A 67167-nucleotide genomic window follows, 5' to 3' on the forward strand; every position below is an offset into this window, starting at 1 on the left:
TTGATCTAAAAGCCCTAAAATTGTTGAATACTAATTTGGTTAAATTTTTAACCCTCATGATCATAACATTCCACCAGAATCCAATGTCCACAGCGGCCCACTCTATCGACATTGACCTGATGGTAGCCATTTTTCCTTTTAGCGGCCTCACTCACCTATCAGTATTCAATGACTTAACACTACGTTCATACATAGTACAAAGCATTTTAATCCACCATATATGTCGCCTCCTCCGTGACTTGAATCCGTGACGTAGTCCCTGCTCTGATATCAATTGTTAAAAACTCAACCATAGATCCAAAAGCTATAAGACTGTTGGATACTAATTTCGTTAAGAGAAAATCTATTTACAGTCCTCAAGTAAGGACTGCATGTGTAAACCCATTGATATATTTCATTAAATAGAAATTATTGTAATTTGAAAAGGATATTATTGTAATTTTAAAGAACTTTTAAAGATAAAATTATCCAAGCTGTACATAGCATTATTCTTTGGTTAAACCTTTAACCCTCGTGATTATAACAGTTCAACACGCACCCGAAGGTACAAACACGCCCGCGCGCATGATCGCAATTTCGGGTGATTGGCTGTTGCACGGCTGCATCTGTCATAAATCGATTGTGAGCATGCGTGTGTTGAAGAGACAAAGGTTTGGTTGCACGTCTATACAGACATCGATTAATGGAAGCCGCATTTACACATAATGCAGGTTAGAAATTGCCTCCAGTTCTATCGCCCTGGTAGCCAAATCTGTTTCTGTTTGGTGGAATCAAATCTAAACTAGCAAACTAGTCTTACTTTTACTTGCATCCAAACATTGGCTAAATCTTAAATACGCGATCCCAACGCTAGAATGAAACATAGTATCCCAAATATGGAATCGAATCTAAAAACTACAGCCTAAAACTCAGATCCCGAGCACTTTGACCATTAAGCTCCGAGGGGAGATCCAAGATAACTGAAGGTTCTGTTACAAATAACAGAAGCAATCCAACTGGAGAGAGATGCATCAATCGTAAATGTATAGCGACTTCTAACGAGAATGCTTCTTAACATCATGAAGAACCACATATGCGGCATTACGGCCGGCTGCACCCATCACCCCTCCTCCAGGATGTGATCCACTTCCACACATATACAGCCCTCTAATTGGCGTCCTATGATCTGACCTGTGTCCAAAAAATAACAGATATTGCATTCATACAGACTAGCTTGCATTAAAATATCCTTCATCATCCCCTATAGTAACTTCCAAAGGCTGTTAGGATTACCATTGTTTCACGGGTCGCATCAAGAAAAGTGAATCCAAAACCATAGCACCATGAAATATATTCCCACCTGTTAACATTTATTTTCATTTAGTAATAAAATTGGAAATGCAAAAATGTTCAATATGTCTCACACGTCCTCATAGTCTAGCAAGGAAACATAAAAGCATGCTTTATCCATTCAACCATTACTTTTTCCACAGGCAAAACAAAGATGCAAGTTTCACAAAAAAAAAAATACAATTCATAACATCGATACTCAGTTGTAAAGAACATAGAGGTACATATCTGGAATAATTTACCTGTCAGACCGAATTCCCTTTCAAGATCTGGTGGTGTTAGCATGTCATAACCAATGACTGATGAGCTGAAGCCAGGGGCATATTCATCAATCAAATTGAAGCATCTTTGTGCATATAGTTCCTACGTACAGAGAATCAAATCAATGAATTGAGCAGGTCTGCTTTTTGTTATGAGTTAAAAATGGTTTATACATTGCATTTAGAAAAGGAAAATAAATAAACCAGTATAACTGTTAGTAATTTGAAGTGCACAAGAAACATCTGGTCACCTAAAGTACATGCAAATGGAAATTAGAGTGCCAATGCCAATGCCTTTGCACAAACACACTCTCAGAAGGTAGAATAGCAACTTACTCTATATGTAGGATCTTCCCAGCTACCATCCGTAGGTTTATATGGTGTGTATTGTGTAAATAAGCTGACCACATGCTTACCTACAAAAAGATACAGAGTTGACATTTTACAAGTAAAGCTCCATAACTTAATCCAGGATAACAACAAAGCTTATATAAAAATGAAGAATTAACAGAGACCATGCGCCAAACTGCAATGGCTAAAGCATAAGATCAGCAAAAACCATTATCGTCCATTTTAGGTATTGTCGTTATTACATCCAACTCAACTGCATGCACTCAATTCTCACCATAAAAAAGTGAAAGGTCTCCTAGAATTTATTAAGGATTTTTTTAAGTAGAATTTATTACGAAAAATGTATTGAAGCGGTAGAAAATTTAATCAGCATCACTAAAAAATGAAGAATACATGGATCCATTGACAAGAACAACTGGTCCTCTAATCATTCTTCAGTCAATTTGTATAAAATTTGTTTCAGGAGAGTAGTTGCATGTTTCTGAATGTTCTGTCTATGCTTGTTACCAAAACCTGGATGGTACGGAGATCAAACCAACATCATTGAATTAAATAATACAATTTCTTTCTAAGGAGTTTTTTGTGGTTTTCCCTATACCTCAATAATAAATGGAAAGGATAACCAGGAATAGATCACCCTCTATCAAGCTTTGTTTTTTCTTTTAGTGCTCTTCTAGGTGCATACAGTTAGTGATCAAAACACAACTAAAAAAATGACTCAAATTGCTATGACTGAATGCATAGCAAAAGGATGATAAACTTGGTCGTACCAGGTGGAGATATAGTCTTGTCCAATGAAGAAGGAATTGTCATCTCCATAACAGGCCTCCGTGATGGTAAGCCATTCCAAGCATCTTGACAAGCCAAACCAATCTCCTCCATACTAGCAAATATAGACCCAAAAGGACAGGAAAAAGTACGAAGATAATATACATCACTCTCTACCGGGAAAATATTTTGTGGATGTTTGGATGTAAGATTTTCTTGACAATTTTTGTGAAAATAGTGGGCCATACTAAAAATACCTTTGAATTGAGAATTTTTTTAGAGATGATTTTTATCAGGGATTTAGAAAGTGGTGAGGCCCACTGAAAATATGTATGGCAAGAATATTTTTGTGAGAGTTCTTGTTGAGTTTTGTGAAAGTTGTTTGATTTCGTTTGTTACGAAAATTGTAGTGTGTTTTGATAATTGAGATTGTTTTTATGCAAAGCCATTTGGATTGAAAATGAGAAAATTTTGAGAAACTTTTAGATCCCCAACATCCCCTTAACTTTTAAATTTCCACCATTAATTGACAACATAAATAGCGAATTGGTACTAATTACATAAGCAGGCCAGATGGTTGAATTAGGGGTGCTACCCGTACCATACGGTGCGGGGTAGCCCCCTCCCCACCCCCCGCCCCACGCCCACTTCAATAATGGACTACAGTCAACTAGATCCAAAAATTATTATTGGATCTAAAAGTGATCAAAAACACATTTTTGGACCTAAATTGTAAATTTAAATTTGTAATTATGGCTATAATTTAAAAACTATGTAGTTTTTAAATTTGCTAGTGCATATTTAGGCAATACAAGAGTCCCACATTGCTCAAGTGTGAGACTTGTATTGTGAAGGCAATCTATAAAAGGGTTATCCTACTACACTACAACTTACACAAAGTATTAAGTAAAAGTTCTACTTAATACATATAACTATATTTATATATAGTAAAAATAAAAAATATTATAAATATGTAATTATGTATAGTATAAATATATATTTATATTAAAAAAAATTGGGTGCGGGGCGGGGGACAGGGCGGGGCCACGCTGGGGCCATACCGCCCCCCACCCCCCGCATGGGCAGGGTGGGGTTGCCCTCCCCACAATGCTGGGGTGGGGCAGCGGGGTGCGGGGCCCCGCTGCCCACCCCTAGGTTGAATATCATCAACACCACGTTAGCAGAAGCTTTACTAGGACATCAATCTAATGAGACTTACACTATCAACATCAAGAGCAATGCTTTTGGAGTCAGAAATAGACCACTTTTGAGTTCGCAATCAAAGTTACAACATAATTGTCCTGTTTTTTCGGTTTTCCAGTGATGAGTCACATACGCACACACACAAAATAAATCGCAATGTTGTACATGCTAGAATACCTTTCCGAACCAATGTGAATGGTGGCTGTATGGTGAGGGCCCACCTCTGGATGATTCAAGTTGCAAGACTGGAACTGCGGCAATTTATCAACAGCTACATTAATCTTTGTCGTTCCCTGTAGCAGTCAGTGACACAAGATGTCGTAACCTCCATAACTGGAAATCATTTGAAACATAGACAAAAGAAAATTGTCTCATAACAAAACAAAAAATGGTCACATCACCTTGAAGAACTAACAGTTAATGGAAATTACACCCAACTCTTGATGGAAACTCATCAGGAAGTACAAGTTTTTTATCCTTTATAGTTACACTATTGTTCTTCATCTACCCTTTTTACTATTCTTTAGGCCACAAATTTGTGGCAAAGAAAAGACCATTTTTTCCACTTTGATTTCTTCTTTATCTAGAAGTAATCCAGAAACTGTGGTGCTCTAAGGATCTCACGGCGCCTAAGAAAACACATAACCAACAGCTCAAATATAGTTATCCAAAAAATACGAGAAAATATATGTTCAATAATTTCCCGTGTGAAGGAATCTTACAGAACTATAATCGGAGTACTTGATAGCACGAACAAAGTCGTCTGGAAGAAAAATTTGAGGCACCAACTCCTGTATCATGAAGGCATAACCTTTAACCAAATTAAAACAAACAAACATTAATTATAGAAAATTTGCGAAGCTGACTTGAATCTTTTTTTTTATAAGTAAACGGTAGTATAAATAAGAATAGGCAAAACCTAGGTATACAAGGTGGTATACAAGAGATAGGACCTATCTAGTTGCTAAAAAAGGAAAGAAGAAAATCAATTACATTTAGGCCATTAAAATCTACAGCACTAGCCCACAGAAGTAAGGTGCGGAAAAATAAAATTCTAAGATCCTATATTGTCTGCTCCTTATCATCAAATGTCCGCTCATTACACTCCTGCCATATGCACCACATAATACAAATAGGAACCATCTTCCACACAGCTTTGATTTGTGGAGCACCACCTGGCATTACCCAGCAAGCCAATAACTCTACCACTATAGCAGGCATGACCCAATTCAACCCTATTTGAATGAACACATCGCTCCACAGTGCTCTAACTGTCTCACAATGTAGTAAAAGATAATCCACTGTCTTGCCAGCTTTCTTGCACATACAACACCATTCTAGAATAATAACCCGACACTTCCGCAGATTATCAGTGGTCAGAATCTTACCCAGAGCCATTGTCCAAGTGAAAAATAGTGCTTTTGGAGGTGTCTTCACAATCCTCTCCAAGGAAAATGCGTGTTTGGAAGCTTAGTAAGGGACTTATAGAAGGAGCGAACCGAAAAAACACCCTTACCTGCCGGATTCCACCACAGTTTATCTTCTCTCAAACTAGACATCCTCGTAGAGTACACTTGACTGAAAAACGCCTCAACACTGTTAAGTTCCCAGTCTTGAACTGCTCTACTAAAGGTGACATTCCAATGGAGTTGATCCCCTGAACGAACCATGAGATCTGCCACTGAAGCCTCTTGATCAAATGGCACACTAAAAATGGAAGGGAATGCGTCCACTAGAGCCTCCTCCCCACACCAAATGTCTCTCTAAAATTTTATACGAGTGCCCTCCCCCACACCCCCCAACCACGTCATATGTGCTTCCAAATCCCCACCCATTCCCCTCTCTAGTACCCCCCCCCCCAAAAAATCTTACCATGTTTGCAATCAACCACTAATTTCCATAGAGCTTCTGGTTCTACATTTTATCTCCAACGCCATTTCCCAAGCAATGCCCGATTAAAAGTTCTCAAATTCTTTATCCCCAATCCACCTAAAGGTATTGGTCTGCATACCCTATCCCAACTGACTAGATGAAACTTGAATTCATCTCCCATCCCGATGAAGTTTTTCGATTCGCGCCGCCACTCTAGCTGGAATTGGAAATAAAGATTGAAAGTAAGTTGGTAAGTTAGAGAGAGTACTCTTGATAAGAGTCACCCGGCCTCCTTTAGACAAATACAGTCTCTTCCACCCAGCCAATCTTCGTTCTATTTTCTCAATAATTGTATTCCAAATAGACAAAGCCCATTAAGCAGCCCCCAATGGTAACCCGAAATATGTCATAGGAAGAGAAGCGACCTTACACCCAAGAGTGTTAGCCAACTGTCGAGAAATGCTGACGTTCCCAACAAGCACTAACTCTGATTTATCGAAGTTAACTCTCAAACCTGACGCTGCTTCGAAACAAAAAAGAAGCGCCTTCAGTGCCCTAAGTTGATCTTGCTCTGCATCACAGAAAATTAAAGTGTCATCTGCGAATAATAAGTGAGAGACTGAGATAAGGCCCCTCTATGGATCACTCATTGAAAATCCAGCCATAAAACCATGACTAACCACAGCTGATAACATCCTACTCAAAGCCTCCATGACGATAACGAAAAGCAGAGGGGAAAAGGGATCACCCTGTCTTAAGCCTCGAGAGCTATTGAAAAAACCCTCTGGGTTACCCCATTGATCAAGACTGAAAATCTTGCCGTTGAAATGCACCATCTGCTCCACATACACCACCTCTCTCCAAAGCCACATCTTTTTAGTAAGTACAAGAGGAATTCTCAGTTTACATGATTATATGTTTTTTCCATATCTAGTTTACAAATAATACCTGGAGTGCCAGACTTTAATCTACTATCCAGATATTCATTTGCAATTAAGACCGAGTCCAGAATCTTACGACCCCTTACAAAAGCATTTTGTGGCTTTGAGATTACTCTATCAATTGCCACCGCTAACCTGTTAGCTAGCACCTTTGAAATGATTTTGTATATCCCATTAATGAGACTAATGGGCCTAAAGTCCTTCAACTCCATAGCTCCAGATTTCTTCGGAATCAAAGCAATAAAAGTAGCATTCAGACTTTTCTTGAATTTCCCAGCCGAGAAAAGCTCCTGAAACACAATCATAATGTCATCTTTCACGACCTCCCAACATGTTTGAAAAAACCCCATCGTAAAGCCATCGGGACCTGGTGTTTTATCCTTTACCATCTTTCGAACCACATCCAATACCTCCTCCTCCTCAAAAGATATTTCCAACCAGGATATTGTCTGTGGTTCTATGGACTCAAAGCCAAGTCCATCTAGTTTGGGCCTCCAGCCCCATTCACCACATGTTCCCGGATCACAGGGGCCTCTGTGCAATCACTACCGTTGATTTCAGCATCTCAATAGAGTTAGTTCTCCGATGAGAGTTAGTTCAACCAAAGAGCTCTTGACTTCTGTCGCCAAGAGATCTCTTCTAAAGTTAAAACCCTTTCCAACTCTGATGCCAACGCTGTCTTACGTGAAGCTTCCTCTGGGGTAAGAGCCCTATCCTCAATAATCCTTTCAAAATTTTGTAACTCCTCCATTAGAGTTTTCTTTTGCTCCCCTATATTTCCAAACGATTGGAAATTCCAAAGTTTTAAATCTTCCTTTAACGCTTTCAGTTTGCCTGCAAGAATATAAGAATGGGTACCATAAAGCTGATAAGAAGATCACCAATGCCTTACCATCTCCACAAAGCCATCGTTTTTAAGCCACATGTTTTCGAACTTCAAAAAACAACGACCTCCTTGAATACCACCTCCATCTAATAATATAGGAAAATGATCCGAGCATAGGCGCGGCAGTCGCTTCTGACATACCTCCGGATAATGGCTTTCCCAGTTCAGCGATATTAAGAATCTATCCAGCCAGGACCAAGTTTTGACTGTTAGACCATGTGAAGAGACTATCAACTAGAGGGAGTTCAACCAGATTCAGGTCAAAAATGCACTCTGAAAATTCAGCCATGGCTGGATGTAATCAGCTGCTTCCAGATCTTTCACTATGGAACCTTACTACATTAAAATCTCCTCCTATGCAACAAGGAAGTTCCCACCCACTATAGATAACAGCCATTTCATCCCACAAACGACTTCTAATATTGTCAGCGTTCGGTCCATAAACACCTGCAAAAGCCCACAAGAAATTATCCTCTACCATCTTAAAAGAGCAAGCCACTATAAATTCCCCTACAAACTCCTCCATCTTCTCCACAACCATTTTATCCCACATCACCAAAATACCGCCCGATGCCCTCAGAAGCAAGATAGATCCAATCTGCATACGGGCAACCCCACACATTTCTCACGAGTTTTCTGTTTACCAATTTCAATTTGGTTTCTTGTAAACATACGATATCCGCCTTCCAATCCCAAAGTAGATTTTTTTTGCGTAGCCATTTATTAGCATCGTTCAACCCGCGAACGTTCCAAGACACAATTTTTGGCTTCATAAAGACACAGTCGACCCCTTCCCTTTGGACCTAACACGGCTTGAGCTACCCTCATTCAACGACCAATTAAGCCTATTAAGCTCCCTTTTCTTCTTAGAATCAGCTTTCTTAGACTGAGTATGACTCGCCTCAATGGACGTGAGGAGGGCCATAAACTGTTCTTCATATCCCACACATTTCATACCCACAACCTGTTGGATGTCCTTTACTGTTTGGAATACCCACTCAAAGAACTCAAAATCATTCGATAACGAACAGTACAATGGAAAGGCTCCCTTACTACTACGTCTCCCTCCCCCCCAAACAGATTGTTTCCTTTCCATTCTACTATAGTGCCCACTTTGTCCACTGCAAGAGAATCCGAGAAGTCCACATTAACCTCCAAGAGTCCTTGCGATAACCCCCCAGCTTTATCTTCCAAGAAAACCCCCCTCCTTATTTCCCCTTCTTCCGATAATACCTCCAGATGGTCATCATAGGTAGAACAAAGACCCATCTAAAGAAATGAGGGTTCTAAGGTATGGATCGGCGATTTCTGGGAGTCAACTTCTTGAAAGCTACAGAACGTAGACGGAATCTGCGATTTCTCCTCCTCACGCGACGGTAGAATTTGATCTACCACCCTCGCCGGCGTAACCTGAGTCGAGGCCGAGTCGGCGACCACCGTCGGACAAGTCTATGGAGGTCCCACGACCACAGGAGGAAGAGTTCTCTCGATTTGGCTTCGAACCAGATCCTCACGCTCTGGAAAAGGACCCGTCGGTGTAGATGCCGTCGCCAATGGAGCAACAGCCTACGGCGAGACCACCTGAGCCTCCTCGACAATGTTGATTTGGGCCCACGGACCAATGGGTCAGCAACAGCCTTTGGAATCCCGACGAAGTTTGCTGGGTCGAGAATGACCTTGGGCTGAGGTCCATCTACTGGGCCCAAAGCCTATCCCTTTCCTAAGCCCCCATGAGGTTCCATATCCTGCCCCAAAACGCTGCGCTTCAGCCAACCAACTATATCATTTAGTTCTCCCAAGCGTGTTTCTATAACAGCTAAGGCCTCTACCAAAGTTTCTTATTCGGACCAACACCATCCTTGCCATTAGCGTCGCTGCACTGACCCCTCTCCAAAGATGGAACACCACCAAACTTGGGCAATCCTGACATCTCTGACCCCTTCACAACCCAAGGCCCCTCATGTTGACCTACTAGCACCTCCCTGAATGACAACGGAAGAACTCCATAGAAAGGTTTCACAGGTGCCGTCAAAACAGCAACATCTCCTTTAACAGCGTCCTGCAACACCACCATTAGGTTCCTCCAGCCCATACCACCTCTGCCTTCAGGGATAAAGATGAAACTCCTTCTCCCACCACCTCCATGCTCTGCCAAAAATCATGTAAGTCCCTCGAGCATTGGAACAGCTTTGAGCAATATAGCCTTTGTCCCAATCCCTATGAACAAAGTAGAAGCCCCTATTTGTAGCCTTCAAACCACCCTCCAGAGCTCTACAAAACCACCTAGCAGTCCCCACTCCCACTCTCATATTTTTCACCCCTTTCCACCCTTTCTCACTCAAAAATACATAAAGCCCATCCCTACTCACCTCAAAAAGCTTACCTCAATCACAACACGTTTCATGGATGGCATTATTCAGTGTAACAGTACACTATCAAACACCCACAGCCACCAACGTCAATGAAAAGAAAAACTGCAATATTCCTACGCCATTACAGAAAGCTAACGACGAAGAAACACCAGCTGCGTGAATATTTCGCACGTGTACGGAGAGAAAAGTGTACGCATATGAAAGTGCATGGGCCTAAAAGATGTCGCAAAAAAATCAAAAAGTGCATGAATCTATTATCTATCACCTTCAATGGATAATTTGTTTACATTGTTCCTTAATAGTACGTGATTGTCAATGCTACTCCCAATAAGGAAATGCAAAAACAGCAATTTTAAGCTTCTTACCATGAAAGTCTTGTAAGGTGTCGCATTTGACAAAACAATTGAAGAATGCAATCGTTCCCCATCAACCATCAATACCTAGATTGTCAACGCGATGTAGATCTCAGAACATTTTATGAATGCTTTGAGATTATTCAGTTGAGGCAATACAGGAACCAAACTAACCCCAATTACTCTGCCAGACTCTTCAATGACCAATTTTGAAACCTGAACAGAAAATGAACTTTCAAGGTTGAGAGACAACAAACCTGTAACAGAGGGAAGTGAATTGTTGCATAGAGTGATGAAAACTAAACCATCTTATTGAAGAGGAATTCTATGAATCAACCACTATTCACTTTCACACCCCACACCTATAGGTTTTTTTTTTCATAGGGTGTAGGGGTGTTTTTCATAGAGTGTGGGGGTATTTTTCATTGGGTGTGGGGTGTGGGGTAGTGAATAGTGGTTGATGAGAAGAATTTTTCCTTATTGAATATGAGCTAACTATGAAAAAGGCTAAACTAGTTTTTTTCTTTTCAACTAGTAATTTACACATGCACCAAGAGGATAATAAACCAATAACCTCACCTTCCACTCAATTATTATGGAGGAAGAATAATGCCAATTCAGTTAAAGCTAATTGGCTTAAAGAAGCATGTTTCATTTAAAATAAGAAGTGACATTATTTTTCCATATAAATCAAAATAAACATTTCTGAGTATAAACTCCCCTAAATGATACTCAGAAATGTTAAGGAAGAAAGAAAAATAAACACATTGAGGAAGAAACCCTTGAATAAAGGGTCATGCATCATAATACTGTTTATAAACATCTTCTAAAAATAATAATAAGCATACCTCTGCATTTGTAAAAATATGAACACCAGCTTCTTTAGCAGCATTACTAATAGCCAGAGATACAGTACCCATCCCACCTTCAACATGCCTATCGCATTAAATCAACAATAAGGATGATAAAAGCATGGGTGAGGAAAATAGCTCGAATATCAACACAGACAAAGGTATCACATATGAGATATGTAGAACCAGATACCACACAGAAATATACATATATCTGGGCTGAGCTTGCTATTCTACAATGTATAATCACAAAATTGATCGTCCAATAAAAAAACCTTAAAAAATTAGATATATATGAGATACTTACGACCAAATATTATGTTCACCATCAGTTTCACCCATCACATGATGTAGCAGGACATATCCACTCCCAGGTGTATGGATACTTGCCTATGAAACAAAACTGAGAATGCAACTTTACTAACACTGAAAAAATGGAAGACCCCCTTTTTCTTTAATTAAATAAAAAAGATGGGAACACTGCTCATGTTATTGTGATTCAAACAAATATAAACTGCACAAAACAATGGAAATGAAAATATGAATCATTTTGACGCATAAATACACCTACTGACAAGAGTGTGGATGATAATAAGTCAATGTCAATGGTATGAGTTAAGAAATTCATGCAATTAGTTAAAGTAGATGTAATTAAAATTTTTTTTTTTTTTTATAAGTAAAATTTTCTTTATGGGAAGCAAATAGATAATACTTAAACAAAGCGCCCAAGTCAATTTTAGGTGTTAGATGCTTGTACTTAACAGTTTACAAAATTCCTTTTGATAAGTTATGAACAGCTCGCTCCTGTAAAAACTCCTTTTCATAAAAAATGAAATCTCCCATTTAAAAACAAAAAAGGAATTGAAAAAAAAAAAGTGAAAAGTACCCTGTGGTGGATTTTGTTTTCTAGCATGTAGCAAATTTTGCAACTTCAAAATGCAGTGTTTAGTGCAACCAGATGCTATATGGAAACAGCAATGTCAAACACAAATGCAAAAGAAGAATGCTTTGCTCAAAACAAGAGTTGCAGCCTGAAAGCTAATAGCAAGTCCTCGACGTATTAATAAAACATTATCACTAATATACATCATGATAAATAAAATTGAAGAGCATTAAAGGACAAAACGTAACATTTATTCTAGGTACTATAGTCATGAATGACGTAAATGAAGGAAAAGACAAGCCGAAGAAAATCATGGCCTTTTGTTGTGACCTTTAAGTGAAATATCAATTTGTATTCCCTCATGGTCAAACGCAAATGACAATTAAACAGCTACACAATGCATCCAGCATAGAAGTCTTGTCTTACCATACTTCCAATCATAGCATCAGCTGCAAGTGTTGCCTTCACTACATCCGACTGCACCCAAATTAATAGCATATATCATTAGAAAAGAAGGTCAACGTCTTTTCTTAAGTGAGTAATAATAAGGCTTGCATAAAATTATTAAAAATCTTGTGGAATCATACAAAACAATAAATTGGCAGCTCTAATAACCTTTAGATGATAATCTTCACTTTCACAGAAATTTAACTCTCATTCCTCCAACTGAAGCTTCAACTATCCACTGATTTAGTACATACTTTTTTTATACCTAGCACCTAAGTCCTCTACAAAAATAGTTATCTTTTTTCTAAACATAATCTCAGATACAGGTGCAGATTATATTGATGTGAATTACCTGCTGTGTAAGAGCTCATTGGACATATTATTAAGTAGTTATGTTTTGGTTTATCCACATTTACAGCAACTATGTGACAATATCTAAAAAAGTGGAAAGTGGCTTTGAGTGATCATTGCTCTCACCATCAAATTATGGCCAGGAAATTCCCTCAGGACTCAAAACTAAACATAAATTCCTCAAAATTTCATTTTACATGATCATCATGGAGCAAAGTTGAAGGCCTACAAGGTCGCACAGCTGAAAATGTCATCTTTATTAATATTTGCCAGTACCTTGGAATCATCAAAGTTGATTAATTAAAACACCAAGGCATCATCCTCTCGGATATACTAAACAAATGACAAATGACACTTCAAAGTGATCAAGTGACAACCTCAAACCACTTATTCAGAACCTTTGATGTTGGGGAGAGCAAAAGGTCCAAAAAATCCCTGTCAAAATCATAGAAATTCCTTAAATACCATACAAAATTCAAAATTCAAGCCATACTAGTCAAAGATGACCTATAATCATTACATCAAGTTGGTTTGGCGCATGGGAATCCCACAAACAGAAACGATTAAAAATATTCCAACATGCGGTTCATTTGGAAAGGTAGCACTTACACCATATCTTTTTGCCCCAAGGAGAGAACATGCTTCAGGCAACGAGTCCAGAAAACTGATTTGTGCAACTTATCCCTCAGCCAATCATTTAAAGATGAATCCCATTGGAGAGTTTCAGGGGTTTGTGAATCCAAAAGAAAATCCATGAATTTACTGAACTTTTGTAGTTGAGTTTCATATCTAGAAATCAGTAAAAAGAGATAAACGATTTCATGACAGAAACCAAATTAACAGTATTGTGCACTGCTAGGCACATGAGCTGGTATGAAGAAATTAGGCCCCAAGCATATTACATCTATTCAAGAGAAGTTAAGACAAACTCAGTTGTCATATTATTGAATTTGACAAAGTAAATATATTGTAGTCCATTAGATGAAAGTTCCATTTGTATTCTGTAGAGCATCTTTAAAGAATTAAGGATCCAAAATGAATATGATGACGGCCACAACATTTCCAATGGCCCCAATTCATGATGCTCCATTTACTCATTAGATTCTGTACAAAATGCATATAGAGCCATTCACACTCCAAGGGATGGGAGAGCCAGAGAAGCCACTCAATTGCACCACTACCAACCTAGTGACTATCAACTCGCAACTTTCGGAGCATACTTGATATATCCAGTTGTTACATATATTATAGCGGATTGAGCGATATTCTGCTATACATTCTACGAACTGATGACAGCTGACAGCAGCTAAAATGAGACATGCTCTGGATCCATCTACGGAAGTTGGAACATACAGACATAGTTCAAAAAGTTCTCTATCTAGACAACGTAATATCACCTTGGATAAGCATCAGCATCTCGTTTCGAGAACTTTGACATCTCCAAATAATTTTGTTCGTCATCCGGCCCCAAAAGAAGATAACGCCCATCAAGACAAGGCGTAAACGATTGAGATATCGGCTTCAACAACTTCAGCCCATGTCTCACCAACTCTAATTCCCTTCGGTTCCAATAAGCCATAATAACAAAAGCAGGCACAATTTAGAGACAGCAACAAGTAACCGCGAAATCGCATATAAACGTCGAGTTACTGATTTCAAGTACGAAACAAATCATTGAATCAAGCACGCTGTAATTTCTAGGCTTAATGGGGAACCCACTTGATAATGGAGGGACGGAGGAGGCTGAGGAGGTAGCTGCAGCGAGAGAACTTGAATCCCGGGATGAGTTCCTCGGTCACGGCTGCGCCACCAATAACGTGGCGGCGCTCGAGCACAGCCACAGAGAGGCCTCCACGAGCGAGGTAAGTGGCTGCTATCAAACCGTTGTGGCCGGCGCCGATGACCAGCGCGTCCCATTTCTTCTCCTTGAGAAGGCGCGTTGCAGTCGCATTGCTGTTGACGCCTCTTGACCACATGTCGCTGTCTCGGTTCGGACTTTGGGACCGTTGGCCGATCGTATATTTTGGAAGGAAACGGAAAGAAACCTACAAACTTTGTCAGATGATCAAATAATAATGATGTGACCAAATTGCACGTCGTTGGTCCCATGGTCTAGTGGTCAGGACATTGGACTCTGAATCCAGTAACCCGAGTTCAAATCTCGGTGGGACCTTTTTGGCTTTGACTCTTTTCTATTCAGTAGTCATATATGCAATTTTATTTGCTTGTTACTTTTCTTTTTTTATTTTTTATTAACAAGATAAACAATATATTAAAAAAAAAAAGAAGTTCCGATAGTGGGAAGGGCTAAGGAGAACCATAACAAATACTATGGATTTGAATAGTGAAATGAGATGAGATGAGATGATTTTAAATTAGTAAAATAAAATATTGTTATAATATTATTTTTTAATATTATTATTGTTTTGAGATTTGAAAAAATTGAATTGTTTATTATATTTTGTGTGAAAATTTAAAAAAGTTGTAATGATAAGATAAGATGAGACCATCTATGAATCCAAACAGGGCCTTAGCCTCTAAGCACCTCTTTGAAAACATAAGTGTTTTTAGATTTTTTTTTTTCAAATTATTTCACTACTATTTATAAATAAATCATTACTATAATACTATTCACAAACTATTTATTACTATTTATAAACTATTTTATTATTATTTATAAATTATTTTATTATTATTCACAACTATTAAATTCGTGTTTTGTACTCCTTTGGGCCAAGTTCCATCAACTTTGGTTTTCGGCCTTTGACTTGCACACTTAGAGAAAACACAAAGAATGAGGGGCTTTAGTGGAGGCCGGGGAGTCCAAAGTTATAATATTGCCTTATGAGTTTGTGCATAAACTTAGAAGAATTAGAGAGAGTTTTTCGTATCTTGGGATTGGCTTTTATACTAAGTTTTGGAGGATATATTTCGTATCTGACTCCATGAGGTCCATGTTCTTTCAATCGTTCACTTTAGTTAGCATCCTTTGATGCGGCGTAACTTCTAAGGTGGCGTCATCAATGCGACGTGCTATCTGGGGAGTAGTGTAATTAATGCGACATAGCTTCCTAACTTGTTTTATCCTATCTACCCAAGTTGCTATGAGTAGGGTAACCTCGGGGAGATATGAAGGTGGCGAGTCCCATCAGTCTTTACCACCCGTTTATCCTCGCATGGATTGCTTCACGGAAGGGTTTTACTCATGGGCCGAGTACCTCGCATTGGCCCATAGCCTCCCTTTAGAGGAAGATCGTTGGGCTTGGCTGGACTTGGTCGGAGTCCGTGATGGCCCATTGACTTCCCAATAGTCCAAAAATTCACTTACAAGAAATAATTTGAAATATTCTTGAGAGGTGTTGAAGGTGACCAAGCATCGTTCAAAAGGTGACTCCGGTCGGATGGGAAGGTGGAATGAAAGGGAAAGTTGAAAATGTCCTACGGTAGCACGTGGTTATGACGTTGGTGCTCAAATGATAGAAATAATTTATCACATTAAAAAAGAAACCACTTATTACCAAAATGAAGGTTCGAGATAGGCAAAAAACATTGCTCCCTAAAATTGGTTTCATGCCTTATTTCATGCTTCCCATATTTAATTATTCCACAACTCATTTTTATTTCAATGTTCATTCTTTTTATCCACTTTATTAACTTAAGTGAAGTCATTTAATAAGTCACGTGATATCATATTATGGCGTCACGTTAATCAAGAAAACAAAATGAGTAATATAATTTAGGGAGTATAGTAATATTTCTTATACAAAAAATATAAAACATGTCAATTTTATCATTTTTTTTTTTTATTTAAGTGGATTGGGCCCTTGGGCTTCAGTAAATTTCTTGGGGTCAGCCCATGCCGAGCAGGAAGCTAGGATTAGACATGGGCTTGGTAGAAACACGACATCGTTTTATCGCGAAGAAGAGAAGAAAAAACCTTCCACCCCCTAGGGCCGCTGTCTGTCGTTCTCTTTTACTCGATTCCTTCGCACACTCACGCACCAGCCGTCACCTCCGGTCATCGGAACTAACTATCCTCCGGCGAAAAAATCCTGAAGAGTTCACTGGAGCTAGAAGCTAGCGTCTGTAGGTTCGCTACCTCAAAATTAAGGTAATCTCTGAAACTTCTCAATCGAAATGCTTGATTCATGTTTATACGTATGGGCGGTAAGGATTCATGCAAGTGAATGGAGGTTGAGAATGTGATTTGAAAGGGCCAGAATTGGGGGTTTTTGGGGAGATGAAAAGTAAAAAAATTTGGTTTAAGGTGTGATTGTTGGGAGTTTATAACTTTATTGTGCTCAACCATTGGGAGTATGGGAAGTGGTTTACGCCTTTATTTTTGTGGGGAGGGGGTGCGGATGAGGCCGAAACCCCATAGAGAAATGTCTGCAAGGCTTTTTATGAATGTGTTGGAGGAAGTATTTGAAGATTTATTTCTTGGGATTTTGGAGATGAACTGTTAACTTTGTTGCCATGGGTTATTGTAGCATGAATAAATGTTGGAGTTTTGAGTCTCGATTTGGGAACTAGGGTTGACCATGAAGAGCACAAACAGTGTGGTTTGAGTTGAATACCTTCACGTTGCTTCCAAAACCCAATATACTTTTCCCTTTCAACTTATGAAATTAAAAAAATAACCTCGGATGAGATGAGATGTGATTAAAAAGTTGAATAAAATATTTTTAAAATATATTTTTTTAATTTTATTTTGTTTAAGATTTGAAAAAGTTGAATTGTTTATTTTATTTTGTGTGTCAATTTGAAAAAATTGTAATGATTAGATGAGATGATAGGAATTGTGAAAACAAACGAGGTTTTTTTTTTAAGATTAAACTTCCTGATCTTATCAGTGAGATGATCTATATATGCACTTGCTATTATATTTATACTCTCTTTTGGCTCCAAAGAAAGGTATATGTTTTCCCTTAGGCTTGAAGAAAATTTGCGGTTCCTTTTGTTTATGTTTTCATGCTAAAATTTTGTTCACTGCTGCTACATGTTTATCTCAGAAGAATTCAGGGGATCATTTATTGTTGGTTTATTCGCAATGGAAGCCAAATTTTTTCGATTTCTTAAGATTGTGGGTGTTGGGTACAAAGCCAGAGCTGAAGCTGAAGGACGCCTCTTGTTTCTCAAATTGGGATACAGTCATGAGGTTGAATTGACTGTTCCTCCGGCTGTCCGTGTTTTCTGCTTCAAGAACAATGTAATATGTTGCACTGGATTGGACAAGCAAAGAGTGCACCAGTTTGCTGCTACCGTTCGTAGCTGTAAGCCGCCTGAAGTGTACAAGGGCAAGGGCATTATGTACGTTGACGAAGTTATCAAGAAGAAGCAAGGAAAGAAATCAAAATGAGTGCAAAGAGGGTAAGTATTGCTGGAGAATGTTTTAGATCAGTTTGTGGATGGACAGTGCCTCATTTTTCCAAGATGAGTTTGGCCTCTCCGTTGAAATCAGAGAATCCTTGCAGCATGGAACAGCCTTTTTCTAAATTAGTTGTCAGGTCTGTGTAATATATTTGATCAGGTATTCTCTGAATCAATATGGAATTTTCTCTCTAATAAGATACTAAAACCTCTCCCTGTTATTTCATGAGAAAGTGTGTTTTTAAAAAATAAGTATTTAATCCAATATTGTCATCTAGGAGGAGAGCTTGGAACATCATCTTTTTGGTTGCTCAATGTAGAAATTAGGAACATGTTGAGGAGCTCATCAAAGCCAAGGGAAGCTTAATCATGGATAGAAAACTGTCCCATTGCCATGCCATGCCATACCATATCCTCTCGAGGCTAGAGGAATTATGTTTGTTTACTTGTATCACCAGACGGCAGTAATCAGTGAGATTCACTTATTCACTCTTCCTACTTCAATCTATAAGCCAAGTCCTTAAATGTGTTTATTTGCTCTGGTTTAGTGCCTAAAGCGTTGGAAAAAGGCAAGCTTGCTTTATGACACCTTGCTTTTTTCTTTTTTCTTTTTCTTTTTTTTCAATCCCAGCAAGAAAATTCCGATTGAGAATTTCCAAGATACCTTTTAAAGTCGCTATGCACTTAACACCAACCCATAGTTTGCCGTTTGTAAAATAACAATGTCTACTCAGGAAGAATGGCTACTGCCAAATCTACTTCGGGACAGTGCCCTAACTCAATATTAACAATCGAATTGGTGTAAAAATCTATTTATCATTTATTTTCTCACTACTATCATCTCGTCATTTCATGATGTGGTATTAGATAATAGATTTACAAGTAAAATATAATAAATAGTCATCAATCATCTAATATCACATTATAAAATGATGAGAAGATAATAAAAATTAAGATGACGAGTAAAATAACAACTTTCATAGTTTTATAATATAGTTTGAGAGAATAAAAATTCGCTTTCTAATGTTTTAATCACATTCACTGTCCAGGACTCCAGGCAATCAAGCGGCCGACTTTATACTCTATTTTTTTCGGTTTGCCTCTACAGTGTAGCTCAAAATTTATTATATAGTTAAGTCTTATAAATGTTCACTTTATTAAATCAAGCCTGAAAATATGGTAGCCAAGTTAATATAGAATTCTTTTAATTTAATAAATTTAACTTTAGATTAACTAGATACAAAATCTCAATCAGGGAAAAAAAACTTATTTTTAATAGCTTTTGAAAGGGTCCATTGGTTGGCTAGCATGCTTTCTCCAGTGACGATTTTATTGTTTGAATTATGTATAACTCAAACTCCCAACAAGTTGTCCAAAAAATCTGTCTTTTCTTTTTCCCAAAAAAAAAAAAAAACAATATCCACATTAAAAAATGGATTATGATTGTATAAAATTCATGGAATATTACCTCAATCACTTTTAATTAACTGAACTTGATACAATTGAAAATAATCAATTCCTTCTAAAAAGCAATATCCACAAATATTAAAAAATGGAAACTCTAGTGTCAATAGGAAAATGGGGCCAAAATTTACCTATATAACATACTTGCAACATATATATGTGATCGCATAACTTTTAGGCCACGACTAAAGGGTTAATTCATAAGCCTTGGTGCCTTCAGGAAATAAACACTTCTGACAAATCCTTTGCCCACTTCACCAACAGCTTTTAATACATCAACTGGATCTTCTTTTCCTTCCTCACCCGCTTCCTCCCGGCCACGTTTCTGTAAGTAATAGATAAATTCAGGAGGATAAGCTGATAGCTTAAATAAGCCAAAACATCACATCATGTTCTTATTAGAATTTAGGAGAGATTCAAGCATACCTTGGAAGAAAATCTCTCCCACGTTATGCCGACAGCATCACCTCCCAGAGAATCATACCATACCTTGAATGTACTGGAGAACTCGTTCTGCATGGAAAAAGACAATGTAAATAGGAGAGCCATGCTTCAAAGATTAATGTCGAAGCAATGAAAATGCTTGCCTCTAAATCCCCGAGAAAGCACCTCAATGGATCAAAGTCCACTAATAACTTCGTTTTAACTTCATCTGAGCTCCCCTTTAAGTCTCTGGGCAACATCAAGGGGTGGAAAAACTTGCTAGCATTGCCACAGGCCACAAGCTTCCCTGCCCAGGACACACACGTTATAGAATTCGCCATACCAAAAATTCAGGACTGCTTGTGAAAAAGGCGATAAAAGTATACCTTGGTTTAGTTCTGAAGGAAAGAGAATACGTTGGGGATAAGGTAATTTGTCCCTGTGGAGAAGAATTACGGCATCATAGTTGTTCAAAGGAGTTCGGAAAAGGCACTGCAAACCAAAAACTCTGTTGTAACAACACGTGCACAAAAAGGTTTTTTTTTGGGGTGGGGGGGGGGGGGGGAGAGGGAGAGAGAGCTGCAAGTAAACGAAACCACTCACTTCCCACTTATAAGAATCGTTCAGCTCCTGTGATATGAGTTTGGTCAACAACTTTGCACTGCTTCGAGCATAAGCCACCAATCGTTTCAGATCCTAGTAAGTCAACAATTTCCAAATGTCAACGAGGAATAGGCCCGGAAAGCCATGAAATAATTAATCTAATTCCATGTAATAACAAGAGCTGGATGAAGGCATATAGGTTTTGAGAGTGCCTCTAGGACAGTGTAGACCGACAAAGATTAAAAGATAAGTCAATCTTGGAACTGCTGTTCAATGCAATGTTCCCTATGGCAACAGTTCACTCACAGTCCAATGTTATACAAAATCTCTTATCATACAAAACACCATCCTGTGTGACTAAATTAAGACTTCGAGAAAAACTTCCCAGAATCTTTCAGGGTACAAAAGCAAATAGAAAACATGTTTTAGTGGAAGAGGAACAGCCAACAGGGAGTTCAAAAAATATTTTTTTAACTGGCTCCGAGTATCAGGGAACAAAGTCTTGACTAATCACGGGAGTGCACAAGCTTTCGGCAAAGAGTTTCCCGTAAGTACACCTCAGTTAATTCAAAGGAAAACTCCCCAGTCCAATGGACCCTAGAAATTGTTTGCCCCCAAGGGTTCAAACCTTAGACCTGGAAAGAGTATACTACCAAGACCAAAACCCTTACCACTTGAGCCCACCCCTAAGGGTTAATTGAGAGTTGAAACAATTATGAAGCAAACAGGAACAACGGAGGGAAAACAGACATAATTAATTACCAAGCATGAATATATGTGAGAGAGCTTCAACTTATGAACAGTTACGCTACAAAATTCAATTCAAAAGAGAACTGCTAACCGATGAATTTGGGGAAAATCTGGTCCAAGCCTCAGATGCTTTGTCATAAGCTGTAGCCAGAAACATTACTGCACTTACATTTTGTTTGGTTTCTTCGGAAGCTTTTCTACTCAACATAAAGTTATCCTAAAAAAATGACATGCATAATGGCTGTCAAGTGAAGAATAAGATCACACATTCTAAAGTATACACTAAAATTATCATAATTTCAGTAATAATTCTCTCAGATGCAGAACTTACACTAATCTCTTTCACATCATTTATGCTCAAGTCATCATTTATGTCAACAACCAGAGTAGAAAAGGTCCAGTCATACTCTGACAATAATCGTAGGAACCTGTAAATGAAGTCGGCATGCATATAACCAAACAATGTTAGGCCCTAGAAGACTTTTAAATAGTTCACAGATATAATAATCCAACCCATATATTATATAAGCCCATACCTGGAGCCACCAGAATGGATATTGACCAACATAGAAATGAATAATTAAGTTTTGTGTGTTTCTAATTCAATCATTAATTTAGGATTGCATATCAGAGAGAACTGGAAGAAAGGGTCCCAGTTTTAAGTTAATATCAATGATTTAAGATGCAAAACAAGCATTTCAGCAGAATTAACTTAAATATTTATAATGCTTTAAAGCAGGAACAGATAACTCAACCTTAGAAATCCATTTATGCGGGAGCAAGGAGCATTATTGAATGGTAAGGGTTTTAAGAAGATGTAGGCTACCAACAGCTCAACAGCCTCTTCTACCAAGCAAGCTGAAAAAAGATGCGAAGCAACCCATCGTTTTGCAAGCCTACACCAATAACCAAAACAAGTTATGAACAGTTGGGGACTAAACTAGAAATATAATTTAGCATGAAAATATTGATTACCTATCAAAAAATAATTTAGCATGAAAAATCAAATGCTCACCTAACAACAGGAGTATATATTGGGTAACGACCCTGTAATCCATTAATCATGCTAGAATGCTGACTGCGAACAAAAAGTTTCTTGTCTGCAGAAGTGACCTGCTTAACTTGGTCACTTCCAACTGCAAATTAATTTGTTTAATTAGTCAACATCACAAGAGTCTTACAAGCACACCTGTATACATGTGAGGGTTAGAGTTCTTACTTTCCCTTTTCACCAAACTCAGGCCTCTCTCATGCAAAATTCTAAGACGAAACACGTATCCAGACATAAAAACATCCACATCATCTTCAGTAGCAGTACATTTCATCCCCCAGGAATTCTGAAGACTGCCAAGGTAGTATCATTAGATAGATTTGTTAAAAGGATATTAGCATCCTTGTGAACAAAAAAACCCCAGCTTGACCCACCTCTCACCAATCTTAAGAAGGAAAGCAATTTTAGTCTTTTCAATTGCTAAGTCATCCATTGGCCAATGCCCAGAACCTTCCAACTATATCATAAAAAACAATAACTTTCAGAAATTAAATGACAATGATTAATAAAGAAATCATGACTGATCAACAAGAAATCATGCCTGAATCATAACTTCCAGAGGCTGAATGCATGATGACATTAACTTATGTGTCCTTGGAACATCACCCTTGTCAATAACCAATGGATGAGGTTCGGGAGGGAAGACAGAGGTAAACCTGAAAGCTGTAATTAATGATAAGCACACAGTATTGCTTGCGAGGAAGACTAACTGGCTATAAAAGATCAGCCGATTGAAGATGTTACTTTAACTAAATTATGTATGAAAACAATGCTCCACATAATTTTTTGAGCCAAGCTACCTTCATAACTTTATCAAACAACAAAAGAATCTCTTTAATAAATATAGCAACACATGAAGAGATTTTCCGGCTATAGAAAGCGTACCTGGGTCGATCGGCTGCACACTAGAAACCTTCAACGGAATGTCTTGGATAAGACCTAGGCGCTTTGTTAAAACTTCAAGTGCTCCAAGCAAACTTCCAGAAAATGATACAGGATCTGAAAAAATAACATTTCATCTTTACAACAGTTCTAAGAGAAAAAGAACTAGCGTTGGCAAAAATGTGAGGCACACTAGCACAAACGCCATCCAGAGTCTAGGCACAATGCACAAGCGCGCATATGATTGAAGTAAAGTGCACAAGTTATAAAAAATAATGCATGATAACAAAATATCCATCAAAAACATCGGAAGCTTGAAAAATAGCAAGAAAATAACATATTTGGCCCATAGACTCAATTTGTTAGGATATTATGCAACATGCAATCAAGTGATCAGTTAACTATAAAAAATTTGAACATAGAATTTTATATAATTATCGTGTGCTTTACAAAATATACACATAATATTTGATGGCCATAACCAAAATAAGGTACATGTTGAATCAATATATACCCAAAAGGCAATTGACCAAAACAAGCACAATAATTTTAGGTATTGACTTAAATGCTAACATAAGCAAATTGCATTATAACGCAGTTCTAAGGTATATAACCATCTCATTATTATGCATAGGACCATCATCATTGTTATCAAAAGATTTGTAACCCTTATCATCTTCCTCATCTACTTCATCTAAATTAATGGTCCAGACAAAAGTAATAGTTATATATAAATATATATATATATATATAAAGTGTCAAAAAGCACGTGATTTTGCAATTGCAAATGCACTTTGCCTTGGCAGTTTGCACTTAAGCATGCTTTACCAACACTGAAAAGAACATGGAAACTCACAAAAACTACAAGAAGTTCGTGCCCAATATCATTACCATTAACACCATGAAGCAGTGAGAAATCAAGCTGATCCACCATATGTACAATATTCTCCTTTGTTAAGGAAAGATGCCGCACAAGCACATACTCAGAAATTCTTTTCAAAATGAGATGTCTTGTCCACTGCTCACTTTCCCATACTATGAAATTAGAAAAACAAATTCATCAGAGTTATTGTCTTGACAATTAATATTAGCCCAAACGCTAAAAGGGCTTTCAAATCATCCAAAAGGAACTAAACTGAATTAAGCGCCAACAGAAGTGTAATGTCTTACCTGTGCTTTCTGCAATTTTACCATCTTTAAATCTCCTAAGATCAGCCTTCTCCCCCCAAAACATCCGGAATTTGAGAGCCTAGTGAAAATGAGTAAAATCAACACACAAATCAGAAGATATAATTTGCCCTATCCCCCTTTCCCTCTCCAAAAATAATAAAAAATAAAAAACTGAAATACCTCATTCTTATTTTCAGCATCTGGACCAATATCAACCACCCTAAAAGCTTTCTCCAAAGAGCTCACTGAAACTCCAATGAGTAATGGCTCTCTATCAAATATTGACAAGCCCTGCAGCGACAAGCTAATTAGAAAATGGTTATAAAAGACATAATTAATCTATGGAAAGAGGTATCAAAGATAAAATTTGATTCCATACATTTTCAATACTGCATCCTGAAAATGTGTTTCTCCATGTTACACGAATCATTTTTGCTCTATCACTCAACCCCTGATTCAGAAGAGTATACACCTTCTGCTCATATAGCCTCCAACATTCATCATCCATGCAAAATCCCGATGCATGAACCTCACTTTTCCCCTTCAAGTTCAATCTTGAAAAGCAAAAAATGTGAAGGAGCATCAAAGATATAGTGCAACTAAACCAATGCTAAGCAAGCAACCACCGCAATTATTCAATTAACGCAACTAGTAACAAGAATGCACTGTGTAAAACATTTTCTCAACTGTAGACATGGGAACAAGAAATTACATGAAAGAAAAGGTGTGCATTTTAGGTTATTAAATGGTATTTAGAGAAACCTCTGAACTATAAGCTGTTTATTTGCTATGTCAAATATTAATCCTCAAAATGTTTGTATGCTATATTTATTTTATAGGGGTAAGTGGTCTACCATACAGTGAATGCCCCCAAAATAATCAATTCAATACCAGCCTGCCAAATTTTCCAAGAATTTAATTTCAGGTTTTCCACCAGAAATTTGAACAAACATGTACTAAAGAAGAGTGATGATATACCTTCAACTCTTTTACAACTCTATATTAAATGAATGGTAATTTTGTCAAAGAGTTATAAGAGAGTTGTAGGTTGATCATTTTCCAAAGAAGAAACATGCAGAAGACCTAGTAGTCATTTGCTTGACTTTTGTGAACTTGAGGGCTGAATAAATCATCATTTTCCTATTTGAACTTATTATCCTCAATTTTTATCATCATGAAGGGAACATCCTATTTCTTCATCACTCTTAACAAAAAGCTCATTGTATGCTTGAAGTTAAAATCTTAATTAATGATTTCTTAGGATAGGGGCCATCTGACTTCTTAGCTTTCTGTTAATGGCTATTTTACTCCAATAGAAGGATAACTGACTGTAACTCGGAGAGATGTGTCAGTTCCAAAATCCCAGTTTCTTCCAAACAAAAAGTATTCTAACTTGAACACCATGAAATACATACCCCCATACAACATGAGAAATATTAAGAGAGGCAATTTTGGGCTACAGGAGATAATAATAAGATGAGGCATAGCTCAGCTGCAGTCTCCTAAGGAAACTTGAACCCAAGGTATAATACCACCAGACACCACCATTCAATCAAATTCCATCCTTGATATAGTCAACTCAACTAAGTCGTTCTATGAAATAAATGGGCGCGACTCAATTGCATCCATCATCAACATCTATCTCTTTTGCTAGGTCTATAAAATCTACTCCTAATCTAGGTCACCTTCTGATTTATCATGTCCATCACTATTTTTAACTTCGTTATTTCTCATCTCCAGCCTTTCCCCCTCCTTAAATTAGATAACACTCATTCTAACCATTGTAGTTATCTAACTTTGTTGTACATAGTTAAACCATCTTAGGTTGTAGTGCCCAAGATTGAGCACAGGGATGTGGTGAATGGAATCCCATATGTTGGAAGGGAGAAATCCTTGCCCTTTTTAATGATTCCAAGGGGTTCCAATAGTAACATCAATAGGTCCTTTTGAAGAATAGGCCCAGATTGGCTTGCGCTTTTCTTGAATCATTACATAGGCGATTATCCCTCATCTTTTTATGAATAGGTATCACCTAATATTTGAATAGATATCCTCATTCCTTATACTATATCTCCTGGTATTTACAATCATCGACATTAACATTCTCATTTTGACTGCAGTATATATTCTAAATTGACAAATGGTTCGTGCTTGAAGTTTTGAAACTACGCAAGTCGACAACCTGCCTAAATTTATTTTTCAACAGCCTACACTTGATTCACAACAGCTTGTCTTAAAACAATGCATGTAAACAGAAAGAGGTATAGCTTTATTATTCGAGATTGATGGGACGTGAACCCAAAAGCACACCCTCCACCCAATTCACATTGGATGATGAGGTCACATTTGAGTTTGAGCTCATTGGGAGAAAATCTACTTCGATATTTGGAAAAATAATATCGATGGAACAGTTTCTTTCTTTTTTTGATCGATGGAACACTTACTTTCAAACTGATAAAGATGCTACATGTCATTAAGGCCAGGAAAAAAGATTAAGATGCTACATATTAGTCCACGGCACAAATATTAGGGTAAATTACCACCTAATAAACGTCATGAAATTATACATTTCTATAGTAATAACAAGAAAAGCATGCTACAAACCAAAAATATGCACTCTTCTTTATTGATACGATGAAATAAAACAAAACCTTCAGCTCTCAAGCCTAATATCGTAATTCCACTATTAAATCGAAAGCACAAACATCTAGAAAGAATAATTTATTTCTAGATTCCATCCTTCAATAAGTTTTCTACGAAGCAATAATTGGCAACCCATTCGAGGTATTAGTTAAATAGTCTTACCTCATACAATAGTCATATTTAGAAGCATAGTCAACCTTGGTCATAAAAATCTCCTCAAATCCACCATCTCTGCATTTCTCTAAGCATGTAAGTGTCAAAGCAGCTTCATCTTGGAGCTGAAATGTTGAGAAAATTGTACATATATACATGCATTTCACTAAGTTCAATATGATTCAAAAAGAAGAAAATGTGAAAAAGAAATCTCATCTTTAATATTTTTTTTATAAGAATTAAGTCCAAATTCTCATCTTCAACATAACAGATATTGAACAAAAGTCAAGTGTCCTGGTAAACAATACCTCAATGAAACCAATCCTTGATATGCGGAATGCTAGATTGAAGGCTGCTGATGGATTACATATAACCACCGGAAAAGTATCTTTATACGGCATCCTTTCCTGCAGTTCCAAAGTTCATAGCTGATACATAAACAACAATGATGGAAGAGCAATATCACATTTTTTAGTATAAGTTTTGTGAGATGTAATTTTTTAGGTTCCTGTGCAAGATGTTTTTGTTTGTGTATTTTTCTTTTCATGAGCATTCAGTCTAATGCTTAACTGATTTGTTTTTCTTTTTGAGAAATGAAAATTTGTTTAGTGTTTAAAAGATGTTTGGATTGAAATTGAATATTTTTTTCTAAAAGATTCTAAATTTATTTCGATACCGAACATACTTTCTTTCATTTATCATACAATCAGTAAGTAATCAGACCTCCTTTGGAATAGCCTTCTGCCCTTCCAGCTTGAAGTAGAGCCCACGGCTCCATAATTCTGAAGAGGCTGCATTGTTAAAGAGATGCATATTAGGAAACTTCCTTTCATAGATGCATGACCTCAATCAAGTATTCAGAATCATAGTATTTTAACATTTAATGTAAATCATCACTTCCATTGCATTCTTTTGCATTGTTCCTCCCATATTGACCTTTGTGCAGTAACTAAGAACAAACATATTGGCTTTTCTGGATTTTATTGAAAAGATAGTGCCTAAAGCAAAACAGCAATAAAAACTTTATAGGCTAAGTTGACCTTCTTCAATAACACTGTTTATTGAAATTTGCTTTCCTTTTTCTTCCCTCCCCCCCTTCCCCTCTTTTTTTCTTTCCTGGTAAAGCAATTAACTAGCACGAGTTCAGTAACCAAAATAGAGAAAAACTAGCAACAAGAAACACAAAAATATCACAAAAGATAATACAAAATCTGCCAGGTTGACTAACATCCTCCAATTTGGCAACAAGTACCCAATTTAAATTTCTTCAACCCTGATTAACAAAACAAACAAACTGCTTTTAAGCATAGATTAACAGTTAAATAACCTAACTCTTTTTCTTGAACAATATTTACACCTGCCAGAATATTCATCAATACTACGCACCCCTTAACCTTGAGAAGAATTACAGTGTTGTCCATAGAGCTACATAAAAATAAGTTACCTAATCCCATACACTCTGCAATTCTACAATTTAAATGGAATGTCAATCTCATAGCTTCAAGTTCAATTCTGAATAATTTAATACCTGAATGTATTTCACATTGCGTACATAACAACCATTAAAAATACAAATCTCGGAGTACAAAAATGAAAAAATCTGAAAAACAAGGGTGAAAAGAAAAGCTAAATGTACCAATGAAGCTCAAGGTAACACGAAAAATCTCCATTGCCTTCATCGAAGCGTTAATCTTGTTCTGACTAGCAAGGTATGACAATATGACAGAAATTATAAATCCATTTAGGCAATCATGACCATATATTGAACATCTTTGCCGAGCCCAAACCTATACCAGAAAGACAAACTCAATATTTCCATATCCCAACACAAAGCTACTAAATACATTGTTAAAATGACATTGGTATTCTGGAATAATACCTTCAATAAAATTGAAGCTTCTCCAAACTCCTTCCTTCCTGAAAGATTTTTCCTATTAAGTTCTTCACTATCCTCTAAAAACATGTCTTCCAATATACTACTATTGTATTTCGGTGTAGCCTGAGGAATACTCCCTTTGACAAAGAAAAAAGAAAATCTATAAATAGTCAGCCAGTTTGGGTAAAGACATCATCAAACATCTCCAAGATGAGAACATATTAAAACTGAAGAAAACACACAACCATGATTCAGGGCACGGACATTATTCCGCTTTAGGTTCAATTTCTTGATGTCAAACAGTGATTTTGCTGTAGGGATTATCCTTACAAAAAACCCAGGAACTTCAACAAGCTCCATAGCTGCAATGCCACTAGCATTTGTTCAGTCCAAAATTCCAAGAATTAGGTGCAGCAGTGCACTACAGAAAAAACAAACCTGGATAGGCAACTAATAAAGGTTTTCTAGCCTCATTTTGGAGGGTAGACCATTCAACCTTGCGAACTAATGAAGATAACTTCAAGTACTTCTTGATTATACAAAGGTATAGGCATCGTTTGGCATGGTACCGATGATTCAAATAATCTTTCTCATGAAAACACTCCTGAAAGAAGAAATTTGGCTAGTGAGTAGTGTGTAATACGCTCTCACATTTACAATATCTTAAAATTGACATTTATATCCTGACATTGTGCAAAGCAACAATAATGATGAACCTGACAAATAATGCTAACACCTATATTTCCACCGATAATGAAAAAATATACAAATAATGTATTTCCATACACACATATATGTATTACGGGATTAGAGTTGCAAATACCTTTGGCAACCGAATGAAAAGATCGACGTTTATATCAGGCTTCGCCATGCATTGCATTGCATAACTGCCACCAGCATCGATAGATTTTGGCTTCTTAAACTTGAACTCAACTTTGTCCGCACCAATGTCCCGGACGAAACCAGAAGCTTCATCTGCTGTAACCTGCCCATATTTCATTAATGGCTATCATCAAGTTCAACTAGTAATTATTATAGCTATAGAAAATTTGACTTAGGATTTTGTAAAAGATAAATGAAAGAAAAAGATAAGGACCAGCAAGTCTTCAGGAATTTTATCGATGGCGTCTTTGATGGCCGCAATGGTGTCATCAACGAGCTTGGTGAAGGCAGGCGAGTAGTTAAGCCGGACCTCCTTGAGGAGCTCCCTCACTTTCAAGTCCATGGTGTAATGCCCCGTACCTGGATGGTCAAGGAGTTCGTTCCTGTCACTTAAAATCAGATAATATGATAGAGTGCATAAATTGCTCATGTCTAGACTAGTCATGATAAAATGTCAGATTTCAAAGTTCAGATAAAAATACTAGTGTAAAAAATAACCAAAGCTATTTCATAACAAAATATGCAAGTTTTTTACAAAATCAACCTTAGTTTGTTTTAGGCAAAGTCTAACATAGGAGCACTGCTTGCCTAACTTTTGAAGTATAATACTATCTAAGCTTGGAACCCGAATGGGTAGAAATATCACAACCTACCAGGAAGATATCGCTAACATATTAATAACCTGTACCAGTACAAAACCAACCTAACTGACAAAATTCTATTACCAAAAATATAGCACAATATAAACCCATAAAAAAATAGTCCATCATGGTGCCTCGGTTCTATAGTGGCCCAAGTACAACGTCCGGAAACACTACTCCACCAATAGATTAGCCCAACCCCCTTCAATGCACTTAAATCTCATTCCAACACGCATCACGTTTACATTCGTACTCCCGACACATCAAAACAACAACTCATATCTTCCAACATCAACCAAGCCATGAAATTACTCAAACCACAATTCCAACATCCAACATAGACAACCAAATCTTCCAGTAGCACCAAAAAAACCAGTCAAGAAAACTAAGGGTAATAGCGTGGGTAGAGATAGAGGGTACCTTCCTCGACTCAAAGTGGTGATCGATCAGAGTCGAGGGCGTGGCGGCATTGTGTATTGAATTTCGGGATGCTCTGAGACATTGAAAACAACATCAAAACCGAGTTCGAGATGGTTAGGAAACACATGGCGGGAGAACAAAACCGGACTGAGTGGGAGAAGGGAAAGCCGAGACGGACAAGGGAGTGACCAAGGCAGACGAGCGGGAGCGGGAGAGAGAGAGACCGAGACATACCTTGGTGGCGTGGTGCCGCACGCTGGCTCCCGTGACCTTTGTCGGTCGCCGCAGTCAGCCTAACACAGACACAGTGAGACGTCGACAGAGAGTTCGAGAGAGAGCGCACGAGAGAGAGATATCGCGAGTGAGACACAGACAGAGAGAAAATGAGAGCACGAAAGAGATACGGATGGAGGACTTACCGGCGTTGCAATCGGCGACGGGAAAGACAGGTGGCGGCGCTGGACGTTCCACGGTGAGAAAAGGTGCAGAGGAGAGAAAGAAAAGAAAGTGTCGGGATTGGGAAACAAGGGCCTGGTGCTGCGGAGCTTCACGGTGTCGGCGGTCGGAACTGAACTGCGGAGAGCGGCGCGGCACGAACCGAGACGGACAGCGTGGAGCTGAGTGCGGCGGCGAGCGACAATCACAGAGAAGTGAGGGAACTACTGTGAGAGAGGCAAACGGGCAGCGAGAGAAGCGTTGGGGAGGGGGTGTCTGCGCAGGAGAAGAGAGAGAGAGGCGTCGGGTCAGAGGGCTTAGGGAAGAAAATTAGGGTTTTAGGGTTTAAGCCTCTCGCCCACCCGCTTGTTGTCTCCTGTCGTTATTTGGAAGATTTGGGAAACCCAGGTTACGGCAACCCATTGGTTAGCTAAATGACACTTGAGCTCTTAATTTAGTAACGTTAGTATGTTACCATTAATTACAGTAAAGGCAAAGCCAAAATAAATATGACTTGTTACTATAGCAAAGTTATATAATTTTAGAGTAGTGTTAGGTATACTTATAATTTTATTTACAGTACTTATTTTGTTAGTTTTTTTTTTAATTATCCAAAAAAAAATTTTCTTTTGAAATTCAACTTGTCAGGAAACAAAAGTTTTTGAATTTCAAATATCATAATTTTCAATATATCAATAATTTACATATAGAGAAATAAATTTTTTATTTTTTAAGTGCATTTAATATTTTTCATAATTTTATATTAATTATATAATTGTATAGATTGTTAGATTGTGAAGATGAAAATAAAAATGATTATTGGAGATTGTTGAAGATTATGAAAATGAAAATATAAAAATATTTTACGAAATTAAAAAAATGTATTAAAAAATAAATGATAAAAATAATAATATTTTATTATTATAGAGAGCAAAATAACTAAAAAGTGACATATTAGCCAAATTTTAACTTTTTGGATTACTAATTCAATGGGCATGCTCTTAGATTTGAAAATATCCACACTAGTGAGTCCTCTCAATGACTTCACAATTTTGTAACTTTTTGTAAAATTGAGAAAAATATGTCAAAATAAGGCTTCCATTAAATTATGTAAAGTCAATATCAACTACATATGAGTTAAAGTGCTTCTCTACATTTAACATCTACTATTCATCTTTGTAAATATTTTTTTTTATCATTTTTTTCTCTTTCCTAATCTTTATTTATATTTCTCACATTTCCACTCTTTCTTGTAAAACATGACAAGTTTATAATATTATTAGAACATTTTATTTTAATAAAAAAAAATAGTCATGTTAGAAAATTTTCAAAACATGATAAAATGGTAAAAAGTTCAGAAATAAAGGATGAAAGAGTTTTCTTCCATCTTTATTTTCTTTCTAATTTTATATTGGGACTTTGACATCATTTTGGCAACAGAAAGATATTGTTTTCACATTAATATATGAGAAATATTGAAATATTTGAGAATATTACAATTTAATGATAGTTAGAAAAATATTTAAAATGAATGAAAAATGAAGAAAGAAATAATATTTAAATATAATAGAGAAAGAATAAATAAGATGATATATGAAATATTATAAAATTCGTTAGTTAAAGTAGAAAAAATGGGTTTTGATGATGTATTGTAAAGAACAAAAATGCCTTATCGTCTCGTTCCAATGCTTCGGTCCTCGAGTCTCTTCATATTTCAAGTACCACTATTAGAACTAGGCCTTGTTTGTTTTCTAAAAACATCTCATCTCATCTCATCTCATTTCACCTCATCATTACAAGTTTCTCAAATCCCCACACAAAATAAAATAAACAATTCAACTTTTTCAAATCCCAAAACAACAATAATATTAAAAAATATATTTTAACAATATTTTATTCAACTTTTTAACTTTAATCTCAACTCATCTCATCTCATCTCATCTCATCTCTGAAAACAAACGGGCCAAGAAACATTTCCTTATGAAATGGATCCCTCTCCCATGGGAACCCTCAAGCTTGACAATGATGGTGCTTTTAAAGGTAACTCTGGTCTTGCTGGCAGTGGAGGCATATTAAGGGCCTCTAATAGCTCTGTTATTGCTAGGTTTTTTTTTTTTTTTTTTTTTGGGCACAAACACTAACACTTTTTATGAGCTTTCAATTTTAAAGATTGGCTTGCTTTTATGTTACCAATTGGATGTGTCAAATGTTATTATGGAATCAGACTCTCGGTGGTTAATTGGATTAATTCCAGTTCACAACCCTCTTGGAAATTTTTTAATATTTGGGATGATATTTTGCATCTTAAAAACTATTTCTTTTTTAGAATCCATTGTGTTTATAAGGAGGGCAATGCTTTAGTTGATAGTCTTGCCTCATTCAATGCATATGGTAATACGGTAAGTTTCCCTTCCCCTTTTCAACTTCCTAAATATATGCTTGGTCTTATTGTTTTGGATCATGCAAGTATTCTCAACCTCAGGCATTAATTGTTTCTTCCTTATATAAATTCCTATTTGTGAACATTTTATTATTTTTAATCATTTCCATTTAATTTCTAGGATCTTGATTTTGGGATTCTAAATGTAACCCTCAAGCTCCTATTGTATAAGGTATTCATCTGCCATAAATTAGGATTATCAATAAAATTGGGGTATCATCTTCTTCTTTTTAAAAAAGTGTTAGCCTAAAACGACATTGTATTAGGTCCTCCTCCTCTCTTGTTTTTCTTTTTCCTACACAGGCTGGGTTTAAAAAATTTAGGCTTGGGTTTTAACAAAGGTCGAGTCATTACAATCCCCCCTTATAAAAATTGTCTTCAAAATTTAGTAGGGGCTATAAGAATCTCCAAGTCCACTTCCACATGTTCATCATATGTGCTCTGTTGAGTTTGTAGAGTCAGGTTTATTCTTGTAGTGGCTCGATTTGATGACCCGAACTGATAAGGATTCGTTACGATTATTAAATGGAGTTTCAATGGGACTTGGGCCATGTAGCGCAGGCTTGGGCAATAAGTCGCTCGACAGAAAGTTTGCTCGACAAGTTGCTAAACGAAGCTCGAGCAGAGAGTTCACTGGACACTCATACCACATGTCGCTCGAGCGAATAAACGATAATTGTAAAATTAGGGTTTCTGTCGTACAACCTTATAGATATATTTATGATGAAAAATATAGTCATATGGAATAGTGTATTTCGCCCTAAAGTGTATTTTGTCATTTCTCAAGATAATAAAATCCTCTGCAACTCTGTGGACATAGGCACGTTGTCAAAACATATAAATCTTTGTGTCGTGCGATTGATTTCTTATTTTACTATACTCTTCTTTGCATCATTTTTCAAAGTATGCTCATGAACAATTCCTCAAATAGTACTTGCATTTGCCATCCTAAGATATAGTTCATATATCCAAAATCTTCAATTCTATAAGGATATGTTCTACAACACCATGGATCCTTATGATTATTACTTTCACGTTTTCCATCGAGCAGCCCACAATTGATGCCTAAGCCTCAACTTTCAAGTTTGTATTCCATTCTACACGTTAGTCACCTACCCTTCTCCTCAAATATTACCCATTAATGACCATAAATTCGTACTACAACATGATCAACCCAGCATAAACTCATTCACAAGATCTATTATAAACCATCATATTACTAAGTAGCATGCCTCTGCTGCACGTTCTAACAAAAATCATTTTCTAGTGTCTAGTATCAACCTTCCTTCAATAGAGATTGGACACCCACAAAGAACCTTATTATATATAATTATGCGCTATTTGGTTGATACCGCCAAGCTGTTATCCAACACTTCAGCTTCTATGGCATAGGCATAATCCGTTAAAATAAAGAAATGAGTAGCCTTGTAGTGAAATAACATTGTACCATTCTTGGAGAGACAAGCAAAGTACTTGTAACCACATTGCTGTTGTCTTTAGTCTCTCTAGGGGTTAGTGCATAAAATAGGGTCGACACTGTATTGCATTGATTGTCACCCTGTATTGCTGGATCGGTCCTCTGAAGCGAGTTGGGATTTTTGCTGCCATCTAACTGCCCTGGACAATCTCTGATGAGGTGACATTACCACATCGAAAACACTGTCCAACTTTCCTTCTGCATTTCCCAAAGTGTAGTACATTGTATGACTTGCAAGGTTTATTCTATTGATTGTGCACTTGTCTTTGGCCTGAGTTGTTCCCTTCATTCCTTTTCTTCCGTGGTCTTTGATCCTCACTAGAATGGGACCTTTGTGTCGTAGACCTCTTTCTCTGCTTCTGAAGTTTTGCACTGCTCTTGAGGCTTTGCTCAAACACGGTTTCCTTATCAACCAACTTCGAGAAATTTTGAGTTTGAAAGCCCACAACTCACTCGTATATCCTATGATTGAAATTTGAGGCCTTCCTCAAACTTCCAAGAGTTCTTCTCCTCATATGGGATCAAGTAATTGGTAAAGCTCGACAACTCAATAAACTTAGCATCATATTGATGCACAATCATGGTTCCCAAAACCAAGTTGGCAACTTCATTAGACCTAACATCTCTAGCAGATGTTGGAAAGCATTAAAAAAAGATCTACCTAAAGTGGGGCCAGCTAATTGAGACTTCTCCCCCATCAGCCTCCTTAATAGTTCTCTCTACAATCTACCAATGTTTAGCTTCACCAGCTAGCTTAAAGGTAGAGAACAATACTTTACGTTCATCTGTGCACTTGAGGACTTGGAGCATCTTCTCGATAACCTGGATCTAATCCTCAACCATAATTGAGTCGCCACTTTTGTCAAAGGAGGGTGGGTGTATCCGATTGAGTTGCTTGACTGTGCAACCTTCACAATACTGTTGCAATTGCAAGCTGGGAGGTTCTGTACAATTTTTTCCATAACTTATTGTGCTATAGCTTGGATTACCTTTGAAATATTGGAATTGGCTTCCTCATTAAAATTTGATCCATTCAGTTCCAAAAGGTTACAAACACAACTACGAGGTGACATCTTGAAATTTAGACTCAATCGATTCAACACAATACTCGTGGGCTTTATTCTTAACTGAGTCAGTTATCTTATCTAGTTACTTCATGTTTACTTGTTGAATAGGCTTATCATAATGGGCCTTTATGTTACTCATTGAGTAGATTGTCATAGTGGGCCAGGAAGGTTGTTCGTTATAACTTGGTTTATAAAGTTGGACTTGTTGTTTATTTGCTTTGTTACTAGAGTCTTCCCATGGCCTTTCTATTGTTTGTTTATATCGATCCATGGCCATAGAAAGATGGATATGGTTAAGGGATTCTAAAAGTATATGTACTGCTAGGGATTATTGTAACAACATCTGGAAAGTAATAGAATTTCTTATTCCTCTTTTTCCCTTCGTTTTCTCTATGGTGGTGCTTTCCTTGAAGTGAGCTTATTTGAGTCTTTTCCTTACAACTCTAGTGTGTTACAAAGTTGGTATCAAAGAGACACCGATCTCTATGCTAAGAGAATACATATAATGGCCAAAGGTACTTGGTTGAGTCAACTTCAAGACGGGTTAAATGCTCTCAAATAATCCACAGATTCATAGTATCAAAACTTGGAAAACGAGATGTTGCCACTTAAGAGACAAATCGATTCCATAGTACAACAGTTGGCAGCTTTAATAGTGGAGCTACAAAGGAAAAATCAAAACAACAGTCAAGGTGAATATTATGCAATCATTCCAATGAGACATGAAGTTATCAACCAACACCAAATGGGTGAAGTTCAATCAAGAACCGTACGCCTAAAGTTCCCTGTCTTACATGGTGAAGAATCTGTTCGCTGGATTTACAAGACATCAATTCTTTTCTTTTCATAATACTTTGCCCCATCATCGCTTCAGACTAGCATCCTTTCTCATGGAGGGTAGAGCCTTGATATTGTTCTAAGACTTGGAGGAATCTGGGTAGATAATTGACTTGGATTCTTTTATCAAGGCATTGTTGGTGAGTTTTGGACTAAATGCCTATTATGACCCTATGGAATCTCTCACTAGGCTTAGACTAAATGGGACTGTGGAAGATTACAAGGCTAGATTTGAAACCTTGTCTAATAGGTTAAGGGGATTCTCTAACACCTATAAGTTAAGTTCCTTCCTTAGTTGGTTGTGGGATGACATAAGTTTGCCAGTTAGGATGTTTAATCCACCTAACTCAATAGCTTCCTACAACCTAACAAAAATCCAAGAAAATGTGAACTTGTCCAAGAGGAATCATAGATCTAGATCTACTGCCCCCTACCCTAGGATACTCAAGAATCCCAACCCATCCCTAGGAGAGTCAAATAAAAATATTTCAAGAACTACTTTACCAATCCAAAAAATTATCAACACCAAATGAAAGAAATGAGAGAACAAGTACTTTGTTATTATTGTGATGCTAAATGAAACCTTGGGCATATATTCCAAAGCCCAAAGCTCTATCTATTAGAGGAAGTATTGTTGGAGAAAGAGGGGAATCTTGAACAAGAGAAAGTTCTAGCTGAGAAAGAGGAGGAAGCATGAGAAGTGGAACTGAATGCAACCCAAGGGAACCCTAAAATATTCTTACATGCATTAATAGGCTCTCATAACCCAAAAACCATGAGGATAAAGGGAAATATTAGAGCCCATTAGTAAGCATCCTTGTAGATACAGGATCAACTTATAAATTTTTTGACCCACCAATAGTTGACAATGTCAAATTGCCCTTGGGTTACATTGAAAGGATTCAAGTGAGGGTTGCTAGTGGAGAAGTAATTTCCAATAAAGGAAAGTGCAACGGGGTTAGGGTTAAAATCCAAGGAATTACATTTAATGTTGACTTACATGTATTCGTATTGGTAGGTTGTAATATGGTATTGGGTATCCAGTGGAGCTGAGAACTAGGGTCCATTATATAGAATTTTGAGAAACTCGGTATGAAGTTTAGTTATGATGGGAAAATGGTGGAACTGTAAGGGCTAGCTACAGCTTAAATGATTGAAGAAGGCTCCATTAAAAAATTCAACAAGTTGAAAAAAATATGAGTAATTTTGCAAGTCTTAGAAGAGGAGTTGACCAATAAACAGGAAGCTGAAAGTGAACCTCCTACAGAAATACAGCCTTTACTGAAGCAATATGCAAATGTATTTAGTGAGTCAAAAGGGCTGCCTCCCCTTCGAACCCATAATCATGCTATTAATCTGATCCTCGACACTAAACTCATATCAATCAAATCCTATAAAGAATGATGAGATAGAGAAAATAGTCCAAGAGCTACAGATCTCGGTGCTTATACAACCTAGCCAAAGCCCATACTCTTCTCCAGTTCTATTGATTAGGAAGGCTGATGGTACATAGAGATTATGTGTAGATTACAGGGAGCTTAACAATATTACATTAAAGACAGATTTCATATACCATTGGTAGAGGAGCTTATGGATGAATTACATGGAGTAGTCATCTTTCCTAAGTTGGACTTAAGATTTGGCTATCATCAGATTCGGGTCAAGCCTACTGATGTACATAAGACTGCATTTAGAACCCATGAGGGGTCCTTACTTAAGGAAGTATGTACTTATTTTTTTTATTACATTTTAGTGTATAGTAAGACAAAGATTGAGCATGTGAAGTGCCTATAAGTAGCTTTGGAAATCTTAAGACATCACCAACTATATGACGAACAATCCAAGTATCACTTTGGGTGTAGTGAAATTCTTATATTTGCCACTTGAGTTCTGTGCAAGGGGTCCGAGCTGATCCTGACAAGTTACAAGGTATGAAGAAATTACCACTGCCTAGCTCCCTAAAGGTATCAAGGGGAATTTTGGAAATTACTAGGTATTATTGTTGGTTTATCAAAGGTTTTAGGGGAACTGGCTCACCCTTAACCAAGATGCTCAAGAAAGATAGCTTTCATTGGAGTGAAGAGGCTAAGGTTGCCTTTTATCAACTGAAAAACGTTTTAACTCACCCTCCAGTATTGACACTGTCAGATATCTTTATACCCTTCACTATTGAGTGTGATGCTTCAAGGACTGTTGTAGGAGTAATGTTGAGAAAACAATGGAGGCCCATAGCTTTTTACAGCCAAACCCTAAAGGGAAGATCTTTAATGATGTCCACTTATGAGAAATTGCTTTTTGCTCTTGTTTTGGAAGTACTCAAGTGGAGCAGTTATCTCTTGGGACAGACTTTTGTGGTCAAAACTAATCAACAAAGTCTCAAATACTTGATAGACCAAAATATGGGTATCCCTATGCGACAAAAGTGGATCACCAAGCTATTGGGGTATGACTTCATAGTAGAATATAAAAAGGGGCTAAAAATAAGGTTACTGAGGCCCTTTCGAGAAAGGGGAAGGAAGAGAAGGGCACCTTAATATTAATCACATTTCCAATTGTGGATTGGATGGATGACTTAAGGGTAACATACGCCATTGATGAGCAATTGCATGCCATCATTACCCTGAGCTCAGACTACACAATGAGAGATTGGATGCTCTTAAACAAGAACAAACTGTATATTCCCAAACATGAGAAGTTCAAAAATAGGTTGTTGGAGTTGGCCCAAAGTATCCCCTGGGGAGGACATTCTGGATATGACAAGTTTACAAGTTTATACACAGGGTGAGAAGAGACTTATATTGGCATGGACTTAAAAAAGGATGTGAAACCATTCATTCGAGGTTGTGATCTATGTTAGAGGGTTAAAGTAGATAACACTCATCCAAGTGGATTATTGCAACCCCTTCCTATGCCCTCCCAACCTTGGACTCACATATTTATTACCTTTATGGAAGGACTTCCTAATTCACATGGGTTTAACAATCTCTGGGTAGTGGACTATAGGCTTACCAAATGCAACTATTTCACCCTTTTAAACACCCATACACAACCAAGAGTGTAGCTGAACTTTTTCTGAAAAACATATTCAAAATATATGGACTACCCCTTTCAATTGTATTTGACCAAGACAACACATTCACTAGTCATTTTTCGCAAGAACTATTTTCCTTGTAGGGAGTCCAAAATGTTCGTAAGCACAGCCTACCACCCTTAAGCAGATGGACAAACTGATATAGTTAACAAAATCCTAAACACTACTTAGATGCGTCGTTGGAGATCGACCAAAGGATTGGTCCTTATGGGTGCCTCTAGCAAAGTACTGGTATAATTCTACACCATACATGTCGACCCAACTTATCCCATTTGAGGCTCTTTAAGGGTATCCACCCCCCTAGACTCCTTGACTAGATACCTGGAATGACATGAATGGAGGACGTGGAAACTAACCAGGTATCCCAACTGCTTCGCCACAACCTGCACAAGGCACAAAATCACATGAAGAGGTATGTGAACTTGAAGCAAAAGGATAGGGAGTTTGAAGTTGGAGAATTGGTGTACCTTCAACTTCATCAATAAATCTCGATAGCCCATAAACACAACCACAAACTAGCCCATTGATATTTTAGCCCTTTCTAGGTGGTACAGAGGGTTGGGAAGGTTGCTTATCTTCTGGATCTACCATATTTATGCCAATTCCATCCCACCTTCCATGTATCTTAGCTCAAGAGAAAGCTGGGTGCTAGGTTCACCTTGATTCCAACGTTGTTTCCAGTGGATGCCTGTAACAACCCAGCCCAATATTTCTAAGGAAGATTTTATTGGGCCTAAATTATGTTTTATGAACCATATTAGAAAGCCCAATTTCAATTTATCGGATACTTTTGAATAGGCTACGGACCCATAAATTTATTATGTGGATTATAAAATAAAGGGCTTGATAACTAGGTTGAAGCCTATTTAATTTTTTTGGACCAAGTTGGCCCCATTTAAATTGATGTCCAATAATTATTTTTATAAGCCCAAAACATAGGATTAAAATCTAGGTAGTTTTTATAGAGCAAATGAGCCCACCCCTAAGACCCAAAACAAGGGAAAAAGCCTAACTCATGTATTTATATAACCTACTAGCAATACAAGTTGTCATCTCCAACTAAAATCTAGGGTTTTCATTTTGAAAAGAAACCTCACTTTCCATGTTCACCATGCCAAGGCCAAGGCAAGGGTCAACTGCCACAACCTATTCCATTGTGAACTTTCTAGAAGCAATATATATATTTGTAGGATCAGGAACTTATGCACACCTCTATCGACTCCCATCCTCCATACCTACAAAGCCATACACGGCAAACAAAGCCACAAGCCTCCATGCACGCTCAGGAAGCCACTGCACGATGAACAAGTTGCGGCCTCCACCGTGAACCACCATGAAGCAAACAAATCGAAGCTGCCACAAAGACTATCATATAAAGCCCTCGCAAATCGCAACAACCCTTTGCGTTGTACACCCATCATCGTACGTCCACCTTCCATGCATGTTCACAGCACCCCTTCCTTCGTTAGCACCTTCGAAAGCCAACCATCAAGGGCCATGCCGCCGTAGAACTATCGCAAGCCTCTCCCACATCCTCTATTTTACAATACCAAAAATAGAACAACCTTCTACTCAGCCGTTGCCACCAAGAACCGACTACCATGGAGAACCAAGTGTAGTCAACTAGCCACCAACTGTGAACCGCAACAACCACCGTAAGCAAACTCCATAGAAGACCCAAGCTAACGGAATCGAGGCAACCTCACGGAAGGAACCAACCACTGAAGTTGAATCCATGCACGGCCAACTCCCACCGCAGATGGCCCAAGTTGCACCCAACCCATTGTTGCTGTCACTGGACGTAATTCCACTCATGGTAAGCCTCTTCCTCTACGTAAACTTTCTCGCAATCCGTGCTCCCTCTTTACCTCTCTATTAACACCTCTCACGTTATTCCCTCTCTCTCTTTCTCTCGGTTCACCTTGGCCAGTCCCTCTCGAAGCTTTGCCACCATCGATCTCACCTAAGCCCTAGCTCCATTGCGTGTTTTCTCCATTGGTGAGTCTATCGAACGCTAGCATCATTGCTCTTCCTTTCACAATTATCGTATAGTCTTTGTTAATAAAGGAAGATCTTGAGGGCTTAAGTATGTTACTGCCCTTAGTAGGTCACCCTTGGTAGTATACATATTGGCTTGGGTTGGGCTAGACTTCTAAATTGGACTTGTGTTTTTTTTTTTTTTTTAAATGGGGTTGGGCTTGGTTTTATTTTTATTATAGAAACTATTATAATATTTTAAGTTGGGTTGGGCTTAACTTTTAAATTGGACTTGTGTTTTTTAAAGCATGTTGGGCTTGGTTATATTTCTATTATAGAAAGTGTTATAATATTTAAATTGTGTTGGACTTAATATTTTATTGTTATAATATTTAAATTGGGCTGGGCTTAATATTTTATGTTGACTTATTTTTTAATTGAATAAATATGTTAGCTTATAAATTTATTTACAAAAATATTTAAGGGATTTAAAATATATTATTAAGTATTAAATTATAATTAGACTATAATAATAGTTCATAAGAATTTTAATATTGAGTATTATTAAGTTTATTTTATGAAACGAATATTTTCACCGTTATTCTTATAGACATAGATATAAGTATATATTCTTATTTAAGTATATTTGAAAGATTATATATTATATTAGTATTTAAATAATTACAGGATATTAGTAGTTATTAATTTTAGTATATAACTTAATATTTTATTAGATTAATTTTCCTAGTATGAATTTAATTAAGTAGAATGTTACGACACATTTTTCTAGAAATGTTATTAACGATTCGCATTTCGTATAGGTAATGACTAATGAGCTACAAAATAAGATTCAAGAAGCAGTGCAATGAAGTAAGTAGCTTGTTCATAAATTAGGATTAGCACATTAGTTAGTTAGATAGATTACTTTTAAAGCCATTATTTGTTAACCAATTTTTATGTACTATGCATGTCATGATTTTATACAAACATGTCATTCATGATAGTACAAGATCATGTTAGTTCCGCATCGTGTTTAATTAAGCATTTATAATTATGTATGTCATGTATTTCACGTTGTATAAGATACACAAGTTTCTTATAATCAAGTATAAGATAAGATCAAACTATATAATAAGATGATCATTCAGATGCGTAATACCCATGCGATTTAAGGGTGGATCAAGCCACAGACCTAAGCATGGTCTACCATAATATATTATAATTCTATCAGCGGCTCCCCTTGTGGCCACATGATGTGGGGCCAGTGCACAATCTTGCACACAAGGATAAGTGTGTTGACCAGTCAGATAAATCAAATAATTCAAGACAAGTTATACATAACATAAACATTAGTAAAAGCAATCATGAATTTTAATTCTCTTATGTATGAAAAAATTTATGAAATCCTTATGTTTATTATGTTTATGTGTGATGGGTTTTTTACTGAGCTTTCAACTCATTTTAGTTTATTTTATATTTTTTAACCACCTAGGTGAGGATGATGAGTATGAGCAAGTAGGTCAGGTTTAGATGAAGTAGTTGATTTAGTTTCAGACTTTTTAGAATAAATTATTTTGGTGAAAGACATTTTATTTAGTTATTGAAGTTTTTTTTAATATTACTGGAATCGTTTTATTAAATTATGAAATGTTTTGCATATTTTATGAAAACACGTGACATCCCAAATCTTATAGAAGAGGGTGTAACAATGACCAATGGGTCCTTAACCCTGAACTAGAGGAAGTCTTGCGGTGCTAAATGACCAAAGTAGGGAACAGAGTGATGGTAGAGTTGTTGATTCACTAACATGGGTAAGGAGTTGACAACACAACGTGGGAAACTTATAGTTAAAAGAAGCTTTTCCCTACCTTGCGAGTAAGGTATTTTGGGCAATGGAGAAGCTTGTGTGAAGTGGTTCGAGATGAAGGAAAGTAGGAGAAGACCTTAGTTCTCGTGGTTTTTGTTCTTTATTGAGTTAGTTAACTTATGTTAACTAGTTACTTTATGTTTACTTATTCAATAAACTTGTCTTAATGTGTCTTTATGTTACTTATTAAGTCGATTGTCATAGTGGGCCGGGAAGGTTGTTAGTTAGTGACCGGTCTTATAAAGTTGGACTTGTTGTTTATTTGCTCTGTTACTAGAGTCGGCCCATGACCTTTTTACTTATTTGCTTATATTAGCCTATGGCCATAGAAATAGGGATATAGTAAAGGGACTCTGACAATATATTACTATTGGGGAATATTGTAAAGGCATGTGGAAAGTAATAGAATTTCTCATTCCTATTTTTCTCGCTTCTTCTCTACAAAGGTGCTCTACTCGAAATGAGCTTATCTAGGTCTTTTCCTTATAGCTCTGGTGTGCAACATAATGTACAAGACTTCTTTATGATCACTTATTTTTGCTATGTAGCAACGGTTTTGGGAGTGAGAAGCGAAAAAAAGGTTTTGGAAAGAATTAAGGTTTTAACAAAAAAACGAGGTGGGAGATGGAGTTCTGCCAAAAAGTACAAGGCCCAAAATTATTTCGCACAACAATTGGTTATTAATATAAGTTCTCGATGGGGCTAAAAGCCTGGAAATATTTACAATACAAGTTCCATGTTCCTCCCTATATGACCGAGTCATACCTAATAATATAAGTTTTCGGTTAGGATTAAGATTAAAACCCAAAAGCAATTACAATTCAAGTTCCACCTTCCTCCCTATATGATTTATGTCGAATTGAAAATAAAAATAATTACAATAAGAATAACTGATGATTCACTTTGGAAACAATGACATAAAATTATTAAAAGAATTATTTGGTACCTTTTTTTTTTTTTTTAACATGCTCAACACACTAGATTTACAAATAACAAACCTTTGGAAATGACCAAAATCGGTACATCCAATTCCTCGATATACATTGAATATAAGAATTTCAACTATAAAGGTTTACCTTTGCCATCAATCCACACCGAGTGTATACATTTAACAATTGGGTTCATATAATTTGGCCTGAATCATCAGTTATTAAGTTCATTGCATACAAGGGCTGAATCATTTTCAAAATAGTTACCTCAATTATTAATTTTAACAATAAATCACCCCATACATTGAACTATAATTCATAAAAATAATGGATGAATGGTCTATGTCATAATTTAGATCACCAAAAAAAAATCCAATGAGTTTCCAAATGTGACATAGATGAATCGTTGAGCTATACCAAGAATATAATACAAATAACTAAATCTACCACTTTCCATTAGTTTAAGCTTTTTTTATAAATTGTAATTTCATATGCTATCAAAGCAGATATCCTAAGTTCGAACTCCCGAGTAATAAATTCTACCACTTCCTATCAGTTTGGGTTTTTAGGTAAATGATGATTAAACTACTTGTAATGGTAATATCCAAACCATTTATATGAGCTATTAGCCATGCATGCATGGCTACATTCGTTGTGTCTTGCATCGATCTCACTTGTGCCCCCAAGAGCTTTTGATAGAATTAGCAACAATAAAAATGGAAACGAGAAGGCATAGATATTTCCTGTACAATCTAGAGTTGCGTATATAATGATCATGATTTAGTGTGCTCCAAACATATATGCAGCAAATATGGTCAATATATACATGGATATATATATTTATATATATATATATATATATATATATATATATGAGGTAAGAAAATTCACATGTACGATATGTGTATATATGTATATATAGAATAATACCTTGATTAGGAGATCATGTATTTATTTACTTTCTTATTTCACTTGGCCTCTGTCCCTATAAATAGACCATATTATTGTACATAACATTCATTCAAAAATATAAACATGTATTTCAAAGTCTATTTTTATTTATTTTTATCACTTGGCATTTTTTTTTTCTTGCAAGGTACAAATCATCTGATTTGTGAAAGACCCGATCCCATCCGTCGTCACATGCACTGCAATGGCCAACCAAAATGTTTGGCCCTCAACACCATGATCAACCACAAGTATATTCCTCTTCACAGTTTTAATAACATGTCCTGATAGAAAAGTGTTGGCAAGTTCAACAAGACCAAAATCTACACCAGAGGATCTCGTACGCTCCAGTCAAAGAATTTGGCCACTGTCCATGTGCTGGAAGTCAAATTTCTCCATGTGCAGGACTAAGATGCAAGACACGTGTCACCATCCCAATGTGCCACGTTAGTCATTGACTGTTGACTTTGACCAGGTGGTCTCTACTCAATATTTTGCACTAGCTTCATATTTTCTGTTTGTTTTTGCATTGAACTTCTCTCAATGCCTCAAAGTTCTTATAATTTAGACAATATTGTTCATTCGATCAATCCTATTTTGAATGAACCCAACTACAATATGTGGGCTTAACATATGAAGGTTCCTATGAGGACGTCAATTGTGGGGTTATGTATCTGGCAAAATCTCTCCACCTAAGCGTAAAGATGGCGAGACAGAAGATGATTTTGCTTCACGTCTTGAGAATTGGGATAATATACACTTTAAGATATTTTTCTAGTTTATCAATACTTTAGTTCTTTTTATTCATAGCCTGTTTCCAAAACTTGAGAATGGAAACGTTGCTTAAAAGTTTCTAGCACGTCGATACAACTACATTCATGATGCTTCCTTGGACCTATAGTTTTAACTAGATCAGGCTAAATTTTACCAAACGCGTTAAGAATCAAGTCAGCCTATTTCTTATTTTTATTCTTAAGTATGCAAATTCGGGAACTATTATTTGCTACAGACCCTCAACTAATTGCCCTTAAGAGATGGAATTATTTTCGACATATCATGATCGTTGAAAATCTGTGCATTTCATGATGGCACAACATAAAGATTTTGATCCAACTTGGACTTTTCTTTTGCATTGCACACCTATCATAAATCTAGAGGTTGCTATTTCTGAGCTCATCCTTGAAGAAAACCATCGTTCCATCCTGAAAATCCAATATATGGATATGGTTGTGGCAAGTGATTCTCCATATGCTCCCCTAGCCTTCATCTAGCCGCTCACTTGCATAGTTGCTCTCCAAGTCAGCTTTATCCAAGTACTGCAAAAAGACTAGACTCTCCATCAATAAATGTCACAAGCTACAATACCAAAAAAATAAAAGGGGCTTTCGCTCAATAGGTTGTCGTGGTTGCTCCATCTGCTCTATCTACAACTGAGTCTACTGCTGAGACTCCATCTCACACTTCTGCTCTCAATGTAGCTAATGTGAGGCATTAATTCACTAGGTTTTGTCTCAATCTTCTATTGTGTCGTTTGTCACTTTAGGAAAGTCTTTATGGTTCATCGAATTTGCATGTTTTCCCATATTGTTATGACCCTATCTTGTTTTCCCACAAAACTACGATTTCTCCTAATCCTGCCATTTGTGCTGCAAATTAGGGCTAAGCAAAAGTCCAAAAATCTAACTCCGCTTCGCCTCCACTCCGACTCTGACAAAACGAGGTCAGAGTCGGATTTCTTTTTTAATTTTTCAGTCGAAGTCGAAGGTGTCGCTAGACCGACTCTAACTCTGATCCAATCTGACTCTTTCGACTCAGAGTTGGAGTCGCTAGATCGACTCTGAATCATAGTGTAATTTTTTAGTCGAACATATTTTTATGTTTCGACTTTGCCCTCCGACTCCAACTTGACTCTAAATCTGACTTCAATATTATAATATGTTATAAAAATATGTATTTATCTATATATTTATCATATATACTAGTATAGTTATATAATTATATAACTAGATTTTATATAGTTAAATTAAATAATATACTAGTATGAGCTAATTATTACAAAATAATATACTTATATTATAATATGAATAGACTATAATGATAGTTTTGTATATGTAAACGTCATAATATTAGTACCATACATAATCAAGTATATAAATAAATTAGACACTAGTATTAAAATAAGTCTAATATAATAAGTTAATAACACATATCCTAATTTATTAAAATATAATAACATATAATTAGACATTAGAAAGTCTAGTATATAATTAGGTTAGAAATAAGTTAGACATTAGTATAATAACATGTAATTAGACACTATAGTATAAGTCTTGTATAGAAATAAATTACTAAAGTATAGAAATAACTAATAAGTCTAGTATGATAAGTTAATAACACATAATACCAATTTACTAACGTATAATAATATATAATTAGACATTATAAATAAGTCTAATGTAGAAATATTTATCAAGTATTTCACAAAATGATCCAAACTCAATTATCTTGTTTCATCAATATATTTCGTTCAGATAATGCCATGGAGTATAATGAAAATTATTTTCTTAACTATTTATCCCAACATGGGACCATTTCCTAAAGATCTTGTCCCTACACTTCTCAACAGAATGGACGTGTCGAAAGAAACACACATACACATCTTAGACACTATACATACTCCTCTTGTCTCTACATATGATCTTGATCTATTTTGGGATGAAGTTTCTTTCACAGTAGTATACACTATTAATCGGGTTTCTTTACAAATTATTCACAACGACATAACTTTTGAGCTTCTCTACGGTAAAATCCCTTAATATTCTTTGCTTCATGTTTTTTAGTGTGCCTATTTTATCACTTTGCCTCTACACGAATGCACCAAACTTGAACCACGTTCTTGATTATATTTTTTTCTTGGTTATGAGATTTCACAAAAAGGCTATCGTTGTTATGATCCCATCACTAGACCTCATCATGTTTCTCGCCACATAATGTTCTTGGAACATCAAACGTTTATAAGTTTTTCTCGTTTCTCTTCTTCACTTTCGTAGTACTTTCTTATTTTCACTAACATTTCCATTGATTTAATCCCTAACTTCATTGTAGAGACGTCCCGCTCCTCATATAGTCTCTCTATGGCCCTTCCTGATACACTTGACGAGGCTGGTGATCCTCCAACTGCATCACATGTCTTAGAGCCCTCCCAAGTATTTGAATTTCATTACTCTAGTCAAGTAAGAGCAACTCATGCACATCTCCAAGATTATCACTATTTTTATACTCTTGTTGCTTTTCATGAACCTTGCACTTATTGTGAAGCTAGTTATGATCCACTTTGGCAAAAAGCCATGTCAGATGAATTAGTTGTACTTACCAAAACTCATACTTGGGACTAGGGGTGTACAAGAATTGATCGAGCCGGTCATCACTGATGGGAATTGGCCACCGGAGTCAGGAACTGGTCAGAACCGGTGGAGAACTGATTGGCCGACAATAGGAATTTGGTAAAATTAACATCGATTGGTTTAGTCTCGATTTGAACCAATGTCAAACTACCGAAACAGCCGATAGCAAATATATATATTTTTATATATATCTTGCTTAAAACGACATTGTTTAACTTAAATGAGTTAAACGTCGTCGTTTTACACCTAAGGTTTAGAAGAATAATAATACGAAACGACGCTTTTTGGTTTAATATACCAAAAACGTCATTTGGATTTAGGGTTTATTACCCCTTCCCTTCCTCCTCCTCCTCCTGCTGATTCTTTCTTTCTCAATTTCTCTTTCAAACTCACTCTCTCATCTCTCACAAGCCGGCATCCACACATCATCTCTCCTCTTTCATGCCGTCGGTGAGATCGACCTCGCCTCGATGTCATCTCCAAAGCTCATGTATGATCTCTCTCTCTCAGTCTCTCTTGCTCTCTCTTGGTGAATCTCTATGTCTAACGTTTGTGACTCCAAAGTCCGTATGTCTATATCGGTATGATTTTGATTTTTTGAGTTTGTTTATTATGAAATTTTACAATATAAATAATTGAATATCTAGTATGTTTTTGAAAATTTCCCTATGTGTTGCTTCCGTTACAATTGGGGATCGTGATTGAGTTTTGGACCTTGATCATTTTCTGGGTTTGTAACTTTGTGTGTGTTTGCATAATCGATTGGAAACCGGTGAATCGACCGGAATCACACCGAGATTGACGTCGCCGATTTTCTCCCCCTTAATTGGCTGGTTTTGGTTGGCGCCTCCTCTTTAAAAAACTATCGGTGCGATTCAAAATCAAAACCACATCGATAATGTCGATTTTTAGCCCTACTCAGGACCTAATTGATTTGCCTCTTGAAAAATTTGCAGTTGGGTGCAAGTAGGTATATAAAATTAAGGCTCGTGCAGATGGACCAATGGAGCGATACAAGGCTCACCTCATTGCCAATGATTTTTCCGTAGAATCCAATATTGACTAGGAGGAAGATTTTGAAGCTGTTGCAAGACTTACTTTTGTTATGTCTTTGCTTGTAGTTAGTGTAGTTCATCGATCACAATGATTTCAATTAGATATCAAGAATGAGTTTTTGACTGATGATCTAGTTGAAGAAGTATATATACGCAACCTCCACTGGCTATGAGCATCCTCCTCACAAAGTCTGCCGCCTTTGTTGTGCACTTTATGGTATCAAGCAAGCTCCTCGTGCGTGGTTTGCCAAATTCAGTTATATGGTCACCCAGCAAGGGTTTGTTTCCCGCTTATATGACTTTACATAGTTTCTATGGACAATTGATGTATATATTATTATCATCATTCTATATGTTGACGACATGATGATCACCGGATATGACATTTATGGGAAACAAAGTCTTCAAACCTTTATAAGTCAAAATTTCAAGATAAAGGACTTGAGCAAACTCAACTACTTTCTTGGAATTGAGGTTACTTCTGGCATAGATGATTGTTACATCTCTCAATCTAAATATTTTTTTGATTTGCTTTCCCAGACTGGTTTGACTGACAGCAAGACTGTCAACAATCATCGAGACCAATGTCAAGCTTCTTGCCACCGATGGCATTCCTCTTTCTAATGCGACTCCTTATAGGCAGTTGGGGTAATCTTATTTATCTCACCGTCACACAACCATATATTTTCTATGCGGTACATTTGGCTAACCAATTTATGAGTATTCCTTGAACTACCCACTATGTTGTCATTCTTCTTATCTTGCATTACATCAAGGGAACTTTGTTTCTTGGACTTCATTTTTCTTTACACTCATCTCTTGAGCTTCGAGCTTATTCTGATGCTAATTGGGCTGAAGATCCTACTGATCGTCGATCTACCATCGGTTATTACTTCTAATTACTAGGGACTTCTCTAATTTTTTGATGTAGTAAGAAACAACTTGTTGTTGCTCGCTCTAGTACATAATCTGAGTATCATGTTATTGCTGACACTACATCTGAGCTTGTATGCATGGTTACATTGGCTTGTGGCAGATATGAGTGTCCTTAAACAATTTGTTCTCCCATTTGTTGTGAAAATCAAAGCGCCATACAAATGCTCATAATGACGTTTTTCATGAATGTACTAAACATATCCAGATTTGTCACTTCATTAGGCATCTTCTTAAGCAAGGCATCTTGCTTCTTTGCTTCATCTCCTCTAAACACCAGCTTGCTAACATTTTCACGAAATCTCATCCACATGGTTGACTTCGAGATGATTTTGTTTCCAAATTCAAGTTGGTTTCACCATTTGAGGGAGGATGTTGATGAATACTACTTCGACTAAAATACTATCTTGATTAGCAGATCTTATATTTATTTACTTTCCTATTTCATTATTTGGCATCTTTTCATATAAATAGGTCATCTTACTATACATATATAACATCCATTCAGAAATATAGAAGTCTCTTTCAAATTTTATTTTTACTTATTTTCATGATCAATGGTGAAGGTATTGCTCGCAGATATTAGTCTACCCCTTATTAATCAATGATCTTGGATGCGTCATGCATGGCTAAAGATCTAGATTCGAAGGTACAGGAAATTAAGAAAAGGAGAGATCATAGATCCGAGACAATGATTGAGAGATTGTACGACACTACTTATCCCCACTTTAGGGCAAACCTGCATGTCGGTGAGTTAACTTTACTACTACTTCTTGATCATCTTTAATGAAATTATCAGCTATCTAGGATGTGTTTTATAACTTGTTAAAGAAAAAGGAAAATACGTACACACATGCATTCTTTATCAGAGGAGACCAAAAAGTACTACCAAGGAAAATTAATGAAAGCTAGCTCGAGATGTTATATAGTTATACAAAGCTAGCGTACGTACGTTGGATAGAATATCTCATATGCATGCACGTAGCTTTTTAGGAGTTGCACATGATGGATTGAAATGGTGGCTAAAGGCCGGTACATACGTACGTAGCTGAACCCAAGCTAGCTAACTGGTTAATTCCTGATCACTGTACTGCATAGCTATATTTACGGCCTATATATCATCTGGAGGCTGATCAAGGACCGTAATTAGCCTTTATCGCTTCATAAATGCTCTCATGCAGAATACAAGCTGGTACGATATATACATAGAGTTCATGCAAGGTGCATGGTACCTAGCTACGTACGTACTTTTTGGCGCATGCTGATCAAGTAATTGTCTATATATATATATATATTGCTTATATAACAGTTATATGTAATTATAGTTTTATTTATATTTTTATTTGTAAGATTCATTTTGTTAATTTTTTTTTAAATTCAAATTTTGAATACCAAATTTTATAATTTTTAACCTAGTAATAACTGACACGTGGAAATTAACTGACACGTGAAAATGTAAGTTTTTATAAAATTTTTGTAAATATATTTAACATTTTTCATATATATATTGAGAGATATAATCACATCGAAAGGATGCCATTTATCTTGAACATAATTAACAAGGAAACAGAACCAAATTTGTTTAGAATGATGACTATTTCATAACAACGTTAGAATTCAGAAATGAGAGAGAGAGAGAGAGAGAGAGAGAGAGAGAGAGAGAGAGAGAGAGAGAGAGAGAGAGAGAGAGAGAGAGAGAGAGAGAGTTTAATTACTTGGCCTAAAGTAGTAAGACACTTAGACCTCCTTAGAGGAGACAATTAGGGGGTGTACAGTGTCCCTTAGGTCATCACACTGACAAAAAAAAACTTGAACTTTCAAAATACGGCTTAGTAGAGGCTTCTAGTCCTACAACCCCTTTTCCAAAACGCTGGTCCACATGAAGTGATCTCTGATTTCGCTTTTTCTTTATCTCTACAGCACTTAAATACTGCAACTTTAGACAAATCTCGGTCAACAACAAAATCACTAGACCAATCCCAGATCAGCTAGCCAAATATAAAAAAGAGAAAGAAAATATGTAATTGAGAAAGAAACAGACATAGACAAACATTCCAGTTGTATCTCGTTGCTTTTGAGGAATGTAGTAATTGTTTTGTCTACCAAAGCTCATTAATAAATTCTTATGCCCGTCCGTCTAGGGCTTGTTTATAAACACATTTGCATGCATGCATGCATGCAAAGGAAAATCTTCACCCCACGAAGCCCACGTGGCACTTAGATTAACGATAATATAATAATTGCATGTTGTGCATTTATTTAATCCCATCGGTTTTAGCTATGCAGCAGCAGATACGATCGATATTCTGCTTAAGCCTTGGAAAAGTGTGAACCAAAAAACCAACTGGCCGGGTCCCACCAAATCCAACGAGCCACATAACATCATGATTAAGGCCGGAGCGTCTAATTATTTTCGTTGGTTTGGAGGAGGATTAAGCAAATCCCAGAGTTTCATTAAAAAGAGTATAAACAGATCCTCATTAAGTACTGAATTTATTGGCATTAGAGCATGAGAGATCGAGAGGAGTACTACAACGACTTAAAAACCTGCACCAATACCATGCATGCTATCTCCTCAAACAACGTACCCATGAGTGAGGCCAGAATTAAGCTAGCGATCGGTACTAGTACGTGTATCATGGGGAGGGTAAGACTCACGTGGAATGTGGTCGCGTAGGGATCTATGCACGCGAAGCAAGTGCATGTGTAAATGACAACGTAAACGCTAGTGTTGTCTTGGGCTAATCGTAGTTTGCTAAGCTCTATCTCGTAGTTTACAAAACGAATAGAGAGCATCTTTTGGAAAGCGGTGGTCGTCCCGGTTGTCGAACTGTGTGGCTCACCAATCTCTAGACGATCGGATTCTCTCTCTCTCTCTCTCTCTCTCTCTCTCTCCCTATATGTTTTTTTGAATCTTTTGATCGAATGGGGTCGATAGTCCAGAGGAGTTTGTTCGGACTTGGCCATGATGGATGTGGGTCATCCTTTTATTTTCTATTCTTTTATTTATTTTGTACTGTTTCTAGTTTATTTTTTTCTTATTTTTCTAAATTCTTAGACCCTTTTTCTTTTGAGAGTTTGTATCTTTGACCCAAGAGATCTTCCTCTCTCACGCTAAGCCAAGAAGAAGAAACAGATGTTGCTTTGATGATTGCAGAGTATCACATTTGGGATACTTTAATATCTCTCTCTCACTCTCTTTAGCTTTTTTTTTTCATTTTCTCTCTGATCAAAATCTCCGGATCTTCTACTATTCCCAGTACTGCTACTACCCACCAAAAGGTAGAAATGTTGTGATGGCTATCGGATTCGGGACTTGAGGTGATTATCATGACCAAATTGGCTTTGTTCGGTTCACGTGATTCCCACGGTACGGATACTGCTGGAAATAATCTCAAAACTGGCTGTTGTTCTTGTTGTTGTTCCTTCGAGATTTTGACCGATTGGACTCCCTATAACAACTTACGGAGTTGGGGGGATGTGCTCTCTATAACATATCAGCACTGGTCATTGTTCTGTTGTGAGAAAATACTTGAGCGTCACACATGAAATCATTGCCATTACATGACTACCTACCCTCCAAAAGCTAGCGCGTCAAGATGACTACTTTACTCATCTCCCATTTCTTTTACTTTCATTCCCACTTTACTCTTCCCATTCAGTACATATGGCTGCCTGCATGCATGCATGGGAATATTGAGCTTAGCCCAAGCATTAAGTTTACTGATTTCGATCAACCTACGTACAAAGATCGATCCACACATGCATTTTTTTGGAGTAGTAGTCATGATAAAGATGCATGGAGATTATGGATACACCTAATCAACAATTAATCTCTCTATCTCATGATCATACATTAATATTACAACTCAAACTCACAACCTCTTGCTCAGATATCACTTATAATGTCTATTTTTAAAACAATAAAAGAGAGCGATATGGATACAATCTATATAAGTATGTTTATTCCTTTTATTTTTAATATTAGTATTACTTGTCTTGAAAACTAAACTGTTTGCGTAGGCATATTTTATTAAAAAAATTACATGTATTCCCCTTATTGGGGCTATGAAATATTAGTGTGTCGTTTATTTTCACAATTATTCTCATCTTATCTTATCTAATTAATTATTATAATTTTTTTAAATTTTTATATAAAATAAAATAAATAATTTAATTTTTTAAAATTTTAAAATAAAATTATTATTAAAAATATATATTTTAATAATATTTTATTTTTTATTTCAGCTCCTCTTATCTATAAAAATAAACTAGAGATAAAGTAATACACAGAGAGAGGACAGGAGTATACGTGACATTGGGATCAGAGAGTGCGTGAGACGCGTTTGAGAAGTAGTGGGCGCGTGGAGGAGGGGAGAGGAGAGGACTATTCCATTTTCCTTGGGAGGGTGGCATGCAGCGACAGAACAGAGGGGTCAGGCAGAGATACGGATACGGACAGAGGTTTTTGATGTATTGGGGGTTGAGACTCTCTCATTAGGCCTCGTGATCGGAGAAGGCAGATCCATGGAAGACTGTTCCCGCTAGTCACGTGGGCTCTTTTGACTACTCCCCCCCCCAAACCCCTTTTGTGTCTCAAACCCCACTTTGTTACGAGCGCCCACATCCCCCACTGGCCCCCTTCTTCCTTACCTTTCTCTGCGCTATAGAAAGAATTCCACAGAGAGAGAGAGAGAGAGAGAGAGAGAGATATGAGAGCTTAACACAAATTCACACTGACTGATCTCTCCACTGACCAGATGATTCATTCTTTCGCTTTCTCTATCTAAAACACTTTCTCTCTCCACAACATGCAGATTGGGTCCCTCTCTGTCTCTCTTCTTTATAACCCTCCCTTCCCCACTTTCTCTCTCTCACTGTACTCTATACTTAAGTATACCCCTCTATTTGCATTTCACGACAACGGTGGACTGCAGAGTGCTGACTGGCATTTCGCCATTTTATTAATAGGCTTATAAAGCTACCAGACAACGACCCTTCCTCACTTCCCAGCCCCTCTCTCGTACCATTCAAGCTTTCGCATCAAAGTTTTTTCAAACACATTATTATTACACCTGGATCGCTCGCATCACTATACTATTTGGTTTGTACTTCTTGCGCAAACCCCTTCAGCTATAAACTCGGTATTCCCATAGTGCATGATCATTGCCATCGATCCCCCCCTCCCTCCTCCCCTAATACTAGCTAGCTTCTGTCTTTGTTGCTCATCTTATAATACCTTTGCTTGCGTTCAAAGAAACCCATTTGAGCTTTCCTTAAATATATAGTTTTGGATTTGAGGGATTTTGATCAAGTTAACAGATAGAGATCATAGAGAGAAAATAAGTTAGTGATCATGCATCACTGCTGCAGCTCTCAGGGGGGAAACATGGGGGGACAGTGTTCGTGTGGTCTGTTTCACAGCCAAAGTAATTCCTTCTCCATGCTCTTCTCCAACCCCAACCAATACAGGCCATATGATGAATCCGAAATGTATTCCTTCACTTCATCGTCTTCTCCTTCTGTGGATTGCACCCTCTCTTTAGGAACCCCATCCACTCGTCTCACCGAAGATGATCACGAAAAGCGACGGCGCTCTTCTTCCTCAGTGTCCAACTTTTGCTGGGACATGTTGCAGACAAAGCATACACCATCGGCGCCGCAAACACACAAGACTAGCCGTGGAGGCAATAATGGCAGCAACCACAACTCTGCCAATGACCCTCTCCTCGCTCGTCGCTGTGCCAACTGTGACACAACTTCCACACCCCTTTGGAGGAACGGTCCAAGAGGCCCAAAGGTGCCTCTCGCTATATATACATCACTTTGTAATTTCTTGCTTGTAGCAAACAACTATTTCTTCGTGCTAGTGATCATTGACTTCGCTTTATTGTCTACTGGTTCTGAGCCGTTTCCAATTTTCCGCATTAATTAATAGGTTTTCTGAAGAATATTTGTTTATGAAATGCAGTCCCTATGCAATGCTTGTGGGATTCGATTCAAGAAGGAAGAGAGGAGAGCCACATCTGCGGCATCAACCGCCACTAACAATGGCGGTTCCTCGGGAGGACCTATGGAGCCGGAACACATGTTCAGCCACCACAACAATTCGTGGTATGCTCACTCACAGACCCAGAAAATGCCTTGCTTCGCTCCTGCCATTGGCAACGAGTTCCGGTTCATCGAAGACAACGACCGAGATTCCGATACAGGCATTCCTCCCTTCCTTTCTTGGCGTCTCAACGTCACAGACAGGCCAAGTCTTGTTCATGACTTCACGAGATGAAAAAGAAAAAAAAAAAAAAAAAAACACAGACGGTCAAGATCTTTTATTACCATAACTTTTCACGACGATGATGTTGAAGATATTGATGATGATGGCGATGGTTAATTTACAGACTCGTCAAATTCTTTTGTTTTTCCCCTTTTTTTTTCATTTGTCGTTGTTGCTTCTTCCTTTTCTCCGTCTAACATAGATGGAGCGAGAACAGGATAATTCTACATTTCTTTCTTTGTTTGCTTTTCTTTCGAGTTTCCTTCTTTATCTTTTTTTTTTTCTCTCAGTAACAAACCTAACTGCTGGCTACTTTTGTTGGTTTGCTTTTCTTGTTCTTTGACCAACCTGAGATTACAATGATCATATGCATGTGGACTACTGTCCGACCATTTCGTTGTTTGATAATAACACACAACCTTTGGGTAGTACTCCAATCATGAAATATTGTGGAACTGAAAGATGATCAGCTTATTTCGGCCAGAAATGATCTGAATCTGAAGCTATAGATCATATATGGGTACTACAGCATGTCTGTCTCTGCATCAATCTTTTTACATTTTTCCTCGATTTCACAACTGACCAAGATGGCGATTGTGGGGTTTACATTTAATTCTGGGTTGCAAAAATGATGGTCCAGTGCCCATGTTCGAACACTCTGCGCATTTTCCGAAGCGGACACTGCATGTGTGTGGTCCAGATCAATGAAACCAACTTGTCCTTTTAGGTTACTACTGTAGCGTCAAAGCTAACCCACCAATTGAATCATTGTACGTACGTACATTATGTTGGTGACCTTTTAGTATTCTCGTAATTCAGACATGCATTGACTATATATAATTTACATGGACATATGTTTTGTGTGTGGAAATTATAATTCTACTTGCTGTTCTAATAGTCTATGTTCTTAACTAATTTTCGTATGCATCAAGCTGGAGAGATCAACCATCCAAATATTTAATTCATGTCTGGAATTTTAAATTGATATGATACTATATGATATTATTTTGTATGAAAATCAAAATAAAACTAATAATTAGATCAATTTATATTCCTGTTGCCTTCAAGAATCGTTCTGAATGATCTAATTTTCCAATTATATTAAGCGCATATTTGTTATATATATGGGTGTAAATTCCTAAATTAATTGTGTTTTTATATGTGAGATATTTATAGTACTGACCCTCCATTGGCTATAAATTATATTGTTGTGTATGGAAATTCCCACCACTAAAATTAAGGAGAGAAAATATATATAGTAGCTAACCTTCATGATATATATATATATATATATATTTATATAGCTGCATGCAGTAGTTTATTAAAAGTAAAACAGTACCGCCATATATATGTTATCTAGCTACTACGTACGTACCATGGCGTTTTTTGCGATCGTTGATTAAATAAAGATTGCGATTTAATGATAATTAGAATACAATTATAAGCATATAATAAATGCATCTAACGAGCGACATTTTAATATTGAAAAAGGAAAACCAACTATATAATCAAGCACATGCATGATTCATGAATGGCTGCATTTTAATTAGCAAAAGAGGGTATGTATAAGGCTATAAGCATGTATTTATATATACATATAGCGGCGCGTGTTTATTTAATTATCATATTAGCTTAGTGTAAATATGATAATTATCATATTAGCTTAGTGTAACACCTGGCCTTCTGGCTAGGTGCATTCGAAGCATTATGCCCAGTAAAAAGATTCGACATCATAAAAAAATACCCCATTTATTGAATCATAAAACTTACTTAGCATAACATGTTTTATAATATTAAAGCTAAAACATAATAAAGTAACATAAACTAGTCTATGTGACATTAATACTTATTCAAATGTCTAAGTATAACTAAACCTACGTGGCAATAACACTAATTCAAGGTCTAAGTCTTTGGAAGAATAATCTAGCACTTCTGCTTTGTGCCCACATCATCATCATTTGGAACATTAAAACATAAAAATAACAAATAAATGAGTCGAAAACTCAATAGTTGCACATCATACTGTAACGTACTAATTAGCTTGACATTAGACTTGACTTTGAAAACTTTCATGCATAGTCATACATACATATAGCATATAGATCATTCATCAATAACTTAGGAGGAATTCAAGAAATCATCATGGCAATACATGTGACATGGATGAATGAGTGATTGACTTCATGCATTTCATATGATTCATGCATGACTTATTCATCTTGTCTTTCACTTACTTAGTGGCCATCATAACATATGTGCATCGGTACAATTGACGTTGATCGTATAAATCGTAGCATAACATATGGTGTATCATGCTTAGGTCCGTAGCACCACATATATCATAACATAATGTATGGTGGATCATGCTTAGGTCCGTATCTCCACATACATATATCATAGCATAGCATATGGTGAAGCACAATTAGGTTTGTATCACTACATACATCCTAGCATAACATGTGGTAGACCACACTTAGGTCTGTGGTTGCACATCCACCCATAACATAAGGCCAATCTTTAAAGCTTACTTATCATTCACATGACTTCTTTCTTATCTTATCTTATTTTATCATAATGCATGTGAACATGTTGAATTCATAAATTTTTTTGGCGTGTCATACTCATATGCATGGTATATTAATATGAGTATTACATTACATAACATAACATAAACATTACATAACATAACATAACATGACATAAGCATTACATAATATAACATAAACATTACATAACATACATACAATTCAGCATAGCATACACAAGTGCATCCACAAGTACATTGTTATAGTTCATTTAGGGTTCATAAAGAGAGGCTAACCTTGAATTGGTTGTAGATAACATAGGTAAACAACGCATTTTCCATGCAATATAGAATAGTTACAGTACACATGAAGGTTATGATCATGTTACTTACCTTGTAACGTTACTTCTAAAATCTCACTTCGCAATTTGTTACCTATACGAAATATTAATCGTCACTAATGTTTCTAGAAAATTAGGAAATACTATTATATACTAAAATTAATAAATACTAATATTATCTAATTATTCATAACATATTTGTTTATTTTCTAACTAGAACTATAATAGAGTAATTGTCTTTTTATCAAAATCTGGCAAACTAAATAACATAAATTTGTTTTGATAAGTAAACTTGCTTACTTAAAATTCAAATCCTCGTAAACTATTATTATAATCTAATCATAGTTTAAAACTTGGTAATATAATTTAGACCTGTAATTACTTCCTGTAAAAATAATGTTTATGAGCTAATATTTGCCCAAGTAAAGCTGTGCCCATGTAGATTAGCCAAATCCAACGTAAAATACATGTCTAACTTAATATGCACCGAACATAAACCCACTCAAAACACATGTCCAATGTAAACATTAAACCTAGCCCCAAGTCCAAAACATTTTCTGTCATGGGCTACATACTAAGGGCAACAAGATAATTAAACCCTCAAAGCATTTTATATAATAGGGAACTTCATCTATGAAAGAAAAACTAATTGAGTGATAGAGGGTTTGGGACTAACTGAGAGAAGGAAACTGTGCGACGGGGCTGATGGTTGGCCAAGAGTGGAGGTGGCAAAAGCTTCGAGATGGAGCAGGAAAACAGTTTGACTTTGTTAGGCTGAGAAAACTGTGGAGAAAAGACATAATGAGGTCAGCGTGGGCTTACCGAGAGAAGAGCAATGCAATGGTGGGTGGTTGAACCGAGGCTACAACAATGCTATACAACCTCCTCCATGCGTGGTCGTGGAAAAAGAAATGTCGATTTCTCAGGAAAACAGATTAAAGAAACACAAAAAGAACAAAAGAACTAAAGGAAAATGTTTAATTATCAAGAAGAAAGAACTAGTTTTAAATGCGATTTAACAACTAAAATTACAAGGATAGAAATAAGGATTACTAGCGTTTAGCAACTAAAATTAATTATTCCAACAGCCACACCATAGGTATTTTCAATTTATTTTTGATTCATGTGATTGTTCTTTATTGGTGCAAACTCTTGTTTATTATTCTCTAATTATCAATGGTATTTTATCATCTCTAAATAATTTTGGAATTGATTCCCTTCATAGATTCAGTCATACTTTTTCTATAGAATGGTTAAGAAACAACGGAGTCGAGGGAGAGCGTGAGTAACCAATGTAGGAGAGAGATAAGGACTTGCTGATCGGCGTCTTCTAGATGTCAACTGGCTGTTTTCGACTAATTGAAGTCGATTTCACATTGGGGGTCTCGCCGCAAGGATTTTATTGGCATGAGGGAGGAATATTGTGGGGAATATATATTTATATATATATTTATATATATATATTTATATATATATTTATATATATATATATATAAGTGAGGGTTTTGATGTGTGTAAATCCCGTCGGCTATAAATTAGGCAAGTTTCCAAATTTGGAAATATAAGATACAGAGCATGGAGAGCGGAAACTGAAAGTTCCAATTCAATAAAATCATATTCTTAAAAATAGATTTATAATAATAATAATGCTAATTATAATTCTAAATTCCTAATTTAGGACCCACGAGTTGCAAATCTCCTTCCTTTAAAGAAATCTCGTCCTCAAGATGAAACGTACCTCAATCAAACAAGTATGGGTACTCTGTCCTCATGTCTTCCTCTTGATCTCAGGGGCCCTCATTCTCCGTGCTCCATAACACCTTGACCAACAGAATGGTCTTATTGCGAAGTGCCCTAACCCTTTTGTGCGAGAATCCTTTCCTTGTAGGTGAGGTCTTTGTGAACTTGGAGGGGCTCGTACTCTAATACATGCGTAAGGTCCAATACATACTTCTGAAGTATAAAGATATAGAAAACATCATGATTGACAATTGTTGCTGAAGAGCTGACCAGTATTCTACCGCTCTAACCCTCTCCGGCACATTGAAAGGGCCTAAATATCTTGGACTTAACTTGTATTTCTTTCCAAATCTCATTATTCCCTTCATCGGTGCAACTTTTAGGAACGCTTTGCTTCCAACCTCAAGTTGTAACTCCCAACTACTATGATTCGCATATTTCTTCTGCCACTCTTAAGCAATCTTTTCTGGTAGGTTGGCCTTTTTGCCTAAGTGATGAAAAGCTGATTCTATACTACTTGGTGACAAAGACCTTTAGCTAGAGCGCACATTCTCATTGCATATGCATGATTAATCTTTATCGATACCATCCTGAGGACCTCATCCTTGGCCGTAAGGATTACTTCTCTACTGTTGTCATTATCTATTACTTTTTCTTTTTCTTGTTCTTTCCTTTTCTACTACTTCTTCTTCTTCTTCTTCTTCTTTTTACATATGATTGAATATATCATCTATATGTATATATGCTAGGGAGCACACCTTACCTAGAGAGGACAAGTGGTTCTTTTACATCTCAAGGGATCGTAAGTACCCATACAGATTTTGGCCAAATCGAGATGCTGCCAATGGATGCTGGAAACCAACCAACAAAGATAAAATATGTGAAACTCATGGTGTTAGAGCAAGAAAAAAGTCACTTGATTACTATAGAGGGAAGCATCCAAAAGGGGAGAAAAAAAATTTGGAGATGCATGAATACACATAAGAGAATTTGCTCCTCCAAATAATAAAGGGGAGAAGAAGGTATGGATTAGTTAGTTAATTTTGCTTCATGTTTTTCTGCAAATTTTTTCTTTTTAATTTTGTTCAATTATATTTTTTGACAATTGGATGACGTGGTTTTGTGTACGACTAATAAAGTAAAGAGTAATCATAGGGAGAGGAATAATAAGGAGGGTCATGTAGAAACTTTACGTAACTTCTAATAATGATGAAGATGAAGTAGAGCCAATTGCAGATCATCGTGGCACATCCGAATATGAAGTACTTAATTCTTCATACAATAATATTAATGCACCCAATTCATTGTTGGATATTGTGCTTGGAATCAACATGGGACCCTAACTTCTACACTACTAAACAATTTAAAGCTTGATCACCATCACGATGCATTTTATATAGTCTCTACAATACCATAATCAAGTGTTAGTCTCTACAATACCATAATCATGTGGCCAATTATTCTAGGGCTTCTACATCTACCTCATACAACAGTTTAGTTGGTAGCCAATTTGCACGCGTGTTATGATCAGCAACTTTTACAACAACAATATTCTTCTGCCAATTATCTCAATGAGTATCTACCCCAATACGCATTTTATGAACTTGTACAATGGAAATCTTTGGCAGATTTCTTGAGATTAGTCAACGATCAAACTCTTGCTAATCATTGCATGGAATTGGGAGAACTAAGTTATTTGAATGCCAGCTTGGAATGAAATAATATTGGGACATAAATGGAAAGTGCTCCGAATCATATAACCAATTTAACCAATTTCCTTTGTGGCGACTTATATGGACATTGGAGAGAATAATAATCAATTGCTTGAAGTCCCTAAAAAGGGCAGCACTTTTGGTTGTCAACATTAGATGAACGACGATTACTTTTATATAGTGGGTGGCGTGAACCCCAAGGGGTTGGCCCAAGTGGTGAAGGCTTTGATCTTGAGGTATCACTCTCTTCAAGGTCGACCAAGGTTCAACACTTTATGGGTGCAAATAATCATTTGAGACCACGCCTCCTGGTAAAAAGCCAGCAATCAGTTATGTGTAGGAAAACTTTCGAGGGTGCTGTACACGGAACTGGTGTTTACTCTGCAGGGGTGGGTCCGAAGGGTCCTACTTGGAGAGGTTTCCCGACATATATATATATATAGCGGGCTGCGTAATTGAAGCTGCACCCCATCCAAGTTTCTTTGTTGTAATTGAAAATGGCCATTTTGATTGTCAACCGGAGATGGGAGATCATGATTGATCACTGTCTGATATAAAATTGGACGAGGTGGATGAAGCGGTCCAGCTAAGTTATTCTATGCTGAGGGTTTGTTTGGGAACACAATTATTTTCATATATTCTCATACTATTTTACTATTATTTACTATTATTTCACTACATACCATTCTCACTACTATTTACAAAGCCTCAGTACTAACGTTATAGATCAGAAGTAGCCAGAGATGGGGAGAACTTGATGATGATATTGAATATCTGGCAGACATATACATTGAAATTGAGTACCCAAATATTTGAAGCGCAGATGATGAAGTTGGGCAAGATAGCATGCATTTTAAGCTAATCATACAAAATATTTCGTAGCAAGAAGTCCACTCTGTTGTAGTGTGCTAGACCCGATCGAGTCATATATAAATATCCTTGATGTCTTGGGCAATGCAGGCATGATCAGTTACTAGCTAGCCAATTATATAATATGTTGAAGAGTACTGCAGCAGCAAAACTTTCTAAAATATATATATATATATATATATGGTATTTGATTAAATCTCAATATATATACTTCACCAAGTTTTTACATCAATCTTTATTTAGTTTGCTCTTGTGGTACGGTCTGACTTATTTCATGATGAAAATCTCAAACTAATTCAAGGATTCAGCATATCATGGTTAAAAGAAACTGTCGCTATTATGCACACATATGCATGCATGAGAGAGATCAGCTGTATATTATATGTATTCGTAAACTAAACCTAGTCCTATTAATAATGTGTTATCACTACAAGGTTCAACACTTTTACCAGCGATCTCGTATCGCTGGCTATACACAACAAATCGTTGGCAAATATATACCCCAGCGATTTTTATCTCGCTGCAATATCGCCGGTATTAACGCCCCACTTTACATCTACTGCCACGGAAACCAAATATCGCCGCTATATAAAAATATACCGGCGAATTATTTTCCGCCGCGGATACAAAACTAATCGCCGCTAATTCCATATAGGATTCTGTCCTTAACCGCTGCGACAGATTATTAGCAGCGTTTTATTTTCGCCGCTAAAAAAAAAATATCGCTGCCAAATATATTTGCCAGCCACTCCATAAAATCGCCGTCATAAAAAAATCGCCGTATAGTTACATATGGCAGCGATAATTTATCGCTGCTTTTTATTAATAAGCGGCGATAAATTATCGCCGCTATATGCCTCTTTCTAAATAGCGGCGAATTTTATGTCGCTGCTAAATATAAATATGCCGCGAGGTTTGCCTCGCTGCGAAAAATAAAAATATCGCTGCCAAATATATTTGCCAGCCACTCCAAAAAATCGCCGTCATAAAAAAATCGCCGTATGGTTACATATGGCAGCGATAATTTATCGCTGCTTTTTATTAATAAGCGGCGATAAATTATCGCTGCCATATGCTTCTTTCTATATAACGGCGAATTTTATATCGCTGCTAAATATAAATATGCCGCGAGGTTTGACTCGCTGCTAATTGGTTTTCAAATATACATTATCGCCGTAATGTACATTCTGCTTTATAAATATATTTGGCGAATATTTAATCGCCGGAATTGGATATTAATAGCGATTTCTACATCGCTGGGTTAGGAGAATTTTAGTGTCATTTTATGGCGGCAATATAAAAATCGCCGCCAAAAGCTCTTAATTCGCCTCTGAAATTAATTCGTGTTTAAATTGCCTGGGCGTTATTTTCTTTCTCTGCCTGGTTTTTAGTTGTTTCTAAATGCACCATTCATAATCCAAACTCATTCATTCAAGTTGCTAATCAATATAACATGCAAAATAAATACATAAAGTTCCATCCAAGCCCATCAACAAAATCCAAACTCATATGTATTACAATGGGGTGGTGTATTAATGTATTCTCATATACAAACTGAGCTTTTATCCTTAATAATAAATAAGCATCACAATCATCCAAATGATTAGTACCAAATCATTGTCAGCAGGAAGAATTACACTTGATCAAAAGGATTAGTTCCCTTAGTCTTCTTTTGAGTTGCTGAAGTTACTTCAGATGAAGCACTGGATGACGTATTTAAGCTGGAGCTAACTCCATTCCTAAAGCTCTTTGATGCTTGTGCAGGGTTTCTTTGTGGATCGTTAGCTGCATGCACCTAATTATTAGTATACATTATAACTGAGCACATCAATTCATCTCAGGAGTTACAATTGTCCAAATTAATAAGATATTCACGATTATCTAAATTCGACTTTATTAATAAAGTGAAAATTCAATCTAATGCTTTAAGACGTAAATCTTAACAGCTAATTTATTAAACCATATCCCTCTTCTTGCCAAAACAATATGGCCTACTTCCATCATCGTCACAGTTTATTTTATAAGCAACAAATGCTTTATTCTATAATAAT

At 36.7% G+C, this 67167-nt stretch overlaps 4 protein-coding genes and 1 non-coding gene across 9 annotated transcripts; 3 read left to right on the top strand and 2 right to left on the bottom strand.

Annotated features, from left to right (window-relative positions):
* Positions 1-497: 497 nt before the first annotated feature.
* LOC108997570 (pyridine nucleotide-disulfide oxidoreductase domain-containing protein 2-like) lies at positions 498-14888 on the bottom strand. Of its 2 annotated transcripts, none has more exons than XM_018973907.2 (16): positions 14587-14888; positions 14265-14426; positions 13477-13656; positions 13245-13302; positions 12496-12546; positions 11494-11576; positions 11184-11271; positions 10510-10551; positions 10348-10422; positions 4634-4702; positions 4089-4204; positions 2711-2823; positions 1926-2005; positions 1572-1692; positions 1273-1339; positions 498-1170 (listed from the first exon to the last, which is right to left on the bottom strand). In XM_018973907.2, the coding sequence occupies exons 1-16, from the start codon at positions 14841-14843 to the stop codon at positions 1035-1037; spliced, it is 1698 nt and encodes a 565-aa protein (XP_018829452.1). In that variant the 5' UTR covers positions 14844-14888; the 3' UTR covers positions 498-1034. The 2 variants fall into 2 exon arrangements, with proteins under 2 accessions (XP_018829452.1, XP_018829454.1); XM_018973909.2 differs by having other exon boundaries at positions 1050-1165.
* An 80-nt stretch (positions 14889-14968) lies between these two features.
* On the top strand, positions 14969-15040 carry TRNAQ-CUG. Its single transcript has one exon. It is a non-coding gene; the product is annotated as a tRNA-Gln (tRNA).
* Positions 15041-16802: 1762 nt separating this feature from the next.
* LOC118343940 (60S ribosomal protein L6, mitochondrial-like) lies at positions 16803-18489 on the top strand. 2 transcript variants are annotated; one of them, XM_035683260.1, is made up of 2 exons: positions 16803-16978; positions 17883-18489. In XM_035683260.1, exon 2 carries the CDS (start codon positions 17918-17920, stop codon positions 18224-18226), a length of 309 nt encoding a protein of 102 aa, XP_035539153.1. In that variant the 5' UTR covers positions 16803-16978; positions 17883-17917; the 3' UTR covers positions 18227-18489. The 2 variants fall into 2 exon arrangements, with proteins under 2 accessions (XP_035539153.1, XP_035539152.1); XM_035683259.1 differs by having other exon boundaries at positions 16804-16978; positions 17880-18489.
* Positions 18490-19665: 1176 nt separating this feature from the next.
* On the bottom strand, positions 19666-32024 carry LOC108997566 (nucleolar protein 6). Of its 3 annotated transcripts, none has more exons than XM_018973902.2 (29): positions 31615-32024; positions 31430-31488; positions 31196-31268; positions 30349-30494; positions 30076-30237; positions 29691-29856; positions 29498-29614; positions 29256-29389; positions 29013-29163; positions 28100-28167; positions 27685-27783; positions 27386-27501; positions 24960-25134; positions 24761-24871; positions 24581-24659; positions 24302-24445; positions 23414-23527; positions 23070-23191; positions 22903-22985; positions 22697-22821; positions 22493-22613; positions 22233-22373; positions 21809-21905; positions 21569-21694; positions 20728-20820; positions 20511-20616; positions 20289-20431; positions 20128-20214; positions 19666-20026 (listed from the first exon to the last, which is right to left on the bottom strand). In XM_018973902.2, exons 4-29 carry the CDS (start codon positions 30475-30477, stop codon positions 19895-19897), a joined length of 3141 nt encoding a protein of 1046 aa, XP_018829447.1. In that variant the 5' UTR covers positions 30478-30494; positions 31196-31268; positions 31430-31488; positions 31615-32024; the 3' UTR covers positions 19666-19894. The 3 variants fall into 3 exon arrangements, with proteins under 3 accessions (XP_018829447.1, XP_018829446.1, XP_018829448.1); XM_018973901.2 differs by having other exon boundaries at positions 30349-30517; XM_018973903.2 differs by having other exon boundaries at positions 30349-30523.
* A 24586-nt stretch (positions 32025-56610) lies between these two features.
* On the top strand, positions 56611-58254 carry LOC108997534 (GATA transcription factor 19-like). Its single transcript, XM_018973848.2, has 2 exons — positions 56611-57455; positions 57627-58254. Exons 1-2 carry the CDS (start codon positions 57012-57014, stop codon positions 57939-57941), a joined length of 759 nt encoding a protein of 252 aa, XP_018829393.1. The 5' UTR covers positions 56611-57011; the 3' UTR covers positions 57942-58254.
* Positions 58255-67167: the final 8913 nt, after the last annotated feature.

This window comes from Juglans regia, chromosome 12 (genome assembly GCF_001411555.2).
Source record: "Juglans regia cultivar Chandler chromosome 12, Walnut 2.0, whole genome shotgun sequence".
Classification (NCBI taxonomy): domain Eukaryota; kingdom Viridiplantae; phylum Streptophyta; class Magnoliopsida; order Fagales; family Juglandaceae; genus Juglans; species Juglans regia.

Bases quoted from the DNA above. Each gene is read 5' to 3' on its own strand.
- LOC118343940 (XM_035683260.1), top strand. From the start codon at position 17,918: ATGGAAGCCAAATTTTTTCGATTTCTTAAGATTGTGGGTGTTGGGTAC.
- LOC108997570 (XM_018973907.2), bottom strand. From the start codon at position 14,843: ATGTGGTCAAGAGGCGTCAACAGCAATGCGACTGCAACGCGCCTTCTC. The intron at 2,006-2,710 runs GTACGACCAAGT...ATCTTTTTGTAG, and splicing joins CAAGACTATATCTCCACCTG to GTAAGCATGTGGTCAGCTTA. The intron at 1,340-1,571 runs GTAAATTATTCC...AAATGTTAACAG, and splicing joins AAGGGAATTCGGTCTGACAG to GTGGGAATATATTTCATGGT.
- LOC108997534 (XM_018973848.2), top strand. From the start codon at position 57,012: ATGCATCACTGCTGCAGCTCTCAGGGGGGAAACATGGGGGGACAGTGT. The intron at 57,456-57,626 runs GTGCCTCTCGCT...TATGAAATGCAG, and splicing joins ACGGTCCAAGAGGCCCAAAG to TCCCTATGCAATGCTTGTGG.
- LOC108997566 (XM_018973902.2), bottom strand. From the start codon at position 30,477: ATGGACTTGAAAGTGAGGGAGCTCCTCAAGGAGGTCCGGCTTAACTAC. The intron at 25,135-27,385 runs GTAAGACTATTT...TTGCTTTTCAAG, and splicing joins AAATATGACTATTGTATGAG to ATTGAACTTGAAGGGGAAAA. The intron at 22,986-23,069 runs GCATGATTTCTT...TTTATGATATAG, and splicing joins CTCTGGAAGTTATGATTCAG to TTGGAAGGTTCTGGGCATTG.